Here is a 72,089-nt window from a genome sequence, read left to right as displayed (position 1 = left end):
AATCATTAAGAATCACCAGAACTGAGTATTGTCAAGATACTTTGCCTAAGTCCAAGAAGAGATGCCATTTATTTATGTCCAACAGAGGACTGAAAATTAAACTTAGTGTTCCGTTTAGGGGTAGGTTGGAGGGAATTCAGCCATTTGAAAAATGACCATCTTAAGAAAAATGACCACCAAAAATAGTTTCAGTAAATTTATTTTAAAAATCATAAAATGTTTCTTACAAAAGAGCATTACATTCTGCACACTGCTCTGAATAGATGCCAGGGACATATGGACTACTGTTACTTTTCCTCACTGTCCTACCACCCCAAATGTCACAGTGACCACAAAGCAAAGTGTTCACAATAATTACATGGGGGGACTTCTTTAAACCACCTACAATGAACAAAAATTAAAATTCACTCACTCTGCTGCTGTTTCAAAATTTCAATGTTAGTTTTTGCACACCCTCCCCCACCCCCCACCCTGTTTGTAAGGAACTAAAACATTACATCTGGTGAACAGCGAAGATTTCACTACACCTCAAATGCAGAACACCTATGAAGCAGAGGAATGTTGGCGTTTTAAACAGAAGCAGATTAAAAAAAAAAAAAAAAGATGCAGGACTCCTTCAGTTCTTCACTAGTCCTAGAAAAACTTTCCAGAATACTGCTTCACACTATAAAAAAGAAAAACTATCTTGCATTAGAATCCTTCAACACCTGCATACTGCTTCACACTATTCTGCAGCAAATACTGTGCATTCTGTATCTGGTCCTGTGTTCCTGTAATGGTAATGATCCGATCTTCGGATCCTTCTAAAGGCTCATCAATTGTGATTGAAGCTCCTGACTCATGACGGATTTGTTTAATCCGCTGACCACCTTTGCCAATAATAGATCCAGCCCAATCTTTGAGAATAGTTACTTGTGTAGTAATCGTAAGTCCACTAAGATCACCATATGAGCCACGACCCCCTACATAGGAATAATCATACCCAGAGCCACCCTGTGGTTCGTAAGCCATCTGCCACTCTGATGGGCTCCATGTATCTATTGCAGGGTCCCAAGTTTCATCAGCACTGAAACCAACCTTGCCGTCATAACGGTCTCCAGGTCTTCCTCTTCTGTCGTAGGCCATTAGATCTCCTCCTCTAGGCGGTGGGGGTGCTGGAAGCGGAAGATTCCGAGCTCTACTACCGCCCCGGCCACGTCGTCCAGGAGCGGGTGGAGGAGGTCCTCGACGAGGGCTCATATCATCATAATCTCTTCTGGAGGGAGGCATGGGACGCCCACCCCAGCCAGGTGGCATTCTGTCAAAACCACCTCTTCCCCACATGGGAAACCCCACGGGACGTCCACGGCGGTCATCAAACATCATTGTAAAATCACCATAATCATAGGTTTCATCATAAGAATTGGGATTGTAAGGCTGAGCGCGTCCTTTGATGGGAGACTCTGATATAAGATCAAGGATGATCTTTATGCACTCTGCAACCCTATCAGGTTTTCCTCCTATAAGAACGACTCTGTCAGTAGATTGAGGACAACATTCCTGGAAAAGCTTGATTGTTGTCTGAGTGTTCTCTCGAAGTTCTTTGATTTTAGCACCTTTGACTCCAATAATTCCTCCTGCCAGACTCTGATGAAGCAACAATCTCAACTCGCAGTCAAAGTCACTTCCTTTATAGTGTTGGTAATGTAAGCATTCCACAGCATCAGATTTGAGAGGGAGCTGGCTGGTTGCAGTGGGATATGGCAACTGCAGGCCCTCTTCCAAGGTAGGGATATTTTCTTCAGAATTTCTCCAATCGTTTCAATATCAGCACTGATACTCAATATGTGCTCGGGGCCACTGCTGTCTGGGACTGAAACACTGGCATCGTAGTCTGTACAGAGAGCCTTAATATTCTTGCCTCCTTTTCCAATCACTGCCCCAGCATTCTTGCTCTGAAGCAGAATGCATAATTCAACCATCTCAGCAGTGTTTCTAGATCTTTTAAAAGCTTGTTCCTCTTCCGCATCTTCAGCAGGGTGTTTACCAAACTCGCCATTGGTTTCAGTGTTGGGAAAGGTTTCCTCTGGCTGTTCAGTTTCCATTTTCTTGTATTCAAGGGACACACCAATCCGGCAAGGGTACCGTCCCTATGCCACCATGCCTCCTCAGCTGGTCACAGCTAGACAGAGAACCCATTCTTATCTTTAATCTTGGCTTAAAAGTTGGCTTAAAACTCAATATGCAAAAAACTAAGATCATGGCATCTGGTTCCATCACTTCATGGCAAATAGATGGGGAAACAGTGGAAACAGTGTCAGACTTTATTTTTCTGGGCTCCAAAATCACTGCAGATGGTAACTGCAGCCATGAAATTAAAAGACACTGGCTCCTTGGAAGAAAAGCTATGACCAACCTAGACAGCATATTAAAAAGCAGAGACATTACTTTGCCAACAAAGGTCTGTCTAGTCAAAGCTATGGTTTTTCCAATAGTCATGTATGGAGGTGAGAGTTGGACTATAAAGAAAACTGAGCACCGAAGAATTGATGCTTTTGAACTGTGGTGTTGGAGAAGACTCTTGAGAGTCCCTTGGACTGCAAGGAGATCCAACCAGTCCATCCTAAAGGAAATCAGTCCTGAATATTCATTGGAAGAACTGATGCTGAAGCTGAAACTCCAATACTTTGGCTACCTCATGCAAAGAACTGACTCATTGGAAAAGACCCTGATGCTGGGAAAGATTGAGGGCAGGAGGAGAAGGGGACGACAGAGGATGGGATGGTTGGATGGTATCACCAACTCAATGGGCATGGGTTTGAGCAAGCTCCGGGAGTTGGTGATGGACAGGGAAGCCTGGCATACTGCAATCCATGAGGTCACAAAGAGTCAGGACACGAATGAGCAACTGAACTGAACTGATCTTTAATCTTAATGGTAAAATATTTAAAATTTCATTATGAGGAAGGTGTTTGCTAAGGTTTTTGAGCAGTATCATCAATCAACCTGAGGAAATTTTCTAACTAGCTATTTTGCCATTTTTAAGTAAAATTTGAAATTTATTGCTTTTGTTTTCTTCTAACTCTTGGGAAAATATGGGGCAGTAGTTACAGTGCCATTTCCAACCATTTCAGAATGTCTCCATCTCTGTAACATGTAGGATTATATTTTTTTGTCCTCTGGAAGTCAGGTTGGCATTGTGACTTTCTTTGCCTTTATGCAGTATGAGCAGAAGAGATGTGTCACTTTTGGACAGAAGTTTTCAAAGTTGGCATGATATAGTACACCTTGCTCTCTTTTCCTGACTCAGCAATCATGTAAACATGTGTAGAGAAGAAGCACCCATCCACCTGGATCCCTCAATTTTGATTATAAAGCAGAAGACACTTACAATTGATCATAATATATTACTTATTAATATCTTTTATCCCATAGCTTCTTTTTGTTGGTATTATCATATGTTTGGTATACATAATAGGAAGAGCCAGGTAAGCAATGTAGCTTAGAGAATATTTTCTTTAAAAAACATTTCTTTCCAAGTGTGAAGTGGGTGGAAGAAAATAATTGGGTATATAGTCCCTGTACTTGGCAATAATACACAATTTGTTAGAAGAAATTAATTAAATTCCTAAAGACAATTCTAGATATGTCCCATGAGCTTAAGAAAAAAAGAAAGTAAATAAATAATTTTCTAGGAGGAGTATACTTCCTGTAACTATACTATGAGGAAAGTATAAAGATACAACAAGGAAGAGCAAGCTATACAACATGGCTTACTTATAATAGCAAGTAAATTTTAGGAGTGTAAATTTGATTCATTCATAGGCATTGAAGACTTTTTAACAGGGAAGAAACTTTGTCTTTAGTTTAGGAAAGTGACTAAAAATATTGCCACCATATTTAGGATGAACTGCAGATATAGATTTGCATTCTAGAGATCTTGAAAGGTTGGGAGGGGCAAGGATTTTTATTTTTATTTTTTTATTTATTTTTGGTCATGTTACTGCACTGCTTGTGGGATCTTAGTTCCCAGACCAAGGATCAAACTCAGGTCCTCAGCAGTGAGAGCTTGAAGTCCTAACCACTGGACTGCCAGGGAATTTCTGGGGCAAAGATTTTTTATTGTTGCGGTGAGATATCGAGAAGAAGGGATGGAAAAGAAGGAACAGCTTTGAGTTTTATTCAGCTGTCTGCATATCCATCTATGACTACACCTTTAAAAACCTAACATTCTTCACTTTTGTATATTGCAAGTCATATAAATAGAGTCTGTAACTGGATACACCTTATTGGATATCCACCTCATATTTTATGTTACTGAGTTTATGTTAGTATTTTATGTTACTGAGTCAGGACACTGACTCAGTGTACTAATATTTAACACAAAACCTGAAACTGAAAACAGATATCTAGAAGAAGGCTGGTAACACCAACTTCTGAGAATTAAGTAGGGTATTTGGGGGGATTTTGTTTGTTTGTTTTTGCCTTTTGTGCACAATAGGCAATTGTGATTCGGGTGCATTTGCTTATTCTGGGAGGAAAAAACCCTCCCCCTAAAACAAAGGACCATTATAAAGAGCTAGATGTAATCAACAACACCGGACCATGCCATATTTTCTATGCCTGTAACAGGGTCACTTTCAGGGACTGTGGACCAGACTTTGTTTCTTTCTTTTTAAGGGCATTTTGGGAATTGTAATACTTCTCCATGCTCTAAAGTATCATTTGTCCAGGGGAGAGGGTTTGGGTGTCAAGCATAAGAGGGATCTAGGGGTTTCTAAAGTGATCACTTTGAGAGTCACTTCATAATATATTTGTCGGCAAATCTTTCTTCCAATTCTGGTTTTGTTACCTTCTCTCTGTTTTCATTATAAACAGTGTACAAAGGGAGCTATCTTCCTGCTCCTCAAAATAACTACTTAGTTGGGTAAAATTTATAATGTTAGATTCTACTTTTAGCCAGGAAATGCAAACAAAGCCTGGAGACTGCTTGTTCCCTGACCCCAAATTCATTTCATGTTGCTATAGTATCACCCCTGAGAAAATGGGCCTGTCTGTTTTCCTCCCCATAGATGCACTCAATGGGCCTTTGTCAGCTCTTGAATTATAGCATTAAAATTTAAACACTAGGGATTTAATGGAGGATTATTATGACACTCCAGTGCATTCTTTCTGTTGCCACTAGCAACAACCGAAGGATGAAACAAATTCGTTGTTTTAGAGGTACTATTTTCTTCAAAGACGAAGGATCTACCTCACATTCTTGGAGTTTTATAAACTGGTCTATGCAGGTTATTGTTAACATGAGAAGAAGACTGGTGGTATATAATACCAATCCAATAACTGAAGGACTTTTTTGTATTAGTTCACCAATCTACAAAGAAACGGTATTTTCACAGGCCCCCAGAAGATGAACTTCAATCTGCTGTTCCCAAACACATTTTCCACTGTCTGGAAAATGTGCAAAGGGAATGGTACAGTGTTCTCCATCCCAAACCCTTCAAAGTGCTGGGGGGAAGAAAAGAATTCCTGCCAAAAGGCCCAGAGAGATCTGTCTGTCTGTATAGTATGGTAATGACTGAGGCTAGTCCAGAGAGGTTTCTGGGAGAAACCAGCCATTGAAATCTAATGAATGGAACTGAGAATTTCTTGTTACAATACTATTTGTTTATTTGCTTGGTCATATCCTTGTATCTAAGAGGACATCAAAATAAACAATAAAAGCAAGATATTGTTGTATTATCTTTGAATTTCCATTTGAGTATATATTCTGAGAAATTTTCTTATAGGTAAATTTGTAACTAGATTTATTTTCTCTGCCAGTCATTTATTTGCCTTTCTAGGTGTGTGTCATTTTTACCTCTTCCCTGTTCCATTGTCAGCATCCAGATTTATAGTCAGGATTGTACTATAATTCTGATATAATTATTTTGAAGGCATTTTCTAGCAAGAATACAAAGAAAAGCAAGGATGTACCCATATTTTTGTTGCTCTCTCAGTTACCAAAATATGGATATATCCTTGCTTTTCTTTGTACTCTTGCTAGAAAATACTTTGAAAATATTTCACAAATTTTGTCTTTGGAATAAATTCAAGTTCATGGTAGAAATAATAAAAGATGAGTAATGGGCTGTAAGTAAATAGCCATTTGGATTTCTTTACTACCCAGAGATAATACCTCTTAACCTAAGTGGGATTCTCTGCTTATGGCAATGAAAGTAAATCTTATTTTCACCGAGTACTAGCAGAGCTCTCTGTCTCTTTCTCAAAGGCAATTCTATTACCAATGTCTTTTATTTCCATTCAGGGGTAGTCCATGCAGATTTGTTTATATAGGAGACTTTTACATGAAAATGATACATTTTAAAGTTTTTATCTCCTAGCTTTCCACATATAGCTTTTCCACATAATAGTAAATCTTGAAACCAGAATTTGTATGTGAGAACACAAGGGTGATATTCTTGTGGGACCAGAAGGTTGGGGGTTTGAAGGAGAAAACTAAGAACATGATTTTAAAGTTGGCTTTGCTAAGCAAGCCCTTTGCTCTATTTTTTAAGTTGTATGGACCTGGTCAATAAATTAAAAGGGTAATGAAACATGCTTTTAATTTTGCTTTACATAACACTGAGAAAATACTGTCCATAAAAACAACCAAAAAAGTTAGCATTATTTTTATTTGTCATGTTTTGTGTTACTTTGATATGGTTTGTCTGGAGCAACTCATCTCTCTAACATCTAGTCCCTAAATGAGAGATTTTTGTAGTTCTGTGTAATTTGCTAGCAAAAACGGTGTTGCAATAAATATCCTTGCAAACAGGATTGTAGACCCATGTATTAATCTGCTCATACTCTAAATTGCTAGAATATGAATGACTTAGATCAAAGCATAATATACAGAGACTTTAACCACAGTGAACCAGACCAGGTATTTAAAAGCACCTCTATAAATTAAGGACCAATAGCACTTCAGGAACCACACTGAGAGCCCCAGATGGGCAACTTCCAATTTTCATGTCAAGCCGAGGTGTTTCTGGGAACAGGCTGACTCTGCTCTTAAATATATCATTTTCCACCTGACAAGTCAGGTTCCTTAGACCTTCCCCACCATGTAGGTCATTGAGTCCCTGGAGACCCGCCTTGACAAATGGGAATATCAGGCCACAGAGTCACAAGGTTTCTATGGATCAGGTGTTTGGCTTTGCCCATAGCCTGGGCTATGCTATGCTAAGTCGCTTCAGTCGTGTCTGACTGTGTGACCATATATATGGACTGTAGCTGGCCAGGCTTCTCTGTCCATGGAATTCTTCAGGCAAGAATACTGGAGAGGGCTGCTGTGCCCTCCTCCAGGATATCTTCCGACTCGGGGATCAAACCTGCACATCTCCCATCTCCCATCCTGCATTGACAAGTAGGTTCTTTACCACTAGCACCACCCTTGCCAAGAGCCTGAAAGTGAAAAGTAAAAGTGAAAGTTGCTCATTCATGTCCGAGTCTTTGTGACCCCATGGACCGTATAGCCTGCCAGGCTCCTCTGTTCACGGAATTCTCCAGGCCAGAATCCTGGAATGGGTAGCCATTCCTTTCTCCAGGGGATCTTCCCAACCCAGGGACAGAATCCAGGTCTCCCACATTGCAGGTGGATTCTTCAGTGTCTGGGCCACCAGGGGAGCCCCAAGATCCAAGAGCCTAGTAGCAAGCTATTACCTGGTTTCAGAAAACCTTACCCATACAGGCCGTTACAGAGCATTGGGCAGAACTCTGTGCTACATAGCAGGTCCCTGTGAGTTATCTACTTTATGTGTGTGTGTGTTAGTCACAGTCATGTCTGACTTTTCAACCCCACGGGCTGTGGCCCGCCAGGCTCCTCTGTCCATGGGGATTCTCCAGCAAGTATACTGGAGTGGATTGCCGTGCCCTCCTCCAGGGGGATCTTCCCAACCCAGGAAATCGAACCTAGGTCTCCCGCATTGCAGTCAGATTCTTTACCATCTGAGCCACCAGGGAAGCCCCATTTTATATGTAGTAGAGTGTATATATGTCAATCCCAATTTCCCAATTTATCCCTCCCCCTCCCCCCGCCATGCAACCGAAAGTTTATTTTCTACTTCTGTAATTCTGTTTCTGTCTTGTAGATAAGTTCATTTGTAGCCTTTTTAAAAAAATTCCACATATAAGCAATATCATGTGATATTCGTCTTACTCTGTCTGATTTACTTCACTCAGTATGACAATCTCCATCTCTACACATGTTGCTGCAAATGGCATTACATTGTTCTTTTTCATGGCTGAGTTTAATAGATTAACTTTGCTGTACACCCGAAACGAGCACAGCATTATGAATCAACTACTCCCCAATAATTTATTTTAAAAAGCCTAGCCTGGTAGCAATACCACAGAGGCAATGAGGCTGCCTCCCTCTGCCAAGGACCCCAACTGACTGAAGGTTGTTAGCGACACTTGAGCTCAAAGGCATCATTAGTGTTGTGAGTTCTATTAGCACTTCTCTACCTACAGCTCTTCTAGAACTGGGAGAGTATCCTTGGCACTCCTGGGATGAAGAAGTACATGCAAATGTAGAAATAACAGTAGTACATTAAATTGGCCCAAATCCCTCAGGCTCCAAGGCCACATTAGCTTCCTTTTCCCACTGTAAGCCTTGCCCCAAATCTGGATGCCTAGTCCCCAGACAGGAGTAGGTAAGATGACACCTTGGGCAGTTGTATCCAAAAGAGTTCTCCAGGATAATAACACCGGTGGGAATGATCTTTGGTCTCTTTTGGGGACAGAGAGATCTCTGAAAAGCAGCTGAGATCAGGGTAGAGTGGAAGAGAATAAGTAGAGGGCATTAGTGGAGAGAGAAGCTTCTTGACAATAAACAAGATATTGTATTCAGTTTGAGCAGGTTTTGAATAGAGTCTAGCTCAAGACTCACAAAAAGAACTTCTAACTATTTTGGTCTGCCCAAAGTTCTGTGTTGAATAGCAAGGTCCTCATTGTTGACAGCAGTTTTTTTGGCTTTGAGGACTCTTTGGTTCATCAGTTGCAGCCTCATTACTTTTTGGCTAAAGCTGTAGAGCTCAGTGCCCTGTTGTCATGGTAACATTTGCTCATCCACTCTCCCGGAGGAGAGTGAGCAATAACCAGGGCACCATTTGAGCAGTTTGGTTCAATCCTAGCTCTCATTGCTCCAAACATTTATTAACAGGTGGGACTGCAGAGAATCATTATGTAATACCCAGCCCCCTTGCCTAAGATTGTCTGTCAGATCTCAGAGTCTTGTCATATTCCCAGACCTGGCCTGCAGGACTCTTGTTCATTTTCCTTCAGAAAGGCACATTTCGATTAGCATCCCATCCTTGTCACCAAAGCTGCTGAGAATTGTGATGGGTCTGATCTGTCTTGTGTGTGTGTACTTAGTCAATTAGTTGTGTCCGACTCTTTGCGTCCCTTTGGACTGTAGCCTGCCAGGCTCTTCTGTCCATCAGATTTTTCAAGTACGAATACTGGAGTGGGTTGCCATTTCTTTGTCCAGGGAATCTTCCTGACCCAGGGATCAAACCCTCATCTCCTGTGTCTCCTACACTGCAGGTGGATTCTTTACCTAGTGAGCCATCGGAGAAGCCCGATATGTCATCCTACTTGCAAGCTAACTAGTTAATCAGCCACAGTCTTATGGATGCTAAAAAATGACACAGGACTCCTAAGTCAGAGACAAAATAATTTATTACAGAGCATGGTAAACAGCATGAACATCAGCTTACTTTTGAGAGTTCCTTCTGCTAAAAAATCTTACAAAGACACCTAGATATAGTCTATACATGCAGTGGTTGGCATTTCAAGAGAGGAACTATTAGCATACAGAAGGTCAATCTCTTACAATGAGTAATAAGCATGTCTGCCTTTTGATCAAGAGAGATAATATTTTTATTATAGCAGACAGTAAGCATGCAGATTCTTTGTCCCTGGGGAAGATCCTATCTCTATCAAGGTTTTTCACTATGCAAAACATCCTTAAAAATGGTTCAGAAGGAAAAACTGTCAGTTCCTCTGTTCCCAAGATATGCCAAACTGTGAAAGACTTATTAGAATTCTTTCCCAACACATTCAGTGGCTTGAATGTACTTAGATGTATTCAACTACCCCCTCTCTATTCCTCCATTGGTGGCAATACTTTTATTAAAAACCAGTACCAGCTGCTGTAATAACCCTTATGCATTGCTTATTTATTCCTTTTGGATAATTTCCCAGGTAGAGTGATTAGGTATAAATGGATAGATTTAATTTTAATATATTTTGCAGATTTTCTCTACCAAAGGGCAGTTAAAATTAACATTTCAAATAGGTGTGTCCAAGAATAACTTACTCCTTAATGTGGAAAAAATAAATGATAAGCTTCATATTCTTAAATTTAATCTTTCATAGAACAGCAACTTAATGCAGAGACCATAGAATTTAATTAGAACTTCTTATTCCTAATAAAATGGGCTGCTATACAAAAATAGACTGGGTGGCTTATAAGTGTTGGAAATCTAGTTCTTACAGTTCTGGAGGCTGGATAATTTATTCCTCACAGTTGTGGAGGCTGGGGTGTCCAAGATCAAGGCACTGACAGATTCAGTGTCTAGTGAGAACCCACTTCCTGGTTCATAGACACTTCCTGGTTCATAGCCGTCTTTTCACTATGCCCACATAGGACAGGAAAGACGAGGGAGCTCTCCTACTACTGTCTGTATTATAAGGGCACTAATCCCATTCATGAGCATTCCACCCTCATGACCTAAGCACGTCCCAAAGTCCTTACTTTTAAATACCATCACACTGGGGATTAGATTTCAACATGTAAATTTGGAGGGATACAACCAAAGTTTAATAAGAAACCTTAAACATAATGGTTAGACAATTGATACAGCTGCTTTGAAAGGACAAAGCTCTCATATAGACATTATATTTAATCAGAAGGATAAGAAAAAGCTAGGAAATATTTACATGCTAGTTTTCATAAAATGTAATATAAATCTACATTTAGCCTATATCTTGTCATCATGAAAAGTGAGTTTTTGTCTAAATTTATTTTAAAAGAAAAACAAAAGATTTTTCTATTGCTAAAAGATTCTAAGAACTTTTCACTTATAATTCCAAATGTATGGTTTTTTAAAATAAAAAGTACATTTGTTAATGTGCTGTTTCTTATAAAACACTATATTCAGTTGTTTTTAATTATGAGATTGCAGTCATCCACTTGTCTTATAATAATTAACTTATTCTGAGATATCACTGATTTATTCTGTTACTGCTTTGGCTGTGATTTAAACTTACTTGGTAGCATTAAAAACATAGTGAGAACATTTGTTAAGCTTTCTATTGCTATATAACCTTGTTTATAACAAACCTTGTGATTTAACCTATTCAACTCTGACAGGCAATAACAAGTCAAGTTTTCTTTTTAGAAAAATCTATGTTGACAATGGATATTATCACTTGCAATTTCTATTCAATCCATAGAGTAAAAACAAGATCTCACTGTTGGATTAACCCACTCCAGGTGAAATTCAGGTCCTCAGGATTTTTACTTATTTTTGTCAGTGAAATATTATCTCTGATCAAAGATCACAGCAAAAGTGAACCACTGTCTGTTAAGAGTCAACAGCATCAACAAATAATAGATACAGATCTCACAAACTGCAGGTATGGGCATCATTAGATCTAAGACAGGTATACAATACTTTAAAAATCAAGAGTAGAACTTTCCTGGTGGCTCAGTGGTAAAGAATCTGCCTGCCAGTGCAGGAGACACGGGTTCAGTCCCTGATCCAGGAAGATCCCACATGCCTCCAGGTAACTAAGCCGGTGGGTCACAACTACTAGATGTGCTCGAGAGCCCAAGAGCCTAAACTGCTTAACCCACATGCCACAACTAGTGAAGCGCAAATTCTCCAGCACCTGTGCTCCACTAAAGGCGAAGCCACCACAAGGAGAACCCACATATCGCAACTAGAGCATAGCCCCTGCTCACCGAAACTAGAGGAAAACCCGAGCAGCAACGAAGAGGCAGCACAACCAAATATAGAAATAATTACCTTTTAAGAATGCAAGATAATATGTTTCTTGAGCAAGCAGGTGGCTTTTTAGCAAAATACAACTGTTAAGGATGAAAATATAACCTTTAAATTAAAATTTTATGAGATGATTAGAGTTATCTCAGATGAAAAGTCATTAGGAAGGTTTCATTATAAAAAAAGTAATTAAAAATGCAGCACAAAGACAAAAGAAAATGAAAATTACTAAATAGTGTTCGGAGATAGGAAAGATAGACTAAGAGAATTAAACCTTGTCTTATCAGAGTGAGACGAGAATAGAGATTATGGAGCAGAGTCAACTTTTGAAAAGGTCATGATAAAGAATTTTCCAGAAATGATGAAAGACAAGAATTTACAAAGGAAGCACAATGTATACCAAATGGGATAGATTAAAAAAAAAAAAAAGAATCTATAATTATGCACCTTCCACTAAAATTTTAGAACTTCAGAGATGAACAGAAACTCATAAAAGCAGCAACTTGAGCAAATAAATCTCCTCCAAAACAACAACAAAAAAATTGAAGAAACAGTAAATGTCCCAACAGCAATGACAGAAGCCAGGTCACAGTGAAATGATAAAATTCCCAGTTGTGCAACCAGCCAAATTCTCAGTAACAAGGGCAAAATAAGACATATTTCCATAAATAAGAACTGAAAGTTTTCACCATCAGCAGAATTTCAGTAAACTAATTTCCAAATTATATCCTTCAGCATAAAAGGAAATTATTCCAAAAGGAAGACCAAAGATGCATAAGAGAAAAGAAAGTTTTAAGAAATTATGTATGAAATACACAAAACAATGGTGAATTATTTAAGAAAAATAAAAAGGAATTAGAGGCAAAGAAATAGTTGTAATAATGGAAAATAGAATACAACCAAAGATAGAGCGGAGATTAAAAATATTAGAATACTATGAACCTTTAAATTGAGGTACTGGAAAAATTTTCAATTCCTGGAAAAAAATTAATTCCTAGAAAAAATAAAACAATAAAAGAATAACCTTATGATAATATTAGTTTTACAATAAGATTAAAAATAATATGATGGAGTTCAGGAAGGCTACCTGAAATGTGGCACCTTGGCATATTGACTATTTTAAGTTGAGGGATTTTTTTTTTTTTTTGTAATGAACATTCCTTTATTATCGACTGTGTTAATTTGAACAGGACTGGGGCCGGCAGGCTGCTGGCAGCACTGTGCTGCAGGTGCGTTTCACTAGACGGAGAGATCTCATCATAAGCCAAGAAGACAGAGGGTAATGTTTTATGTATATATTTATGTTACATATGTCCCACATCATCATCTGTATAGAGTGAAAAGAACGGGCCACTGCATTGTTAACCGCTGTCCTAAATAATGACCATAGCAACAGACATGGAAATTTGGTCCTAATCAAGGCCTTTACTTTGTCAACCAAGTGTTGGATGCATCAAAAGGAAAAGAAGAGAAAGAGAGAAACAGAGAGACTGAGATCCAGCCACCCCAGTGGCCTTGTTCCCAGCACATCTTACACCGAGTGTAAAGTGTCCCCTGTGTGTGTGGAGGTAAACACACATACAGAAACACTCACACACATACAGAAAAATGCAGGCCGGAGCTCCTCCTCTGACCACACTTGGGCCCAGCCCTCAGACTGGGGGAGGGGGGAGCTGGGTACCTTGTGCTATAAGACTGAGAGGGTCAAGTGAGCAGACAACGCAGAGTCGATGTATTTAAGTGATGAATGAGAGTAACACGTGAGGCTCCATCCACAAACAAGAAAGAGGTCGGTGGGAGAGGCTGCTCAACACAGGCCTGGAGGTCCCTCTGTGCCCAGGCCTCCTGGGAAATTTCTACACAACGCTCCTGTCCTAGCCACAGCCGAATCTCTGATCTGAATCCCGAGTCTCAAACCATCTTCTGGGCTCTGATGAAAAATGTTGTTTCCCTGAAGGACAGGAGCCAGTGGCAAGTGAATGGCCCAACCACGTGGCGTCATAGTTACAGCAGCAACGACAGCATCACTGAAGTAAACCAAACCACAGCTTGGTCCTCAGAGCAGAAACTGAGCTGTGTGCAAGACGGGTTCATTTCTTGATGGAAAGAGAGTAACCAGGTAGTCACCCCAACGCCACCGCCCACACACCAAATTTCAAGCAGCCCTGTCCGTATCATGCCTTTCCCCAGTGACTAAGCTCCTCATGTTCTAGTAACTGGAGACTCCACATTAGGTCCTTTTGCAATCCCAAACTATGTGTTTTCATTCATGACTACTTCTTCACCCTTCCAAAATATACACTTAAAAGGTAAGTCAATGAAAATGAATCTCTCTTTCTGGTAGAAATTTACTGGAGATACCTGGAGACATCTTGGGGTGTCACAAAGGGGAGTGAGAGGATTTCCCTGGGGACCAATTTACACAGTGCTGATGGGTCAGTCTTGTCAATAAAACAGGGCCCAACAAATGTGCTTCAGAGACGGGGGACTGGGCAGAGTGGGCAGATTGTGCCTGGCTCTCCATCTCCTGGCTCCAGGACGGGGAGAAGCAACAGATTCCGATACCTTTGTTTAGCCGGGGTGAGAAGAACACTGATCCTCCCACTAGTAGCCGGGGGTCCAGGCAGCTGCAAGGAATGATGAAAGCAGGAAGGAGCGGCATCTCAAAGATGGAGAGTTGGCCTGATTGCTTATCGGCCAAGGTGACTTCTCAGAGGCGACAGAACCGAATGGACGTCCCCTGATGACTGTCCACGCTGTCTCCATTACTATCCCATGTCCTGTAGGTCCCCAGGAGGCAGCAACTGGTCGCTTCACAGTTCCCTTCCACGAGTTGGGAGGGTGGGCAGGAAGCAGTTTGGGAAGCCATCAGTTCTTGCCAAAGCTGAAGAGCATGGGCTGTGCGGATGAGGTCACTGGAGTCCCTGATAAGGGACCCGAGCAGTGGAAAGAGGCTGTTTGAGGCCCGGAAAGCAGAGAGCCAGGCTCCCTCCGCCGGGAGCACAGGCTCACCATCATTAGGATGGGTGTCTCCTGTCCTCAGCGCACACCTTGTATTTCTCTAGGTCCCAGAAAGTGCTCAGGAGCTGCTCATCGGCAGCATAGGAGGAGATGGAGATTCTGGGGCAAGCCAGATAGAAAAAATAGCCATAGGTACCTGCGTCTTCCCTTCTGCGGGCAACTGATCGGAAGGAGAGTGAGGTCTGATTGGGGCAGGGGGGTCTAAAGTCAGAAGAGGAGGAGGCTGGGCAATGCGCATGGCAGGCTCAGGCGAGGGCCCCTTTCCCAGAGGAACTGAGCTCCACGAATAAATAACGTTAATTAAATAAAGGAGGCTAAGAGCCAGCAGAGGCATGCCTGCCGGGGTCCCCCCCTCCCCCCCCCACATACGCACACGCATGCAAGCACCCCGAGCTGCAGCGAGATGAGCCAGGGTTGGCTGCCCTCTCCCTGGGGTCTGGGGGCACAGGCAGCCCGACACACTCATGGTCGAACACTGTCGTGGGGAGCAAAGCGGTGGAGGTGGCCAGCGAGGCGTGTGCAGTGAGAGGTGGAGGCCGCTGAGGACTCTGGCACCAGGATCTGGACTTCCGGACTTTAGGTGTGGAAGGTCTTTCCAGAAAGCTGTCCAACCGCACGAGCCTCTCCATGTGTAGTGCACGGGAGTCTTGTTCTTGGTCATGAGAGAATTCTACCTCAAAGACCACTGGCGGGGACACATCCAAAGCCAGAAACAAGATGTTCTCAGCCCTGTACCTGGGGCGGGACCCCCATTGCATGGCGACCTGAGCATACTGGCTAATAGGCCTCTTGTAGGCCACCGCAGACGTTGGACGTTTCATTGGCTCCACTAGAAAGGAGGGGCTGGAACTTCCACTGCTCCTCTTGGCAGTCTAGGAAAAGCCGGTTCATAATCTTGGTCTTCTCAGGGGAGATGAAGTTCTCCATGATCAGGTACCTCTGGGCAGTCCCCAGCATGCACTTTACAAGATTCATCTAATGCAGGCAGAGGGCAGGAAGGAAAAGGAAGGAAAGTTACATGGCTCAAGATAGCCTGGAATTAAAACTCCCCACCATCCTATACAAAACAAAGAACTCTCTCACCCGAAGAAAAGAATGGACGTTAAGGTTGATTAGACGAGCTCCCAGCCAGTCCCAGCCTCTGGCCGATTTCCAGAATTCCTTGCCCCAGATGTTTAAAAGATAACTAATCCGAACAACATTGGAGAAGAACAGGCCCCCTTAAGACAGTAGCTTTCCACACACATGCCTGCATATACTTACTCTTCTTGGGGTAGTGCAGCCGCTCACTAATCTGACTGCGCCCCTTCTTGCCTCATTAAAGGTGATCTGTTCTTATAAAGTGCCAGTCTGGTTCTTTCTCCAAACCTCGCTTTCCCTAATTCTCTTACCCTACAGAGAAGATACTCCACTGGGCCCCTCCACCATCCCTCGAAGCTGAGGGATCTTGAGAAATACTTTGGCCATCTGTTGCAAACAGCTGACTCATGGGAAAAGACCCTGATGCTGGGAAAGTGAGTGAGAGTTGCTCAGTCTTGTCCGACTCTTTGTGATCCCGTGGACTATACAGTCCATAGAATTCTCCAGGCCAGAATACTGGAGTGAGTAGCCTTTCCCTTCTCCAGGGGATCTTCCCAACCCAGGGAGCAAACCCCAGTCTCCCATATTGCAGGCAGATTCTTTACCAGCTGAGCCCCAAGGGAAGCCCAACAATACTGGAGCGGGTAGCCTATCCCTTCTCCAGCGGATCTTCCCTACCCAGGAATTGAACCAGGGTCTCCTGCATTGCAGGTGGATTCTTTACCAACTGAGCTGTCTGCTGGGAAGATTGAGGCAAACAGAGAAGAAGGTGACAGAGGATGAGACGGTTAGATAGTATCATGATTCAATGGACATGAACTTGGGCAAACTTTGGGAGATAGTGAGGGGAGGGGAGGTCTGGTGTGCTGCAGTCCATGGGGTCACAGAGAGTCAGACCCGACTTAGCAACTGAACAAAACAACACCTTGAGAAAATGCCCAAAGCTGCAAGGTCCCTCTGACTTTTTCTTTGCTTTTCCCTCCTGTGAGGTCATAAAACCCTCATGTGGGAAGTGCTCTCCCTACCCAGAGGAAATAAACATCCTTATCTCCAAAGACAAAGAGACACCAAGAATTTGAACCAGCTGCACTATTTTCCTAGTTTACTACACTTATCTCATACTCCTTGACATCTCATATTTCTACACAAGTGTGACATGGGAGCCATCAAAGACTTCCCATCATAAAATGCCAATATCCCCAGCTATTCTACAAGTTATCATTTAAAGAAATCTTTTCATAAATGTCCTGATCTTGAGACAGTCACAGTAGTCTTCTAACATACTCATTTAACAAATACCTGAATCTTAAGTGAAAATGAGCAGAGGATATTATAAATAAATAGGAATATATAGTGACACAGTGGACTAGGATATAGGAATGGAAACAATGAAGCTTTGAAACATATATAGAAGAAAAGTGATAAAAATGCACTTGGGGTTTCATGATATGAATTGAGTCATATAATATTCAATTTTGTAAGATTCAAAAGCAAGAAAAATTAAACCATACACCTGTTAACAGATATTTTGGGAATTGTAAGAAGTTAATAATAAACTCAAAATTCAGGAGAATGGTTACCTTTAGGGATAGAAAGATGAAATTTGGAGAAATACACAAGTATACCTAGGCAGTTCCAAAGCTATTGATAATACTCTAGTTCATATATCTGAATATGAATTTACTGCTTTTATTTTATTATTATGTTTCAGAACTTACATATATTACATACACTTTATACAGATTAAATATAAAAATTTTATACACTGTGTATTACAACTAAAAGCAACAAAATTATTACAATAAAACACAAAAACAACTACAATGTTCTCACCATCAGTGATAAGATTGGTTAATATTTTCCTGTATTTTCTTCAAGTACACATGTGCTCACACACACATTTCTCATTTTATTTTGTAACTGGGATTATATTGTTTAAACAATTAGATATTTTCTCTTTTTATTAATACTATTGTGAGAATTTTCTTTTTTCCTTAGATAGTGCTTTAAGACATAATCTAAGGGCTACATTATTTCCCATTATCTGAATCCTCATAGCTTATATATCCAGCACATCAACTTTGACATTGAACTATTTTCTTTTATTTTTGTGTTGTTGTGACTGGGATGCACATTCTTGTATTAGCCCTTTGTATGTACAACTTTGATTATTCCTTACTGTAAATTTCTAGATGTAGAATTGCTGAATCAAAGTATACAGATTTAGGAGGTCAAAGTGACCTTTATTTTATACTGTACCCTTAAGTATGAGTCAAACTTTTCCCTCTCCCACATACTGTGGTATTAAATACCACAATGTAGATTCTGGGATGAATAATAAACCTAGTCAATGGAGAAATCAACATACCATTTTCTCATCTTTCTCTCTTCTTCCTTTCTGTGTTACATTCGTATATATAAACAAACCACTACAGGTCATCAAGTACTGGGAAAAAACCAACAAGAATAAAAAAATAAACCAATACCCTAGGAAAAAGAAAGAAGCCTTCTAAAAGGGAAATTTAAAATAATCATCCTCAACAGATTCCGGGGACCATCATATCAATAAAACCAAAATATACTGCTATGAAAAAAGACAATCCAGATCACCAGAAGTTTTCTTCAAATTCAAATTTCTGCTTCTAGAAGTGAAAACTTGATTGTGGAAATTAAGTCATTCATAAAGAGACTAAATGAAAGAACAGTCCTGGTAGAAGATCTAGTCACATCAAGGAAAATTTCTCAGAATGAAAAGCAAAATGAGAGAAATAAAGATTGGATGATGGATGTGTTAAACTATTTAATATATGTATATAAAATAGCGTTAGTAATGGATAGTGGAATGCAGTATACAATGGAAGAATTTTAAGCATGTGGACAGAAAATAGGGACAAATATATTCACTACATATAAATATATTCACTATATTTCATTTCATTCATTTCATAAATATATTCACTATATTCACAAGTATATTCACTATATATATATACGTATATATATATATATATATATATATATATATATATATATAGGGGTATCCATGTGTGTATCTAGTTAAACAGTTAAGTTGTGCAATATGGCTAGATCACTTTTACTTTCAGAAAACAGTTTATTATAGAATTATTTCTCATTATGGGTGTCATAGGTTCCTAGAAATCACAAGATGCAGTTTTATACAGGCTGAAAATGTGGGTAGCATGGAGCTTCAGGCATAGTCTGATATCACTGTGATTACAGAAAGGCAGTGCTTAAGTCATTGGGAAGATGGTCAATTTTTCAACTTCTTCAAGGGTTCAGATTTACAAAGATTCTGCATAGTTTTAATTTCATTCCAAACCAAGTCTCCTTTTTAGTGACTTGGAAACCAAAGAGCACAGAGAATTTCATTTGCATGTCAAGCCCCCTGTAATCCACTTTGTTTTTTATTATTATGCAATCTGAGAGTCTGCACAAGGATTTTTCATAAAGACTTGTGCTTCCTCCTATATATAAATGGTCAACTTGATGGCCCCAATCTTCCAAAATAAGACCCCAAACACCACTGAAACCTAACAGGAATGCCAAGAAGTCCACTAATACTCATGCTTTTCAACCTCAGAGACATGCTGTTCAGTAAAAAAGAACCTTTAGCCTACTCTCACTCTTAGCAACAAGAACTTAGGTTGATGGCACACACCATTTCCGACAAAATGAGAATACCTAAAACCACCAACTAAAGTTGTCAGCTCCAGAAATGAGGATTAGGTTATGGAGAAAATAAAAATATTAAATAAAGTGACTCTGATAAATATTGACTTTCTGGCAAGTTTGGGTCTCTTCATGCTAAATAAAAATATGAGGTTTCTTAGTGACACTGACCTATGAAGTCATCTCCAATAATGTTATAATACATTGGACGAGAAACACAAAACAAATGAATCTTCTAACTGTGCCAGAGTATTACAACAGCCTTCAACTAATTCTCTCCATATTATGCTTTCCTTTTGCCAATTACCACCCCTTCCTCAGCATGGTTTCTTAGTTTATAGGAACTCCAGGCTGTTGATGTCGTAAACTTAAACAGTAATGACCACCAACAGAAAGTATAAGCAAAATATATTCATAATGTGACATCCTGTTTGGGGAAATTAAAGTGAAAATGAGCCCAAAATTACTGAAAAATGTTGAGACAAATTTTATTGGTTAGGTTAAGTTTATCAAATTCCACTCTGGAAATTCTAATTCCTATCTTCCCACTCATTTCTGACTTCTTATAAAAAAGGTCTGGGGTTCCTCAGCATTTTTCTCTTTCTCTTCTTTAAGTTTCATTCAATTTAACATCATATTCTTCTACAGGAAATGACAATTGTTAATGCAATATTCCTATACTCTGCCCATGTATATCTCCAGGTAAATAACACCATAAGTAATAGAAATTTTGACTATGTATATGCCCAGTGAAAAACACAATGGCTGAAGGCAGGTTATGGTATATGGATGAAGGAATAGAAATAGGAAAAGTGGGCCTTCCCTGGCTATCCACAATGCAGGGGACATGGGTTCAATCTCTGGTGGGGGAACTAAGATTCCACATGATGCAAGGCACTACCAAAAAAGAAAAAAAGTAGAAAAAGCAAGGTATGACCCCTGTTCTTAAAGAACTGTTTACTAGAGGAAAAGGACACATTCAAAAAAAACTTCCAGAAGTCTTAGGTGTAAAAATAGGTGAAGGGAGAGAGAGAGAGAGTACTAAGCCATGCTGGGTATAGAACTAGGTTTTGACATTTGAATGCTGATTTTATGGCATGAACTTTTAAAAAGTCCCACTCCATTGCCAAGGCTCAGATGGGAAAGAAGCTGCCTGCAATGCAGAGTCCTGGTTTCAATCCCTGGTTCAGGAAGATTCCCTGGAGAAGGGAATGGCAACCCACTCCAGTATTCTTGCCTAGAGGATTCCATAGACAGAGAAGCCTGGCAGGCTATCGTCCATGGGTTCACAAAGAGTTGGACATGACTGAGTGACTAACACTTTCACTTTCACTTTTTCCACTGCCATAATAGACTGATATTCTGTATCTGACAGAGCAGGTCACTTTTAATTTCTGAGCCATGGTATAATGGATGATATAGGATGCTCTCTTGGGTAGGATTTCAGGAAAGTCAACACTACATGAAGTCAAGACATATGTATAATTTCTAGCTCCAGCCAACTGGATGTAATACGTAATTCCAAAAAATGTCATTTATTCCATTTCCATCAAAAATTCTGACTTTAATATTGACAAAATAATTGTTGAAATTTGTCAAAGAAAAACAGTCTATCACAGCCATTTTCTTAATATCATGGAGATAAAATGTTGGATCGATTGAACTCAGCCATTTGTGGTTTTATAGGAACATGATCCTGGCTTCATAGTTTTCTTCTTTTCCAATTCAATTTATGATTCATTTCATAACCATGAGAATGTAGTAAACCAGTGCCCCATTTATCAGTGGTTTAGCAGTCATTTCTTTCTGGATATTGAATAAATCTGTTGAATTGGTAAGACTGGAGTAAAAAGTGATACCAAAATGCAAAATAGTCACAAAACAGATCTGCTGTCTGTCCTGTTCTACCAAGTAACAATCTGTATTTCCCTGAGCAAGTCACTTCAGCAAGTCCAAGGGGATCCCTGGTGAATGAAAGAGAGTCAACGTCTGTTGCCTCTGACTTCTCTACAGCAAAAAGAAATTAAATGAATATAGCTTAGTAGAGGTTTATTTTGTTTGGGTTTGGCTTTGGCTTTGGTTTGGTTTGTTTTAATCGAAAAGACAGAAAAACCTGTGTCCTGGGTCTAGTCTGGGTATACGTCGTGGTCACCTTGAATGACATCGTGTACATCTTACTTTCTATGTGCCTCCACCTTCTAATCTGTGAAACAGAAGTTGGACTAGATCTCTCTAGTCCTTTGCAGCTCAAAATACTCTTTTTGGGAAAAAAGGAAAAAGAAGTGCCTCTAGGCTTCTAATTTAAATGCCAGGCTTTAGCCTGATGTGAATTAAACTGTCTGGGTTATAAACCAACTACAAAACAAAGTTTGTAATGGAAACAGCAAGTGACCCTTGGCTGCAGTCAAGCTAGCAGTTCCCGCTATAATATTCAGTTACCGCTCATATCCCTGGCAGCAACTGGCATGTTATGTAATAGTGACTATTGCAAGATTACCCAATCCTTTCACCTAACCCTAATTGTACAGTCTGCTTGTGGCTCCTATAATACCTGGTTCTCTTCAATGACACACTCCAGGGTATATGCGGCTGACACCACCAAACCCAGCTCTTACTGGCTTAAAATAACAGTTATGTGCAACTTTGCAAGCAACATCCTTTTTAGAGTACATTATTTTTGCTTTTTTTCCTGCCTCTTTCTAACTGGCAGTAACTTCCTGCCCCAAATTACCTAGCACTAGGAAAAATTCTAACAAATAATAAAATGCCCCCAGTGCAGGTACAGGACATACCATCTTCTAAGGCACAGACCAAGTAAGGAGCTCCAGATGAAAAGATCTAGAGAAAAGGCAGAGAAAGATGATTTAAATTAACTACAACAATCTTCAATCGAATGGAACTGGTACTTTTTTTGTCTTTGAATTTAGCATGTACTGCCTTTATTACACATAAATCTTTTAACTCTCTGGAAAAGAAAAATTAGTGGAAAATTTAGAAGAAAAGTAACATCACAAAACAGAACTGGATCACTAGGTAAATATCAGTCTGACACTTAAGATGAAATATTTATTTCAAGGTGTGAATATCATATAAAAGTTTACTTATTACAAACAATCTAAATACATGTCCCTTAAAATAGAACAATCCAAGAATATATTTCTCAAAACAGCTAATTTTTCTGCTTATAAAATTTTACATTTCTATTTTAGAAAACAAAATATCAAAACAAATAACAACTTACCAATTAATCTTGTGTGCTTTATCAATCCACATTATAGTAACATAAAAATATTACATGTGCGATTTTGTATACTGGTTTTGTTAACGGTCGCTGTCATATAAGCAGTTATCTATATTATTTTAGATCTTTGTGAATAATATTGTAAATGGATATGCATTTTGTTACTCATGCACATTCACTTTAACTGCTTAAATTTCATATTGTAAACAATTTTTTATTATGTATTATTTTATGAAGTATTTTATTATGTATTATGTATTATTTAATTTATTATTTTATTTCATGGAACAGACTGGTTCCAAATAGGAAAAGGAGTACATCAAGGCTGTATATTGCCACCCTGCTTATTTAACTTATATGCAGAGTACATCATGAGAAACGCTGGGCTGGATGAAGCACAAGCTGGAATCAAGATTGCTGGGAGAAATATCAATAACCTCAGATACGCAGATGACACAACCCTTATGGCAGAAAGTGAAGAAGAACTAAAGAGCCTCTTGATGAAAGCAAAAGAGGAGAGTGAAAAAGTTGGCTTAAAGCTCAACATTCAGAAAACTAAGATCATGGCATCGGTCCCATCACTTCATGGCAAATAGATGGGGAAACAGTGGAAACAGTGGCTGACTTTATTTTTCTGGGTTCCAAAATCACTGTAGATGGTGATTGCAGCAGTGAAATTAAAAGATTCTTACTCTTTGGAAGGAAAGTTATGACCAACCTAGACAGCATATTAAAAAGCAGAGACATTACTTTGCCAACAAAGGTCCATCTAGTCAAGGCTATGGTTTTTCCAGTGGTCATGTATGGATGTGAGAGTTGGACTATAAAGAAAGCTGAGCGCAGAAGAATTGATGCTTTTGAACTGTGGCGTTGGAGAAGACTCTTGAGAGTCCCTTGGACTGCAAGGAGATCCAACCAGTCCATCCTAAAGGAGATCAGTTCTGGGTGTTCATTGGAAGGACTAATGCAGAAGCTGAAACTCCAGTACTTTGGCCACCTGATGTGAAGAGCTGACTCATTAGAAAAGACCCTGATGCTGGGAAAGATTGAAGGGTGGAGGAGAAGGGGACGACAGAGGATGAGATGGTTGGATGGCATCATTGACTGGATGGACATGGGTTTGGGTGAACTATGGGAGTTGGTGATGGACAGGGAGGCCTGGTGTGCTGTGGTTCAAGGGGTCGCAAAGAGTCAGACATGACTGAGCAACTGAACTGAACTGATTTTATGAAGATTGATGCAATAAACATCTTTTTGCAAACATTTCTCCTTGAATTTCTTATTGTTTATTTTTTAAGTTTTAATACAGCTTAAGCCACATTTCTTAAACTATTTATATATACTGCCAACTAAATATAACATCTGGAGCTAAAATGTTAAATTTAAGATTATTTACCACCCACTAGAGGAAAACCCTTATAGTCAAAGTTATGGTTTTTCCAGTTGTCATGTACAGATGTGAGAGTTGGACCATAAAGAAGACTGCGTGCCAAAGAACTGATGCTTTCGAATTGTGGTGCTAGAGAAGACTCTTGAAAGTCCCTTAGACTGCAAGGAGATCCAACAAGCTAATCCTAATGGAAATCAACCCTGAATTTTCATTGGAAGGACTGATGCTGAAGCTGAAGTTCCAATACTTTGGCCACCTGATGCAAAGAGCGGGCTCATTGGAAAAGACCCTGATGCTGGGAAGGATGTGAAGGCAAAAGGAGAAGACAGCAGGAGAGGATGAGATTGCTAGATAGCATCACTGACTCAATAGGCATGAATCTGAGCAAACTCCAAGAAATAGTGAAGGACAGAGAAGACAGGCATGCTGCAGTTCACGGGGTCACAAAGAGTCAGACATGACTGAGCAACTGAGCAAGAACAACAGTGTGATACAAAGTGTTCGTATACTTGTGTACTTCATATTTCAAGTCAATATTTTGAATATGCTAAATTTTAAAAATTATCCAAAAAAAGAAGTCATTTATCCACGTGAATTACTTTAGGTAAAAATAATGTAAAGCAAGGTTTAATGACAACCATATAATGACTTGGCTGTGGACACATTTTTAAACATACTAAAAAAAACTGTCAACATCATTTGGAAAAAGCAAGAGAATTCCAGAAAAACATCTACTTCTGCTTCATTGACTATGCTAAAGCCTTTGATTGTGTGGATAACAAAAAACTGTGGGAAATTCTACAAGAAATGGGTATAACAGACCACCTTACCTGCCTCCTGTGAGACCTGTATGCAGGTCAAGAAGCAAGAGTTAGAATCAGACATGGAACAGTGGACTAGTTCAAAATTTGGAAAGGATTATACCAAGGCTGTATATTGTCATGCTGCTTACTTAACTTCTATACAGAGTACATCATGCAAAATACTGGACTGGATGAAGCACAAGCTGGAATCAAGATTGCCAGGAAAAATATCAATAACCTCAGATATACTGATTGCACCACTTTTATGACAGAAAATGAAGAGCCTCTTGATGAAAGTGGAAGGGGAGAGTGAAAAAGCTGGCTTTCAATATTCAAAAAACTAAGATCATGGCATCTGGTTCCATCACTTCATGGAATAGATGGGGATACAATGGAAACAGTGAAACACTCTTTTCTGGGCTCAAAAATCACTGCAGATGGTGACTGCAGCCATGAAATTTAAAGACATTTGCTCCTTGGAAGAAAAGCTATGACCATCCTAGGCAGCATGTTAAAAAGCAGAGATATTACTTTGCCAACAAAGGTCTGTCTAGTCAAGGCTGTGGTTTTTCCAGTGGTCATGCATGGATGTGATAGTTGGACTATAAAGAAAGCTGAGCGCAGAAGAATTGATGCTTTTGAACTGTGGCATTGGAAAAGACTCTTGAGAGTCCCTTGGACTGCAAGAAGATCAAACCAGTCCATCCTAAAGGAAATCAGTCCTGAATATTCATTGGAAGAACTGATGTTGAAGCTGAAGCTCCAATATTTTGGCCAGCTGATGCAGAGGGCCAACTCACTGGAAAAGACCCTGATGCTGGGAAAGATTGAGGGCAGGAGGAAAAGGGGGTGACAGAGAATGAGATGATTGGATGTCATCATCGATTCAATGGACATGCATTTGAGCAAGCTCCAAGAGATGGAGAAGGACAAGGAAGACTGGTGTGCTGCAGTTTATGGGGTTGCAAGGAATGACTGAACAACAACAACAAAATAAAAATTGCCAGTATGATGAGAACTTCCCAGTATCAAAACTATGTATGTATCTGCACTTACAAACCAAAAATATGTGTTCATTTTTTCTTTTCTTTACAATGAAAGTTTTACTTTTCCTTCTTTCTGAAATGAATTCCTTGTTTCTTGTCTTGCTCCCAACTCTTCCCTGCTTTCAGGGATTTTGCTCCACTGTTTACTGCCTCTCTGTATCTAAAGTTCTTCTCTCCTCCTGGAATTTCTCATCATTATTTTAAAGGTGTACGAGCCTCTACTATTTTTTAAGATTTTTCTCAGTCTATATCTTTCCTCTAGTTATTAACTTGTTTTCCCTCCCTTTGACAGGCAAATATTTTTTTAAATGTCTGCATGGTTTCCCAGCTGGCGCTAGTGTTAAAGAATCCTCCTGACAATGCCGGTGAAGCAAGAGAGGTGAGTTCAATCCCTGTGTTGGGAAGATCCCCTGGACTAGGAAATGGCAACCCCCTCCAGTATTCTTGCCTGGAAAATACCAAGGGCAGAGGAGTCTGGTGGACTACAGTCCATAGGGTCACAAAGAATCAAACATGACTGAATGACCAAACACGTTTTCATACTGACCTTCCTTGTCTAATCACACCACAAGTCACTTTTGTATGGCTTCTACTTCTATCATACTTGGAGAAGGAAATGGCAACCCAATATTCTTGCCTGGAAAATCCCATGGTCTGAGGACCCTGGTAGGCTAGAGTCCATGGGGTCGCAAAGAGTCGGACATGACCGAGCAACTTCACTTCACTTCTATCATTCCATAGCTCTTTTCAAAACTTAATTTTCCTTTTACATCTCATCTCTGGCCAGTCTTTTTCTATCTCTTTGTGTTTTCATTCTTTTATCCTTTGCATAATGATGTTCCTTGGGATTTTGCCTTTTGTGTTATATCTTCTCATTCTACCCACTCTTCCTGAGCGATCTCACTTACTCCCATGATTTTAAGTATCTTTTATAAGGTGATGAATCCCAGAGCTTTATTTCTGGCATAGATCTCTTTAGATTCAGAAATGTATATCCATCTACCTAATACTCCTCTCCATTTAGAGATTTCTGAAGCACTTGAAACTCAACATGTACAGAGTTAAATGCATGTTCTTCATCCCAGTCTTGCTTTTTCCCTTCTTCTTGTGTTTCTTTCCAGTGAATGGTACCATCAATCATCTAGGCCCTCAAGGCAGGAACTTTGACACTATTATGCATTATTTTCCTCCCCATAATCTAATCTTTGGTGTTTTGGTCCTTGTGTAATTATTCATAGGTAGCCCTCTCAGATTGCACAGGTTGCAATTAAATGCCTGTCCTATGTGACCCAAGAGTATTCCTGTTTCCTCTATCATAGCCTCACTATCACAACTAAATTTGTCAATTTGCACATCTATATCCATGAGACCCATAAGCTTTATGCCTATGTTTTCTCTCTTGTATTCTGCATACATAGCCATGTCTGCCCTGTAGTGTGTACTCAAGAAATATCTGTTCAATAAATAAATAATCATCTATTATGCTCTAGTTGCTGAAAGGGGAAGTAGTAGTAATTTTTATATTTAATAGCAAATGCTTATTATACAATCTTTAAATATATCAAAATATAATAGATTTTATCAGCAAATATATGATGATGGCATTTATGGATATCTTTATAATAAAATATTTTTATTATACCAAACAGTCCTCCATACCCCTACAGAGTCTTTTAGACTACATTTATTTTCCCAAAAAGTTCTAGAAGTTCAGTTGTGCCTGTTTACCCGCCAGTGGTAGACCTACTCTTGGTCTCTCAGATTTCACCCATGTAACTCTATCTTCCTGAGATGGTTGAGTCAACTCAGGATTTATATCTGACCTGAAAGCAAATCTCTGTAAGCTTTCCAGAGGTCCAAGAGATTGCCTGATACTGAAGTTCTGCTTATTAAAAATTCCCTGCCATGGGTAGTCTTTCTTGACCATTCAGAGTCTCTCTCATGGAAAGAGACATACAGAGTCAGTCAGTTTTGGTCGAAGGATTAGCAGAGCCAAGATTATCTGCATTAATGGCCCCAAGGGGCTGTTGGATTTTCAATGGCCGTAGATTGTTAGAACGTTCATGGTGTTCTTAATGGCAGAGAATTGAGTCCAGGTTTTGCGGCTGCCAACGCAGAGATCTGATGCCTTTTTTTCCCTGAAGTATCAGCATAATTGCTCAAAGACTGTCTACCTCTAGTTAAGCTAAAACATGAGTCTAAAACCTGCCAGTTACTCTAATGTTTTGTTTATGTCACAGCTTGCTAACCTCCATCTTTAAATTTTGAACACTATATTGTTAAGTAAACAGTCAACTTTATACATTTATGTTAGTAAACTTTGTCATCAACATTAAGCATTCATTCAGCTTTTGTCCACAATTATACATTCCCTTATGACATAGTTTTTACTTTTTTCTTAAGCCTGCCACTGAAACTAGAAGATCCCCATTTAAATCTTTTCCCCAAATCCTATAATTTTATAAATAGAAAAGCAAGTTGAAAAAGTGAAATATAATGTTATTTTTAAAGAGCACACTTATCTATTTGCTAAAAAAAAAAAAAAAAAAGGTCCTTAAAAGTATCAACTGATCCAAAATAGGGATCAAAATTTATTTCCAACATAAGTAGAAATGGAGATTTGGATGCTCAGCAGACTGCTCTTTTCTTGTCAGAGGTGCCTAGTACTGGCTCTGGAGAAGATGTTCTTATTTGTATGCTTCAGATTTGACTCCTCAGTTGGCAATATGCAGGCCACGCACTTGCATGATATAGTGTTCATGGAGGAGATTTCAGGCTGACAATCTGGAGCTAGGATTCCCTCTCTCACAGCAGCTCCTGAGAAGATTGGTGTTAACTTGCCTGCCAATGCAGGAGATGTAAGAGTTGAACATTTGATCCCTGGGAAGGGAAGATCCCCTAGAGAAGGGAATGGCAACCCACTCCAGTGTTCTTGCCTGGAGAATCCCATGGACAAAGGACCCTGGCGGGGTATAGTCCAGAGGGTTGCAAAAAATCAGACATGACTGAAGCGACTTAGCACACACACACAGTCAGATGCATGTACGGACTGTATCTTGCCTAATCTTTACATAACCTTAGATATTATACTTTAGTACTTTCAAAGGAATTCATATTTCTAAGAAGTTGGAAATAGACATGGAAAGATAGCGCGTATTTTCTAGTAATGAACTTCATCAATGCAATTGTCTATGTGATGACATATTTAGGCTTTCTAATTGAATTTTTGTCCTGATGTGGTTTTAAAAGGGAGTTTATTTTGTGTGTATATGTTTAGGACTCTCTAATTTTGGCAAGTTGTTAATTCAGGGGAATTCAGAGCAGAACTAGCCTTGGCTAGTGAATTCTTAAGTAGGTGAGCTACTCATTGATAGAACCAATCAGACTACTTCCACTTATAATCAGACTACCTCCACTTAGCTCTGAACATCTGGACGCTTATTGTTTTATTGTGTATATTTTATTTTTAATATAACTTCTTGTGGGTTTATTAGAAGTCTGTTCAAAAGGAGCACTCTTAAAAGCACCAAATGTAAGTGAAACAAAACTGTGCTGTAGACTAGAATAAAATTGTTACTTGGACTTGTAAAATAAAAAATAAAAAAATAGATATACCACATGTAAGGATAAAATTCTCAGTGGGAGACAGAACCCAAACACCAAACACCCTGCTAAAGGACACACAGGTGGTGAATTTCTGCCCTTGTTTGGCACCGGTCAAATACTCTCCAAAGTTGTACAGCCACACAGTGGAAGTTGTACATAAAATAGCTTAGCCATTGGGTGACTTTTATTACCTATCCAAGTAAAAATGCACATTTTTAGGGCAAGACAGGCTGACATGTAAGAGCATACAGTACAAACTGTACACTAATAAAATTTTGTCTCGTGTGTGGGTTGGAAGTATGAACTCTCATGGCTAGACCAAGTTATAATCAAATTCCTGGCTTTGGGATCTTTTTTTCCCTTTTTAATAGCTCAAGGATAACCTATGATACTGTAAATATAGTCTTAAAATCTGGATTATAGAGTAAAAAGTGGAAATGATAATATTGTAATAAAAACTCTGAATTAACCTTTGGAAAGCTGAAGACTGTTTTCCAAATCGTTAGTCAGGAGTCTATTTTAATTTGGAATAGATTTCTATCTAAGACAATGGCAAAACAAAACAGAAAAACCTCAGAACAACCACAGATACCAAAAAAAAACCAACCCCCCCCAAAAAAAAGTCCAATGATAATGTATATCTAGCACTATTTATGTCTGTTTTTGAGTAGGATAAGCCGTTTAAGATAGGAACTAACTATGCCTATCAAGCGAGGCTGCTGCTGCTGCTGCTGCGAGGCTAGATAGTAAGAAAATCGACACAGCCAAAGTCAGGGTGTCATCGATAATAAAACCCTCTCTTCAGGGTTCCCTGAAGGCTCAGTAGTAAAGAATTCACCTGCAGTGCAGGCCAATCCCTAGATCAGGAGGATCCCCTGGAGGAGGAACTGGCAACCCACTCCAGTATTCTTGCCTGAAAAAAATCCCATGGACAGAGGCCTGGTACAGTCCAAAGGGTTTCGAAGAGATGGATGTGACTGAGCACCACTGCACCTCATATATATCAGGTAATATGGCTTGGGATAATGTGATCTGAACACAGTAGCTGCTTCAAATAACCAATAATTCCACTATAGATCAGCTTCAATAATTGTTTTAAGGCTGTAAAATGAGAGGGAAAAAACCCCCAGTATCTTATGAGCTCAATGACCCCTAAAATGTTTGGATAGATTTCTGTACAGAGAGTAAAGTTCTCATCAATACCGCTGAGCTTAGCTTCTTGAAGAGCAAAGATGTATTTGTTTTATCACCAGCACCTAGCAGATTGCCTTTCATTTTGAGTTTCTAAACAAAAGTTTATTCAATTAACATACTAAGAATTTTGGAAGTTTAGATAGAGTAGCTTTCTGGATAACTATAAGAGGTTTTAGGAGACCTCTTTAAGTCAGTACATTATTCATAGCCTCAATTGAAAAGATCATTTAAATCAAGGCATGACTGAGACATGAAAGAAATCAACACATTAAGTAGACTGAGTTTATTTTAGAGTCCTTTTCTGCCATACTTTCTTAAGATGTAGTAAACTTCACTTTTCAGAGACCACATGAAGACATTTTCCTGTATAAAAGTTCATATTCAAGCATAAATTATCAAGTATTATTACTTAATGATTATGCAAATACTTATTGAGACACATTCTAGGGATTCGAGGGTAAAGGAGGCTCAAACACATCTTTATTAATCAAAATAGGAACCCTTATAATCAACACATTTTTACCAATGAGAAATAAGTTTATTTATTCTTGTAACATAAAAATCTGCACTTTGATATTTGATGAACACTTGGAAAGCATTTTCAGCCTCCAGTCAATCCTAAAGGAAATCAGCTCTGAATACTCATTGGAAGGACTGGTACTGAAGCTGATGCAAAGAATTGACTCATTGTAAAGATGCTGATGCTGGGAAAGATTGAGGCCAAGGAGTAGGGGGCAACAGAGAGGATGAGATGATTGGATGGCATCACTGACTCAATGGACATGAGTTTGACCAAACTCCAGGAGATGGTGAAGGACAGGGAAGACTGGCAAGCTGTAGACTATGGGGTTGCAAATAGCTGGACACAACTTAGAGACTGAACAACAACAACAACATACCAGTTAAGAACTAGTGGAATTTGAAATGAAAAACACGATAACATTTACATTAGTATCTCCCACAATTAAATACCTAGGTATAAATATAATAAAATATGAGCAAGATCTATATGAGAAAAGCTACAAATCTCTGATGAACAAAATCAAAGAAGAACTAAATGAAAGGACAGGGAATCCAGGGTCACATAAGAAGACTAAATATTGTCAAATTGTCAGTTCCTCCCAACTTGATCAATAGACTCAATGTAACCCCAATCAAAACCCTAACAAGTTATTCTGTGTATATAAACATACTGAATCTATAGTTTATATGGAAAGGCAGAAGACTCAAAATATTCAATACAAATTTGCAGTAGAACATCTGTAGAGAATTGACACTACTTGATTTTGAGACTTATTGTAATCAAGACACTGTGGTTTGGAGAAATAATAGGCACATAAAAAAAAAGATAGGCACAGTCAATGTAATAGAATGGAAAACTCAGAAATAGACCCATATGAATATAGTTAACTGATCTTTGACAAAGGAACAAAGACAATACAATGAAGCAAAGATAGTCTTTTCAACAAATGGTACTGGGACAATTGGACATCACGTGCAAAGAAAAAAATCTACAAACAAACCTCACACCTTTCACAAAAATTAACTTGAAATGGATCATGCAAGTGTAAAATGCAAAACTAAACCCCTAGAAAATAACATAGCAGAAAACCTAGATGACCTTGGGCATGGTGAGGACATTTTAGATTTAACACCAAAGGCATGATCCATGCAAGACATTATAGATAAACTGAACATCATTTAAATTAAATTTTTCTTCTCTGTACGGGACAATGTCAAGAGAATGAAAAAGACAAATCACATACTGGGAGAAAATATTTGCAAAAGACACATCTGATAAAGAACTGGTATCCTAAAGGTATAAAGAACTCTTAAAACTCAACAATAAGAAAACAAACAACCTAATTCTAAAATGGACCTAAAACCTTAACAGGCACTTCACCAAGGGAAATATACAGATGGCAAATAAGCATAGGAAAAGATGTTCCACATCCTATGTCATCGGGGAAATGCAAAATAAATCTACAGAGAGATCACTACACATCCAATAACCAAAATCCAGAACACTAATACCACTTACTGGAGAGGATGGAGGGTAACAAAAACTTTCATGCATTGCTGGTAGGACTGCAAAATGTACAGAAGTCAGCTTAACAGGTTTTACAAAGCTTCCTCTTACTATATGACCCAGCAGTTGCACTCCTTGACATTTACCCATAGTTGAAAACTTGCATTCACACTAAAACCTACACGTGGTTTTCATAGCAATTTTATTCTTAATTTTCAAACCTTGAAAGCAACCAAGACATCCTTCAGTAAGTGAATGTGTCAATAAGCTGCAGCAGTCCAGGCAATGGAGTGCTATTTAACTCTTTATGCTATCAAGCCATGAAAAGACTAAGTGAGAGGAGCCAATCAGGAAATAATATATAATTCCAACTGTATGACTTTCCGGAAATGGCAAAACTGTAAACACAAGAGAGAGATCAGTAGTTGCCTGGGGTTGGGGGAAGGGAAGGATGAACAGGCAGAACACAGAGCATTTAAGGGTCACTAAAAACTCATGGTTAGTCTAAACCGAGGATGAACCCTAAAGTAAACTGTGCTCTTTGGATGATTATGAAGTGTCAATGTAGGTTGATCAACTGTAATGAATGGAGATGAAGGGAGATGTTGACAGTGAGGGAGACTATGCACATGTCAGGGCAGGGAGCAGAAAAGATATTCAGTTTTTCTGTGACTCTAACACTGCTCTAAAGAGAAATAAAGTCTTTTTTTTAAAAAAAGATGTCTAGACCCTCGTGATGTGTGGCCTCATCCAAGTCCATTAACCTGCCTGAACCACAGTTTCATATTGATATTAAAAACTCTTCCAACTGAAAGTCCAAGACTCTGAGATCACTGATCGCAGTTTGAGATCACCATATTCCAAAGCCATTTACCAACATCCTTTTATTGTTCTAAGACAGAAGGAGTCTATGATTTATTATTTTTATACACAATCAAGTTCATTCTCAGCAAGCTGGAATCACCTCAGATACAATGAAGTGCCCACATCATTTCCTTTGTTTTGAAGAAGATAAATAGTTAACATTCTAGAAAATTATATTGCCCCTACCCTCATTCCATTTTCCAAAATCTCACTTGCTCAATTCTCAAAAAAAGTCTTGTTAAGTAAATTCTTTTCTGATAAGGTGAGGTTGTCTAGCAAACTAAATGATTTAAATATTTGAAGTCAAACTTGTTACTTTAGTACATTACAAGAAAGCAGCAACAGGTTTATCATCATATTGTTAATTTTGAAAAATCTTTATAAAATTCTCATTTCATGGATGAATTTTCAGTAGAAGCATGCCCATTTTAGCCATTTAAGAGTTCATAACTTTAAAGCATGCATTTTTCCCTATAGGAAAATACTTGCTTGCCAAAGGGCCTTAGAGTTTCCCATTTTCATGAAAATGATAAGTGATAAAAGCTTGTAGAATAACAAATATCTATAGGCTTAAATGCAGTCTATTTGAACAATCATTGGTTACTTCTGTTGTAGCAATGACCTCTATGGATCATATAAAGAAGCAAATTCACTGAATTTACTTCAGACCTGTCTTTTGCATCCAGTATCTTCAGGGCAACATGACTTCATAGGTCAGGGATCTGCTATCAGGGAATCACACTGGTCAGCCGGCAGGACAGTTAGAGTAGCCAGCAGGAATGATCACAGACATCTGCTCAGTCCTCAGGGAGGTTGCAAGCTTGTTTATGTTAAGAAGTCTTGCTGTTAGACAGCAGAACAAACTTCTTTAGAATGTGCTCCCATAATACTCCCTAAGGCAATGACGCACAGCTGTAGAGAGGAAATAGGCTCTTTAATTTGTTAACCATGCCCAGAAAAGAAGAAAACAAAATGCTCAAAAGAGACTATAAAGAGGTCTTTTAAAAAGTCTTCTCTAGAAACAACTGAAAAAAGGAAGCGCTAAAAACTCCCCCATCACATAGAATGTATACAGATGGTTTGTTTGTTCCTTAGTATGTGTCCAAACTTCAATTTGAATCCCACGAAATCTTTTTCTTCTGACTTTTTGGTTTTACCTCTTTGTGATCACATTGTCTAAAGACTGTGCTACCATAAGACCTCTAAATCACTACTGTTGAAAGATCCCATTTGGAAAAATTCAGAAAGTCGGGAAAACAGGCCTAAACTTCTGGCCAGAAGATTGAGGTTAAGATAAGGACATGCTTTCCTTCAAATGAGGGACCCAGACTTTAGAGTAGGAAGTTGAATATTTTAATCCAACTCCAATTTACAGCCCTTATCAAAGCTTTTTCTTTTTTAAATATTTTCCAGCTTCTCTATTTTAAATGCATTTACCTTGGATATCATGAAATATTTCAAATACAATGAAGTAAAACTTCACTGTAACAAGTGTCTTGAGCCAAGATCCACCTACCAAGCTCCTTCAAGTTCTAAAAGTTGGCTATATCTGCTTCAACTTTTAATTTTTTTTAAGAAATAGTTCATTACAAATATAATTGATATTTTTGACTGCCTCTCTTATATTTGATGTCAGTTTCTTCCTCTTTCTTAGCCTTTGCAGAGAAAATCATTAAAATTGGCTGTCATTCTCATGCATTTTTACACTATTATAACACAGTATCTGGAGTTGCTGGGGGCATATCTTTAGATTTTACATAATGGGTCTCATACTGTATGCCTTCTTCAGTAAAGTCCTTTCTTAATACTGTATTCAAGATTTAATCAAGTTGATATGTGCAGCTGTAGTTCATTCATTTTCCCTGGTGTACCATATCTATTGCAAGACACCTTACAATTTATCCATCCAAAGTTTTAATTTTTTTACTGTTATTCATGATGCTATGAACATTTTTGTATGTGGTTTTTTGAGTACATGTACAACATAGTCTCTAGATTTTCAATTTTAGTATTATCAAAATACTCTTCAGATTGATACAGCAATCACACTTTCACTAGACTCCAAATCCTAACCACACTAGATACTGCCAACAATGTAAATTTTGTTAATCTGAAGTGTATGTTTCAAATTTCAACTTGCCTTTTACTAGCAATCTTTCCATAATGTTTATTAGATTTTAGTGTCTATTCTAATACATTGCGTGGGTTTACTGTATTTATAGGAGTTATTATTTCTGCATAATTATCTTTTGTAAGATATAGCAGTTATAAATACCTATTCCAAATTGTAGATATTTTAAAACATCTGTTCATAGGTGTTCTTCTTTCTGGATGAACAGAAATTTAAAAATTCATATATCTCAATTTATTCATAGTGAAATTCTTCCCTGTTCTCTTAATTTTCTTAAATTTTCTTTTAACAGTATTAAGTTGATTATATAACATCATTCTTTCAACCTAGTAGGATATAGCCTTAATAAATGTTATATTAATTTCTTTGTACCTCATTTAAATTTTCACGTTTAAATTCACAACAAAATTTGTTTATATAACTGACCTTACTTTTACTGTATTTGTTTGGCTTTTGTATCAATATATATTAATCTAACAGAATTAGTTGACAAGTTTCATTCCTTTTACTATTGACGCATAGCATAGATTACTTGTTCCCTGAAAGTTTTATAAAAAGTTTTACAAAAAATTTCCCAGCCTGTGTTTGGAGAGAGAGGTTGGGAACACCTTGAATACTAAAATAGTTGCTTTGATTGTGTCAAGGTTTAATAGTTATTGTCTTTGCTATTTTCTATTCCAACACAATTATTGGAAATTCTTCTATAAAAACTATGGTTTTTATCTAAATATTTAAATTTAGATAAAATTTAGGACTAAAACTGTTAAAAATCATGAATTATTTTTAAAGTTGCATTCAGTTCAGTTCAGTGGCTCACTTGTGTCCAACTCTTTGTGACCCCATGGACCGCAGCATGCCAAGCTTCCCTGTCCTTCACCAATTCCCGGAGCTTGCTAAAACTCATGTCCATCGAGTCCGTGATGCCATCCAACCATCTCATCCTCAGTCATCCCCTTCTTCTCCTGCCTTCAATCTTACCCAGCATCAAGGTCTTTTCCAGTGAGTTAGTTCTTTGCATCAGGTTGCCAAAGTATTGGAGTTTCAGCTTCAGCATAAGTCCTTACAATAAATATTCAGGGCTGATATCCTTTAGTATAACTGGTTGGATCTCCTTGCAGTCCAAGGGGCTCTCAAGGGTCTTCTCCAACACCACAGTTCAAAAGCGTCAATTCTTTGGCATTCAGCTTTCTTTATAGTCCAACTCTCACCACCATACATGACTACTGGAAAAACCATAGCTTTGACTAGACGGACTTTGTCAGCAAAGTAATGTCTCTGCTTTTTAATATGCTGTCTAGGTTGGTCATAGCTTTTCTTCCAAGGAGCAAGAGTCTTTTAATTCCATGGCTGCAGTGATTTTGGAGCCCCCAAAATAAAGTCTCTCACTGTTTCCATTGTTTCACCATCTATTTGCCCTGAAGTGATGGGACCGGATGCCATGATCTTAGTTTTCTGAGTTTTAAGCTAGCTTTTTCACACTCCTCTTTCACTTTCATCAAGAAGCTGTTTAGTTCTTCTTCACTTTCTACCATAAGGGTGGTGTAATCTGCATATCTGAGGTTATTGATATTTCTCCCGGCAATCTTGATTCCAGCTTGGGCTTCATCCAGCCTGGAATTTCACATGATGTACTCTGCATATAAGTTAAATAAGGGTGACAATATACAGCCTTGACATACACCTTTCCCAATTTGGAACCAGTCTGTTGTTCCATGTCTAGTTCTTACTGTTGCTTCTTGACCAGCATACAGATTTCTCAGGAGGCAGGCAAGGTGGTCTGGCATTCCCATCTCTCTCAGAATTTTCAACAGTTTGTTGTGATCCAAACAGTCAAAGGCTTTAGCATAATCAATAAAGCAGAAGTAAATGTTTTTCTGGTATTCTCTTGCTTTTTTGATGATACAGTGGATGTTGGCAATTTGATCTCTGGTTCCTCTGCCTTTTCTAAAGCCAGCTTGGACATCTGGAAGTTCACGGTTCATGTATTACTGAAGCCTGGCTTGGAGAATTTTGAGCATTACTTTGCTAGCATGTGAGATGAGTGCAATTGTGCAGTAGTTTGAGCATTCTTTCGCATTGCCTTTCTTTGGGATTGAAGTGAAAACTAAACTTTTCCAGTCCTGTGGCCACTGCGAAGAAAGTTGCATTGGACTTTAGTAATGTCCTGTGTATGCATGCTCAGTTGTGTTCGACTCTTTGTAACCCTATGAACTTTAGCACACCAGGCTCGTCTGTCCATGGGATTTTCCAGGCAGGAATGTTGGAGTGGGTTGCCATTTCCTCCTCCAATATTAATGTCCTATTAATGTTATTTATGCATGTCTTTTTTCCACTTTATCAGTTATGTAAAATATTCTTCCTATTATTATTCATTTTGGAGAAGGAAATGGCAACCCACTCCAGTATTCTTGCCTGGAGAATTCCGTGGATGGAGAAGCCTGGTGCAGGTTACAGGCCATGGGGTAACAAAGAGTCGGACACAACTGAGTGATTTCACTTCACTTTCATTATCCATTTTAAAAATCATGTTGTTAATCTAAAGGTTTCTTTGTTCTCATTTTGAGTTCCTACTTTTCTACGTAACATCATTTCTTGTTTCTTTAGGGTTTTTCCCACTCTTTTTCTAGGCTTTCGTGTAAAAGCTATGTTTATCTATTTTCTAAGCACTCATTTTCTGATAAATGCATTTGAAAATCTAACTTTCCCTTTAAAGGTCTCTCCTTAACAGTTTTATTCAGATTCATTTTGAGGGGAGGATTTTGATTTTGTTTTCCCTCCTTCTTCCTGTTTTTTCACAGTCTCTTAGTGATAGTTTTGCCTCAACAGGTGACACATTGCGTTTTTTTTTTTTAGATTCTTTTCCCAGGGGTAAGGATAGTCCAATTCTAGGGGTGATCAAGACTAGAGTTAAAATTTTAAATTACATGTATTTATCTTTTTGACAAATCATTAATAATAGTACTCAAAAGGTTAAGAAAATTACTATTTATTTCCTGTCCTATGAAAAAATGATACACAAAAACCTTTACATGTAAGAAAAAGAATTTGAGGGGAAATGACAAAATGACTTAATGATTACTGTTATGCTTTTCCAGTATTTTGTATATATCTGTTGATAATTGACCACTCGGGCTGGGATTGCTGGACATAGAAGAGAAAGCCTAGGGCTAGAACCTATTGCAATAAAAAATAATCAGGCACTATCTCTGGACACTTGCTACTGCAAAATGAAAAAAAAAAAAAAAAAAACTCATGATATTTAACAATGAATGCATTGTCTAGTTAAACTATAGCAATCTTTCAGTCATAATGCATGTGAATGAGGAAATAAAACTTATTTTAGCAAATAATGTTTATATTTGAGCATAATTCTTTGGGTTGTATCTATTTGAAAGAAACCCATAGAAATACAGAAAATAAGAATATGCACAACCAGAAAAACTAGAATGTGAAGATGTTTGTGTTAATAATGTCAGAAATAGCATGTATTTTAATTTTGAAACTCACTTTGAAACATTACAAAAAACATACTATGAAGAATTTAAATTGGGCAATTTTTTGGCTTTTCATAGAAATTATAATGTTTCATATTCTTGAACTTCAAATTACCTTAGCCTCTTTTATTTACAGGTTTTTATGGTACTTTTCCCAAGTTGGGAACCAATGTTTCAGAATAAATTCTTATAATAGCCTTACAAGAAAAAATACAAACCTAGCTTTTTGTGTGATGCAATTTGACCCACTTTTGAATTGTCTCTGTCACTTGACTGAGGTAGTAATAAATTTCACTTTGTGATGTCTACACAAGATATTTTTGGTGTTTCTGGTAGTTTATCTATCTATCCAGATATTTACTACCATCTATCTTGTTATCTCTTTCAACCTACAGTTCATATTTATTACATCTTTGTGTTTGTGACCTTATTACTCTTCTGTAACGTCTATAAGATGATGTCACAAGTTCTAGAGCTACTTTTGTTTAATTTTTCTTTCATATTTTTAATTTCTTTATTTCTTGTGATATGTCCAATAAGAATCCTTTGACTTGATATTTCATCATGTTGATTCTTTTATTTATCTCTTTTAAGATATGATTTTTAGTCTCTTACCATGGGAAATTTCAAGCATATATCAGAGTAGAAAAAAAATACAGCAAAACCCATGTATTGTGGATACAAATTGTAGATGGAAGCCCAATATCTATTATTAAATTATCTTTAACTGTTACTAAACACAACCAGCTTTGTTTCATCTATCAGCTTTCTCTTGAATTTTAATTTCTATGGTGAGATTTTTAATTTCATGATATATTTAATTATTTTTAGTAAGTTAAGTTTTTACTTGTATCATTCTGAGTTTTCAGGTACAGTTTACTTGGTTCCTTAAATCGGTGATCTCCCTTTCATTGTATTCTTAAATTTTTGGTGATTCTGATTGTGTGCTCAATTTTGTGGCTGAAATTTTGATTATATGATCTGTTGTATGTGTTTTGCACGATCCAAAGAGAATTAAGGTTTGTAATGAGATGCTGAAATTTGTGCAGCAGCCTATTTGAAGAGTTGTCCTAGAAGAAGCAGAATGTGTCCAGTGAGTCAGAGTACATCAGTAGCTGGTCTTCTGGGTGTGGGGACACATACTTCAAGGTCTTGCCAACCACCTGGAGTTCTGCCTCTTTTTCTTAAACCCAAGCTCCCACATACTGATGAGTCTAGGATGCAGACATCCTGAATGGTCAAAAAATAAGGAACCAGGAGTTTGACCTCCCAGAACATCTTGCCACTGTACCAAATAATTCCCCCAAGAGTTACCTCTGCCTCTGATTCCTCTCTATTTACACCCTCCAACTCTGCCCACATTATCTGCCTAATGTTTCTCTGCTACAATGTGCCTTTCGTCACTCAATCATTTCCCATGGTTTCCAGTCAATGAAATGTTTCCTTTCTCTTTTTCTAGTATCAGTTCAGTTCAGTTCAGTTCTAGTATAGTTCCGAATTAAATTTTTTTTTGTAGGTACCATAAGACACTGATTAAGAATGTGGACTCCAGGACTTCCCTGATGGTGCAGTGAATAAAATCAACCTGCCCATGCAAGGGACCCTGGTTCGATCCCTGGTCTGGGAAGATTCCACATAGGGCGGAGCACCTAAGCCTGTGTGCCATGTGTACTGAGCCTGTGTGATACGACTACCCACGCGCCCTGCTGCTGACGCCCACACGCCTAGTGCCTGGGCTCCTCAGCAAAGGAAGCCGAAGAATAACCCTGATCTCCAACTAGAGAAAGCCCATTCAAAGCGACGGAGACCCGGCACAGCCAAAAAAAATTCTAAGAGCATGGCCTCTGTATTCAGACTACCTGGGTTGAATTTTGGCTCTACCATTTCCTGTGTGGCCTTCAGTAAGTTTATTAACCTGTCTGTGCTTCAATTGCCTCAAATATAAGATGAAAACAAAATGATCCATGAGGCTGCTATGAGGATTAAATACACTGGCACCTAAAATGCTCATAACAGTATTCGGTTCAGAGTGTAGTATGATTCTAAGATATAATTTTATTGAACTTGCCAAGCAAGGAAGATCCATGTTCAGAAACACAACCTTTCCAAAGAAAACTTGAAAAAATGTTTGATACATTCTAGGCAAGCACATAAGATTTTCAAGAACTCTATCAAAAATAGGAGACAATTCTGAATGGCTTCCAGATTCATGCAAGAGTGCTTTAACTTACCTGGCATTCTGATACATTCCAGGTTAAAGCTGGTTTGTTTTTAATATTGTTGATATGATCTCAAATAGTAAAAGAACAAGGCTTTCTGGTACTGCTTCCTTGATGCTCACCAGCTGGAATGCTGTGGATAGTGCTCAGGAAACTTTACTTGTTATTCCTATTGTTATTGTTGCTATTTAAGTGAGCACTGCTACCTAAGCTCTTTATGTGGCCTCTGTGCCCTGTGACCTTGGGCAAGTTACTCAACAGCTTTCAACCTTTTTTTCTCATTAGCAGATGGAGATAAAACAATACCTATCTCACCAAGTTAGATTGCCATAAAGACTAGTAATAATATACTTAATTGCACTATCGTGAAGGTTTTTATTGAGAATTCACTTTAATTTAAATTTATTCATTGAACAATGGGATACATGTGTATTTTTCAATTTTGGTTTCCTCTGGGTATATGCCTAGGAGTGGGATTGCTGGGTCATATGGTGGTTTTATTTCTAGTCTTTTAAGGCATCTCCATACTGTCTTCTGTAGTGGCTGTATCAATTTTCACTCCCACCAACAGTGCAAGAGCCTTCCCTTTTCTCCACAACCTTTCCAGCATTTATTGTTTGTAGCTTTTTGATGATGGCCGTTCTGACCGGTGTGAGGTGATATCTCACTGTAGTTTTGATTTGCATTTCTCTAATAATGAGCGATGTTGAGCTTCTTCTCATGTGTTTGTTAGCCATCTGTATGTTTTCTTTGGAGAAATGTCTGTTTAGGTCTTTTCCCCACTTTTTGATTGGGTTGTTTGTTTTTCTGGTATTGAGTTGTATGAGCTGCTTGTATATTTTGGAAATTAATCCTTTGTCAGTTGTTTTATTTGCTATTAATTTTCTCCCATTCTGAGGGCTGTCTTTTCACCTTGCTTATAGTTTCCTTTGCTGTCAAAAGTTTTTAGGTTTAATCAGGTCCCACTTGTTTACTTTTGTTTTTATTTCTGTTGCTCTAGGAGTGGGTCATAGAGCTCTTGCTTTGATTTATGTCATTGAGTGTTCTGCTTATGTTTTCCGCTAAGAGTTTTATAGTTTCTGGTCTTAAATTCGGGTCTTTAATCCATTTTGAGTTTATCTTTGCGTATGGTGTTAGGAAGTGTTCTAATGTCATTCTTTTACATGTAGCTGTCCAGTTTTCCCAGACCATTTATTGAGAGGCTGTCTTTGCCCCATTGTATATTCTTACCTCCTTTGTCAAAAATAAGGTACCCATATGTGCATGGGTTTATTTCTGGGCTTTCTATCTTGTTCCATTGGTCTATATTTCTGTTTTTGTGCCAGTACCATACTGTCCTGATGACTGGAGCTGTGCATATAATCTGAGTCAGGAAGGCTGATTCCTCCAACTCCATTCCTCTTGCTCAAGACTGCTTTGGCTGTTTGGGGTCTTTTGTGTGTCCATATGAATTGTGGAATTTTTTGTTCCTGATCTGTGAAAAATGTCATTGGTAATTTGATAGGGATCGCATTGAATCTGTGGATTGCATTTGGTAGTATAGTCATTTTCAGAATGACTCAGGTCACAGGGATTCTGGCAGCACCAGGTACTCAGGGGAGTTGGCAGCTAAGGCAGTAGGAAATATAGTCCTCTAGAAGGGTATGGCAACCAGTATTGGCCAATACACTCCAGTATTCTTGCCTGGAGAACCCTCCTGACAGAGAAGCCTGGCAGGCCACGGTCCACAGAGTTGCAAAGAGTTGGACACGACTGAAGCGACCCTGTGCGCATAGACGCAAGACTGTTTTTGCCCAGGGCAGCTCTGCCCCAGTGAGAGGTGAGCATGAAGGTGGCGCATCAGGGACCCTGGCAGTGCCAAGTGTGCAGGGACACGGACTGCCTCTGCCGCATCAGAGTCTTTTCTCGAGCCTCTTGTAGCTGGTGATCAGAAGGGCTCTTTGGCCAGTCTTTCTCCAAAGCTCTGCCGGTTCAGGCATTTAGAGGGCTCCCTGGCCTGGGGTCCTTCTTGTAGTTCAGAATGTCAGGCACATACAGGGACACCCCCTGGCTGGAGTCCTACCTGTAGTTCAGTGCATCAGGCATTTGATGGGCCAGCCTCTCTATTGTTCAGCTTCCATCTGTTGTGTGGGGTGAAAGAGGCTATGGTGATGGCTTTAGCCCCTATGCATGCATGACTCAGCAGCATTGCCTTGCTTCCATGGCTGCCCAGTTTTCCTCCACAGGCATTTCCCGCCATAGTCTCCTCCCTCACATCCCCTCAATCCAACTCTCCATAGTCAACAGCAGCCCTCACCCTGTGATTGCTCCACAACCCCTAAACTCCAGCTCCCAAGCCACTGTGCCTTCCAGGGGACCTGCAACCCTGCCCAGGGCATGTATGGCTGCAGCAAGGACTGCCTGATTCTCATCCCGTTTAGGCTGCCACAGATCAGCTGTTTCACTCTCAGCCTTAAATGTTTCTCCTCTGACTCAGACAATTGCCCTGATGTGGGAATCGGACCCCGGCTTCAGTTCCCCCATCTGCCGAGGGCAGGTCCAGTTCTACTAACCCTCCTGTTTTTCCCCATAGTTCCTTTGTCCTACTGAGTTTTGTGTGGTCCTATATTTTCTTTTCCTCTGGTCAGGTACTCCTGTCTGCTCCCAGCTGGTGTTCTGCATGCACTTCTGTGTCCGAAGGTGTATTCCTGATGTATCCGTGGAGAGAGATATATTCCACATCCACCTACTCCTCCTCCATCTTGTTCTCTCCATGAGAAATTCTTTCTAGTTTGACACTCACACCTTAAACTGCAGAAGTTACTCCCACTGGGCATGATACGAGCTTCATTAAGACAGAGAAGGCATTAAGTTAATACAATAAGATATTTTGAGACAGAGAGAGACCACATTCACATACTTTTTTTTCCAGTTATTTTTATTAGTTGGAGGCTAATTACTTTACAATATTGTAGTGGTTTTTGTCATACATGTACATGAATCAGCCATGGATTTACATGTATTCCCCATCCCGATCACCCCTCCCACCTCCCTCTCCACCCGATTCCTCTGGGTCTTCCCAGTGCACCAGGCCCGAGCACTTGTCTCATGCATCCAGCCTGGGCTGGTGATCTGTTTCACCCTAGAAAATATACATGTTTTGATGCTGTTCTCTCGAAACATCCCACCCTTGCCTTCTCCCACAGAGTCCACAAGTCTGTTCTGTACATCTGTGTCTCTTTTTCTGTTTTGCATATAGGGTTATCATTACCATCTTTCTAAATTCCACATATATGCGTTAGTATACTGTATTGGTGTTTATCTTTCTGGCTTACTTCACTCTGTATAATGGGCTCCAGTTTCATCCATCTCATTAGAACTGATTCAAATGAATTCTTTTTAATGGCTGAGTAATATTCCAAGGTGTACATGTACCACAGTTTCCTTATCCATTTGTCTGCTGATGGGCATCTAGGTTGCTTCCGTGTCCTGGCTATTATAAACAGTGCTGTGATGAACATTGGGGTGCACGTGTCTCTTTCAGATCTGGTTTCCTCAGTGTGTATGCCCAGAAGTGGGATTGCAGGGTCATATGGCAGTTCTATTTCCAGTTTTTTAAGAAATCTCCACACTGTTCTCCATAGCGGCTGTACTAGTTTGCATTCCCACCAACAGTGTAAGAGGATTCCCTTTTCTCCACACCCTCTCCAGCATTTATTGCTTGTAGACTTTTGGATAGCAGCCATCCTGACTGGTGTGTAATGGTACCTCATTGTGGTTTTGATTTGCATTTCTCTGATAATGAGTGATGTTGAGCATCTTTTCATGTGTTTGTTAGCCATCTATATGTCTTCTTTGGAGAAATGTCTGTTTAGTTCTTTGGCCCATTTTTTGATTCAGTCATTTATTTTTCTGGAATTGAGCTGCAGGAGTTGCTTGTATATTTTTGAGATTAATGCTTTGTCTGTTGCTTCATTTGCTATTATTTCTCCCAATCTGAGGGCTGTCTTTTCACCTTGCTTATAGTTTCCTTTGTTGTGCAAAAGCTTTTAAGTTTCATTAGGTCCCATTTGTTTATTTTTGCTTTTATTTCCAATATTCTGGGAGGTAGGTCATAGAGGATCCTGCTGTGATTTATGTTGGAGAGTGTTTTGCCTATGTTCTCCTCTAGGAGTTTTTTTTTTTTTTTTTTTTAGAATTTGAGAGATTTATATTTATTTATTAAGCAAATATTTAATTTAATAAACAAATTCATTTATATCAAACAAAAACAAATTCATACAATATCATGAGACAAATATTTATGGCAATTATAGGTCTGAAACAAGTCTCTCATTCAAAGATCAGTGCATCTAAACTATTTAACTCACTAAATTATTATCTTTGAACATCAAGAAACTAAACACAAGATATTTTAAAAAGGAAAATGATAAAGTAACTTTCCTCTCATTTAAAAAACCAGAGTTTTTCTAAAATGTCAAGTAGAAAGGTTAAATACAAATAAAACACACTGCACATCTTAAACAAAGCTGAAAAATAATCTATACATACAGATCTAAACCTATACATATAGACCTAAAATAAATTCATGCAGATTTTTAAAAATTACAACTATTCTGTACCTTGCCCTCTCTATTAATGTGTAATTTCTAATCAACAAAACATGATAATGCTTTCAAGATATATAAAATAAAGCAAGATCATTTTTATCAGTAATTTCTCTAAAAGGAGAGGAAAAAAACAATTAAGATATAATTCAAGAGAGCAGCAAAACTATGAAGTGAAGAGTAATGATGCTCTCAAAGTAGAAATGTGTGACTTTTATTTACTTTTAAATAAAACTTTAAAATAGCAGGTTGCCTATTAATCCAGACATTGGGGAAAGCAGAACAGTGGCAGGAAATAAGAGCTGGGGCCAACTAAGCAGTCTTAGCTGCTAAGAAGATCATCCACCTTGTTTTCAGTTCCCTTTTATGCTTCTCACCAAGTACAAAGGTACAGAAAAACTACTCAATTCTAGTACAGCATCAGTAAAAACTATAATAATGTATCCCTCACTGTGTCCCACTAAAGTTTTACCTATAAAAATGGTAAGAAATTTAAGAGAAACTGTAATTCCACCTCAAATGATTTAAAGACAATCAGAATTTAAGCCAACTCTTTAACTGGAATAGTAATACTCCATTCTAAAAGAATGGTCTGTGACGGGAAAAAGCAGGCAGTTATTTGAAGTTACAAATAAATTCAATCTTTATACTCATGTAATCATCTTCAGTTATCTTTTTAAGTGTAGCAACATTTCCTCTTTAATCTTCTAAAATTCCATGCAAAAGATAAAGCCTCACTCATACCACACATGTAGAAACAAAGGCAGGGGAAAGACTAAATGACTTGTAAGTTATGTCATTACAAACTGGGAACAAAGTCTAACCTGCTACTCTACAAATGTGTTATAGACACCTTAATAAATATCAGTGAAGTGATTAAATATTAAACCTGACCTTAACTTCCACATCAATTAAGGTGGAAGGGCAAGCACCTGATCAAAAGTATTTGCAATGAAACCTCATAATCCTTTTTTGACAGATATCTTAAATTCCACTTTTCAATTTTTAATAGATAGACTAATTTACTTACACAGGACACATTACCATTTACTATGTAACATTAAAGTTTGCAGCTAAGAAACTGGTCATTGAGATGAGAAGCACCAGGAAAAAAAAAAAAATTCAAGCAGCTGAGGATAAGAGAGGAAAGACAAAAGGAGGCTGGATCCTTTATGATGTAGCTTAACTACTGTAATGATTCTGGAACCACCTAAAGCAAAACTCCTTCTTGTGAGGGATACTTAAATGTCCTTGTTTCTTTAAACCCCCAAAAGAGGGGGGGGAAGCTAGTTATAAACTTTCATATAGGATTCATTAAAAAAAAATGTTGGGGGGGGGAATAAAAGTAGTTAAAAACTTGGGTTTAGAAGAGAGACATATGAAAATGGACCCATGCAAATACACAAAGCTGAAGAAGGTGGAATCATTTGGCTGCATGTAGTCTTCAGCAAGATCACAAAGTGCTCAAAAAGACTTTTACCTTTTCAATTAGACTGTCATGTTTGTCTTTAAAGTCTTCGTTAACATCGAGTGTTAAGATAGGCACTTCTTGTCCAGATAATCAAAGTTGGTTTTTAGTGTTCTATGCAGGAGCCAGCTTTCATGCTTATAGTGAAGTTTCTCCAAGTATTCAAGAGGAATGCCTTGTTCTTCATTTCTTCCCCGTAAATATATTCTATTCAAGCATTTCTCTGGAGTGGCTCAAAGATAAATGATCCCATCCAGTTCAAGGCTTTGGCCAAACTGGTTATTCATCCAGTCGTGCCAGTCTTGATAAATGGTCCACTCTGTTTCATTCATGCAGTCAGATTCATACAAATTAGATGCAAAAATATACCTGTCACTATACACAGATCGTTCAAAAAATAATACTGGTTTCTCTGCATCTTTGAGTTTTCCATTGAGAGCGGCAAGCTGAGCTCGTATTCGACTGAGGCAGGCATATGACTGGAAGGTAAAAGACCATCGTTCAGGTTTCTTGTACATCATCTGAAGAACATTTCCGCCACTTTTCTGAGATGTTGTCAGTTCCTCAAATTCATTCTGAGTACTCTGAACATTGCATCACCTGGCAACAGGTTCAGGAACCACCTCCCAGTCCTCGCAGACTTGTTTAAGGATATTCACAAATGTTGACTTCCCAGCAGCAATGTTCCCTTCGATGGAGATTTTCTTACTGCGGGTCCCCTCAGAGCTGGCTGAGGGAGACGGGCAGCTCCTCTTGGGTGGGGTGGCCATGCCTTCTCCTGTTGGCAGCCCCGAGCCCTTCAGGCAGGGAGGGCTTGGAGGTGGCCGCAGGTGCGCTTGCCAGGGTTCACGCCGCGGCAGAACTTGCCTTGACCTGCAGGCTGAACTCTCTCCCGTCCCAGACTCTCCGGCCGGCGGATCGGTGGGTTTGATTTTGGCGCGGAGGCAGCAGCCGATGAGGGAGGGACCGCGGCAGGGCCGCCCGCCCAGTGGGGAAGCCATGCCCCGTGATTCCATCTGGAGCCCCTCGGCCAGCACCCACATAGGAGGGACCTCCTCTAGGAGTTTTATAGTCTCTGGTCTTAAATTTAGATCTTTAATCCATTTTGAGTTTATTTTTGTGTATGGTGTTAGAAAGTGTTCTAGTTTCATTCTTTTACAAGTGGTTGACCAGTTTTCCCAGCACCACTTGTTAAAGAGGTTGTCTTTTTCCCATTGTATATTCTTGCCTCCTTTGTTGAAGATAAGGTTTCCATAGGTTCGTGGATTTATCTCTGGGCTTTCTATTCTGTTCCATTGATCTATATTTCTGTCTTTGTGCCAGTACCATACTGTCTTGATGACTGTGGCTTTGTAGTAGAGTCTGAAGTCAGGCAGGTTGATTCCTCCAGTTCCATTCTTCTTTCTCAAGATTACTTTGGCTATTCGAGGTTTTTTGTATTTCCATACAAATTGTGAAATTATTTGTTCTAGTTCTGTGAAGAATACCGTTGGTAGTTTGATAGGGATTGCATTGAATCTATAGATTGCTTTGGGTAGTATACTCATTTTCACAATATTGATTCTTCCAATCCATGAACACGGTATATTTCTCCATCTGTTGGTGTCCTCTTTGATTTCTTTCATCAGTGTTTTATAGTCTTCTATGTATAGGTCTTTTGTTTCTTTAGGTAGATATACTCCTAAGTATTTTATTCTTTTTGTTGCAATGGTGAATGGTATTGTTTCCTTAATTTCTCTGTTTTCTCATTGTTAGTGTATAGGAATGCAAGGGATTTCTGACATTCACATAATTTTTAATATAGTATATTGCTATAATTATTCTAATTTATTGTCAGTTATTGTTGTTAGTCCCTCATTGTGCCTGATCTACAAATTTATAATTTAAACTGTATCGTAGGTATAGAAAAAAAACAAAGTGTATATAAGGTCAGTACTGTTCATGGTTTCAGTCATCCACTGGGGGTCTTGGAACGTATCCTCCAAGGATAAGGGGGACTACTATATTGTCTTCCCTTGTGGCTCAGGTGGTTAAGTGGCTGCCTACTATGCAGGAGACCTGGGTTCAAACCCTGCATCAGGAAGATCTCCTGGAGAAGGAAATGGCAACCCACTCCAGTATTCTTGCCTGGAAAATCCCATTGAGGGAGGAGCCTGGTAGGCTGCAGTCCATGGGTTCGCAAAGAGTCAGACACGACTGAGTGACTTCATTTTCACTTTCACTATACTGTTTGAAGAAGGAAATGGCAACCCTCTCTGGTAATCTTGCCTGGAAAATTCCATGGACAGAGGAGCCTGGTGGAATACAGTCCACGGTGTCACAAAGAGTTTAACACAACTGAGTGACCAAACAACTATATTGTCAGATGGGGCGTTATCCGGCTTGAGCTGTATCAGCTCAGAGTAGTGGCAATCAGGCTGTCACAGCAGAATTAATGGTTGCCTAGGACAGTGACCCTAAAATTAGGATAACCTATGTATATGCAAATAACTTTGTAGGAGATACTGTTTATTTATTAAAACACTGTTTTAAGACAATGAATTTCCAGGTCTTTATTTCCAATTATATTCTTTCCTCAAAATGATCTGGCTAAGGACCCATGAAAGGGGCATTATGGAAGCAAGCCCCCCATCTCCCTCTTGTTCTCCCCCTACTGTCCTTTCTCTGTGATTGCACACTTTCCCCTTATAAAAGAAAAACACATCCAGAGGGGTACATACTTCAACAATATCAAACTAAAGAACATTTTGAAACAATGGTGTTTTGGGGGTAATGTCATATTCCACTCAGATAGTTTTAGTATTCAACTTTCAACAAAATTGCAGACAATCTAATCAATATATTAGCTGATGAATTATTAAAATTCCTTCACTGATGGACAACTCTATGATATTTGGCACTAAGTCAAGAGTAAGTCAAAGAACTGTGTTAGTGCTGTAAAATCACCTTCACGTTTTTATCTACATGATTAAGTTTTTTTTAGTGTTTGCATCTATGTATATTTAAAAATGAAACAGAATTGATACTAAGCTCTATCTCATTTAGCACTAAGTAATATTCCCACAGGGATATGTGACAACGAAAATAAGGAAAGCCCATCCCTCTCACTGAGAACTACATTCCTAATATTTTACTTTTTGTCTTAATAATTCAGTTCAGTTCAGTCTCTCAGTTGTGTCCGACTCTTTGCAACTCCATGAATCGCTGCACACCAGGCCTCCCTGTCCATCACCAACTCCTGGAGTTTACTCAAACTCATGCCCATCGAGTCAGTGATGCCATCCAGCCATCTCATCCTCTGTTGTCCCCTTTCTCCTCCTGCCCCCAATCCCTCCCAGCATCAGGTCTTTTCCAACGAGACAACTCTTCGCATGAGGTGGCCAAAGTATCGGAGTTTCAGCTTCAACATCAGTCCTTCCAATGAACACCCAGGACTTAGCTCCTTCAGGATGGACTGGTTGGATCTCCTTGCAGTCCAAGCGACTCTCAAGAGTCTTCTCCAACACCACAGTTCAAAAGCATCAATTTTTCGGTGCTCAGCTTTCTTCACAGTACAACTCTCGCATCCATACATGACCACTGGAAAAACCATAGCCTTGACTAGATGGACCTTTGTTGGCAAAGTAATGTCTCTTCTTTTTAATATGCTGTCTAGGTTGGTCATAACTTTCCTTCCAAGGAGTAAGTGTCTTTTAATTTCCAACATCTTAATATACTCTATATATTTTTTAAAAATTATGTGTTAATAATAATTGTCATAACAACTCAATCTAAAGCCAAACATTTAAGACATAAAGCTTTGTGGGCATAGAAAAGTTGAAAACTTTTGTTTCACTTTTATTCGTTCCAAAAATGTTTAGCCAGTGTCTACTTTGTGTCAGGCCCTATCTTAAGTGCTAGGAATTCAGAAGTGACCAAACTGAAAAGAAATGTCTATTCATATGGAACTTTATATTTTAGTAGGTAGAGTTTGAAGGAAAACCAACAACAAGTGCATGTAAAATATAATGGCAGAGGTACATATTTTTGTGCCAGAAGACTATGATAGGGTGTTTTAAGCATAAATATATTAGAGCAATATTCTGTAGGGAAAAACCAGGTTTAAGGAAAAAAAGGAATATTAAAGCGCTTGATTAAGCATTTTTTAAATAGATGATGGTAAGGATTCTATAGCTACAACCTTATATTCCACTGGAATATTAAAAAGTTATATGATAGAATTCTAAAATCTTATTTTATGACTTTTTTTACAATACACTAGAAATCTCACTCTTCAGAAAGAATTTAAAATGTAGATGTCTTTAAAATCTATGAGAGAGTACATAGTTTTACAAAACCATGTGAGCAAATTTGAGGACACTGGATAGAACACACAAATTCTGAATCTTAGTGCCTAGAATCTGAATGGTATTAAATCTGATTAAGTTATATGATGAAATATCACTTAAGGACCTGAGTAGGAATTAAAGTTCAGTTCACTTCAGTCACTAAGTCATGTGCGACTCTTTGTGACCCCATGGACTGCAACACACCAGGCTTCCCCGTCCATCGCTAACTCCAGGAGTTTACTCAAGCTCATGTTCATCGAGTCAGTGATGCTATCCAACCATCGTGTCCTCTGTCGTCCCCTTCTCCTCCTGCCTTCAATATTTCCCAGCATTGGGGTCTTGTCAAATAAGTCAGCTCTTCGCATCAGGATGCAATCACCAAGACTGATCTCCTTTTGGATGGACTGGTTGGATCTCCTCACAGTCCAAGGGACTCTCAAGAGTCTTCTCCAACACCACAGTTCAGAAGCATCAATTCTTCAGTGCTCAGCCTTCTTTATAGTCCAACTCTCACATCCATACATGACTACTGGAGAAACCATAGCCTTGACTAGATGGACCTTTGTTGGCAAAGTAATGTCTCAGCTTTTTAACATGCTTTCTAGGTTGATCATAGCTTTTCTTCCAAGGAGCAAGCATCTTTTAATTCCATGGCTGCAGCCACCATCTGCAGTGATTTTGGAGCCCAAAAAATTAAAGTCTGTCATGGCTTCCATTGATTCCCCATCTATTTGCCATGAAGTGATAGGACCGGAAGCCACAATCTTAGTTTCTGAATGTTGAGATTTAAGCCAACTTTTTCACTCTCCTCTTTCACTCTCATCAAGAGGCTCTTTAGTTCTTCTTTGCTTTCTTCCATAAGAGTGGTATCATCTGCACATCTGAAGTTGTTGATATTTCTCCCGGCAATCTTGATTCCAGCTTGGGCTTCATCTAGCCCGGCATTTCTCATGATGTACTCTGCATATAAGTTAAATAAGCAGGGTGACAATATACAGCCTTGATGTACTCCTTCCCAATTTGGAACCAGTCTGTTGTTCCATGTCCAGCTCTAACTGTTGCTTCTTGACCTGCATACAGATTTCTCATGAGGCAGGTCAGGTGGTCTGGTATTCCCATCTCTTTAAGAATTTTCCATTTTTTTGTGATCCAAATAGTCAAAGGCTTTGGCATAGTCAATAAAGTAGAAGTAGATTTTTTTCTGGCACTCTCTTGCTTTTTCGATGATCCAAGGATATTTGCAATTTAATCTCTGATTCCTCTTCCTTTTCTAAATTCAGCTTGAACATCTGGAAGTTCACAGTCCACGTACTGTTGAAGCCTGACTTGGAGAATTTTGAGCATTACTTTGCTAGCGTATGACATGAGTGCAATTGTGTGGTAGTTAGAGCATTCTTTGGCTTGCCTTCCTTTGGGATTGGAATGAAAACTGACCTTTTCCAGTCCTGTGACCACTGCTGAGTTTTCCAAATTTGCTGACATATTGAGTGCAGCACTTTCAACAGCATCATCTATTAGGATTTGAAATAGCTCAACTGGAATTCCATCATCTCCGCTAGCTTTGTTCGTAGCAATGTTTCCTAAGGCCCACTTGACTTCGCAATTCCAGGATGTCTGGCTCTAGGTGAGTGATCAAACCATCGTGGTTATCTGGGTCCTTAAGATCTTTTTTGTACAGTTCTTCTGTGTATTCTTGCCACCTCTTCTTAAATCCAGACTGAGATGGCAGAGTATAAGGATGTGCTCTCATCTTCTCCTGCAAGAACTACAAAATCACATCTTGCTGATGAATTCAAGTCAGTTTTTCCTAAATATTTGTTTTATGCTTATGTCAAAGCAAATGGTTTGCTTGACATTTGAACAATAAATATCCTCTTAATAATATAGTGATAGAGCAACTCTTTCTGAAGTTTCATTCAAAACTGTTTAACAAAACCTGAAAAAAACAAACAAAACTTAGGTATTCTGAAGATATTGCTAAATTACTTAGGGGAAAAAAAGAAGAACTTCCTTTATAACATCTTCATTATTTAGTTTGGAAATTACCCTCAATGATAACGGAAAATTTTTTGTCTAAACAATTGCTACATTCCTGAGATTAAACAGATCCTAATAACTGAGATGCTGAGGATAAATGAAACCTTACACACATATTTGTTATGGTTCCGAACATCCAGTACTGTATTAACCTAACTCTTTTGTTGTGGGTTTCTACTCACAGTAAAAAAAAAAAAAACAACTATCATGGGTGAAGCTAGGAGGGCTTGTCTCCATCTAGTGGTCAGTATGTTGTACTAATACGATGATTCCAAAATCAAAACATTACAAGCATTTTGTTTTCTTAATTTGGGAAAAATGACTCTAACCAAGATACTACTGTTATTTTCTAATCATATTTATCAAACTTGACAAGTAAATAATCAGATAGAAAATACATAATCTTAAAATAGATATATTGAAATACATGGCTTGACTATATTGTCCAAAATTCCATGAAGCTATTTCTCTGCTATCCCCCCAAAAAGAATTTTTTCTTATAAAATATAACTTCATAATTCAGTAAGGTACCTTGCTCGCATTCATACAGAGAGATAAATTAAAAGTTTTTATTTCATTATCATATCAGGCATTTAATTTTGATAACTACATGTAAAGTAATACTCATCAATATATACTAAAGGGAGATGACAGTGTTTAGGGCTACTCTTAACTAGCAGAAAGAAAATTGTATCTATTTAATTTTAAAATATTACTTACCAAAGAAAGAGACTAATTCCTAATGGGTCTCTTTATCATACCTAGTATTTTCTTTGTAAAAATGTGCGATTCTTTATAATGACTTAATTTTTTTTCTTTTTCCTTTCTTTCTGTAAGCTCACTAGAGATAAAAGATTAGGTATAAGAATAAAAATAACATATTTATTAAAATTGTATTATAAAAGTAACACCACTTTTTTTTTGAGGATGTCACGATTTACAAAAGGTCTCATATAGTTTGTATTATTATCCACATTTTTATTTAACAAACGTATTAGGTGAATCTCCTGCCTCATTAAGACCATAGTAAGACTGATTTTTGTGTTAGGTTGGTGTAAAATTAATTGTGGCTTTCAATAGTTGAATGTTGCTCTTTGATATTAGAATACATTCTTAAATGTGGCTATGTTAAACATCATTTTAACGCACATTTCACACTTTATGGGGTTTTTTTGCTAATGACTTACTACTTGCTGTTTATTTTATATGTATTTTATTTTATTTAATTTATGTTTTTTGGGGGGCAGAATATTTTATTTTTTTTTCCATTTATTTTTATTAGTTGGAGGCTAATTACTTTACATCATTGCAGTAGTTTTTGTCATACATTGAAATGAATTAGCCATGGATTTACATGTATTCCCCATCCCAGTCCCCCCGTCCCACCTCCCTCTCCACCCGATCCCTCTGGGTCTTCCCAGTGCACCAGGCCCGGGCACTTGTCTCATGCACCCAGCCTGGGCTGGTGATCTGTTTCACCCTAGATAATATACATGTTTCGATGCTGTATTTTAGACTAGGGAAATGATGCTAGACAAAAAGCAAATTTGAGTGATTTTCTTACTCAAGTTCAAAGTGGGTGGTAAAGCAGCAGAGACAGCTAGCAGCATCAGCAACACATTTGGCCCAGGAACTGCTAATGAACATACAGCACAGTGGTGGTTCAAGAAGTTTTGTAAAGGAGACAAGAGCCTTCAAGATGAGGAGCACAACGGCAGGCCATCAGAAATTGACAGCAACCAACTGAGAGGGTCATCAAAGCTGAGCCTTGTACAACTGCACGCGAAGTTGCCGCAGAACTCAGCGTCAACCAAAAATCAAAATATCACTGTTTTGAAGTGTCATCTTCTCTTATTCTATGCAACAAAAACGAACCATTTCTGGCTTGGATTTTTTTTTTTTTAATTTTTTTTCCATTTATTTTTATTAGTTGGAGGCTAATTACTTTACACTGGCTTGGATTTTGACATGCTACAAAATGTGGATTTTATATGACAACCAGCGATGACCAGCTCAGTGGTTGGATCAAGGAAAAGCTCCAAAGCACTTCCCAAAGCCAAACTTGCACCAAAAACAGGTCATAGTCACTGTTGGCCTGATCCACTACAGCTTTCTGAATCCCAACAAAGCCATTACATCTGAGACGTATGCTCAGCAAATTGAAGAGATGCCCTGAAAACTGCAAAGCCTGCAGTTGGTGTTGGCCAACAGAAAGGGTCCAACCCTACTCCATGATAGTGCCCAACCACACGTTGCACAACCATGCTTCAACAGTTGAACAAATTGGGCCACAAAGTTTTGCTTCATCTATCATATTCACCTGACCTCTTGCCAATGATTTACCACTTCTTCAAGCATCTCAACAACTTTTTGCGGGGAAAATGCTTCCACAACCAAAAGGAGGAGGAAAATGCTTTCCAAAAATTCATCAAATCCTGAAGCATGGATCTTTATGCTATAGGAATAAACAAATTTATTTCTTGTTGGCAAAAGTGTGTTGATTGTAATGATTCCTATTTTGATTAATAGTGAAGGACAGGGAAGCCTGGTGTGCTGCAGTTCATGGGATGCAAAGAGGTGGACAGGACTTAGTGACTGAGCAATAACATAATGATTTAAAATTCACAGTTTGAAACCGCAATTACTTTTTCACCAAACTAATACATCAAATCATGTCTTTAGAGGCTCAAAGTCCTTCCCCAGGATTTCTGCAAATGTCCAAAGGGCCCACACTCTGAAAACAATCTCCATCTTTGAGCTCTTGCATTCATGAAATGCATCTCTGATCTGTAATGTTGCTAACCAAACACGAAACCCAGATCCATTCTCAATTCCAAAACATTACCCATTCAACCCCAGCTTGTGTTAATGTAGTAAATGTTGTTTAAGAAAAGGAAAAATAAAAGAAGGAGAAATTTAGATATATTTATTCAAACTTCCTGGAGAAGGAAATGGCAAACCACTCCAGTATTGCTGTCTGGAAAACCCCATGGACAGAGGAGCCTCGCAGGCTACAGGCCATGGAATCACAAGTGTTGGACATGACCTGGAGACTAAACCTCACCACATTCAAATTTCAACTCAAACATTAGGTGACTGAGTTCCAAAGGCGTTCTTCTGTCTCTCCTCCACTGGGAAATGTACAATGGCCCCGCTCTCTACCTGCTCCTTAGACTCACACCAGGTCTTATGGTAATTAATAGGTTGCCCTCCTTAGGAAAGAAATGCAAGCAATATTTTTTTACATAGATAAAAAGAAATTTATGTTCAGATACACAGTTTCACAAGAATAGTGTATTATTGACACACAGGAGAATAAGGATGGCCTCTAGAGAGCAAAACCATATATTTATACTTTACACTTTCAAAGAATCCCCAATATAAAAATGCTTAGCTCTTCAGGTGAGAAGTTATGTCTTGTATAAACTATAGATTTAATGTACAAACAGCTCAGGAGAGAGGTCTATCCAGAACAGGAAGAGAAAAAAAATTGTCTTTGTTTTTGATTAAGCCATTTATAGCACCAAAAAAAAATTGGATATAGTCTTATTTTGTAACTTAGAAATTGCTTGCCAAAAGCCATAAAATCTGTGGCATAGGAGATTTTTATAGCTAAATTTAAAATTCAGTATATTAGAAATGAAGGCAACATCCTGCCTTCACTTTCTTTAGCAGTAAAAATAGGTGATCTCAGATGAATTATTCCAGGTTAGGTTTGACTTATTTCTAAAAAATTGTGGTGTTTGGAATATATCCCCCTCAGCCTCCTCCGATCTCTGGCCAGTTTTTCCTGGCTCTGATTACCAGGAGGAGTAGACAGGAGATTAATCAGGAGAATAAAGGGATAAGATGAGAGGCTTTCCGCTAATAAAGAAAGGACTTCACAGGCTACAATGAAATAATATAGTACGGAATGACAACAGAGACCAGGTCATATTAGCTCATTATCTTGGGAAGGGTGTCATGTACAGACAGTACAGCCCTCTCATGTCATAAGAGAAAGTGTTTGTTCTATAGGCTAAATTTGACTTGACATACTGGATTTAAATAAAGATTTCTGAGCCACTAGGACAAGAGTCAAATGGCAACAGATTATGGCTTAAAACTTCTGTGATTTCTTCCTCACTCTGGGAAAGCTGTGAAGGATTCTTAGGAGGAAAATGGCTAGGTGTATTGAGAAAAGTGTTACAAACAGTAACTCCAAAGGACAAGTATAATTCATATGTTCATATGAAAAGAGAGAGAGAAAAGGAACCAGATGAAATGTGTTTTATGCCACAGAATGTCTATCAGCTAAGCTTTCTAACTCCTGGAAAAAGTCATGTTCTCCTTGCTGGAGAGTCTGTTTCCTCCTTCTTTCCATCGCTTGCTGAAAGAGCTAGTCTCCACAATGCCTTTGCCTCCTCTTGTTCACAACCTTGTGTATCTCTTTCCCTTGGATCTAGGTTTTCCCTATGAATCATTTGGAAACAACAGAATGCTGAAAAAAGGATGCTGTATGATATCTGAACTTTGATCAGAGAATGTCCTACTGTTTTTATCTTAGCATTTGGAGCACTTTCTGTGAGCCTTGAGCAACTATGAAAATAATAATGCTCCAGTTGATAGGATTTGAAACATAACACATGGAACACAAGAATCTCCCAGTCAAACCCTTAAAGATATAATATAATATAGTAAGTGATGAAATGGTTGCTTTACACTACTAAGCTTTGGGGCTGATTTCTACATGGCAGTAGACAGCAAGAAAACTTGGTTTCCATCTATTCACTTTCCAGATCTCAATATAGGTTTCATACATTTTGAGAAGCCCCATAATCTGGATTAGGCATCCCCTTCTAGGTGCTGCCCCATAATTCAATTTTCATATGTGTTATAATTATCTGTTTATTCTTGTGTGAGATTAGGGAAAGTAAAAATCATGTCTGAATTAATTATCATACCATCAGAACACTAGCAGTGCCTGATAAATATAGAAGGCAATAAATAAGCATGACCAACTAAATCAATAAATGCATTTATTATGCAGCTAAATACTAACCTCTTGCTCGACTGAGAAGAAGCCCATTGCCTGTTACATTATTTGATAATCAGCTTCCATAAATGTAGTCATGTAAATATATCTCAGCAAAGTTTAAAGACAACATGCATTGCATAAGTCACTTAGCCACCTAAATTATTAAAATACAGGAAAGATTTAGAAATAAATCTGGGCAGTGAGAATTTCTTTTCTAAATATTCACTGATCTCTACTGTTCTGGATTTTAACCAATCCAACTTGATTAATCTTGAATTATGGTAGTCTCATAGTTTTTTATGGATAAGGAGTTAAGACTGTGAAGGTTCATAAATCTATGTATTCTAAATGAAGAAAAATGCCCTCTTGTTTCCAATAAATAAGACATCTGTGAATTGGCAAATGCTAGCACAAACAAGTCCATTTGGTGACAGTAAAACTGTCACGAACATGTTTAAACTGAAAATATACAGCTAGGAAAATTTTACAAGATGCAGATGTCATGTAAGGCAGTGAATTGAGGCCAAATGACCCAAAAGATGTAATGGGAAGGGATTTTTAGGAGATGAGTAAGAAACTGGAGAAGGTGAAACACGCACACACACACAATAGGATGACCCTCCCTATTACCTCACTCGGCAGGTACCTAGAGCCAGCTGAAAAGTGAAACATGTTTCCCCAAGCATCTGACCTTGACTGAAGGATCACTAAGACAAAGGCCAGAGGTAGTCCCAAGTGCTTGACCTTGGCTGTCTCAGACAGGAGCTCTGAAAATTCCTCGCAAGCCTTTGGCGGTGGTTTGTAAGTTCCTGCAAGGTCCTCTAAGACTTCCCTCAGTGCGCTTCTATCATTTTGCGTTTGAGGAGGTTCTCAGGGATGAATGTCACAGCTTCGCCACATGTGGCAGCCCCCCACACTGCTTTCTCTGAGGCATTCTTTAGGAAGTGAAATTCCAGTTCACTGACATCCCACTTACAGCTCAGTTGTTTCTACCACAGATTCCTTACCAAGCATTTCCTATTAAAGAACAGTACAGTGTAAGAACTGGACCGATGTGACAATAGTTTTTTTCTGATACACTGTAAAATGTAATATGTTATTTCTGTATCATAGTTTCCTTTTATATTTGCCATTAAGCTATTGACTGTCGTTTGCACGTTTTATTATTTACACTTTAGAGTACATGCTGGAGGGAAAATCCCTCTGAAGTCAATACTAGTATTCCAGGTTTTCCCAAGATAAAAAACGGAAATACACTTGAGTGGTTACATGTCACAAATTAGAAAAGAATGCATTACAAAGGCATAACATAATAAATCAAAGCCATTTTCTTCCATAATTCTATCTCTCCACATCAGAATTACATACATTAGAACTCAGCATGACTTTACATGTATAATCAAAACTCCTTGTTTTAAAAGCAAGGCCTAGAAAGTTTAACTAAATCGGTTGGATTATAGCAGAGAAGGAATTACCTACTAATTTCTTCCACATTGGCTTGATATTTAACTTCTCACTGAGACCCAGATTCTCAAACTTCTGAACTCATAGAAAGTAAAATTCCCCTGAAGAGCAGGCAGAATGCTTTATAAATTCTGTGTCCCAAATAACTAAGTACAATAAATGGAGATAAACTACTTCCCAAAAGATTTGATTTGTTTTCTAAGTGACGCAGAATTAAATAAGATGTATTTCCAAATAAAAGCAGCCAAGAACAGACAGAATTTTCCCAATTTGTATCTCTCTTGATCAAATACAGTATTCTGACTTCCTATGAGAGAAAAAATTTCAGTTGAGACAAAATGATTCTAGAGAACTGATTTAGGAACGAGTTGTTCATTTTCTTCTTTCAGTGAAAATAAAGTGAGAATGACAAAGCAATCTTTTAGATAGCCAGATAAACATAGAGGAAAAGGCCAAGTGGGAAGAGACAATGAAAAGCAAAGGAAGAGAACTCTTTAAGGGAGTATGATGAACAATTATGTGAGAAAGGTCATACCAAAGAAAAACTGTGGCTCAACTTCACTCAGCATATCTTCCTGCCCTTGCTTTTGCCCTGCTGATCATGCCTCTTCCATTTGGTCAAGTTTTGGCCATTAGGGAGGTTTTTTTTTAATATAGTGCCAACAGATAATTTGCATAAGGCATAATATTGATTTTAAAAATAAAGTTTTAATTGGTTTCTCATGCCAAATATTAACAGCAGTCCATTCCTAAGGTTGTGTTTTTATTATGTTCACTCTATATAACATTTTTAACAGCTCTCTGAACTCAAGTATCAAATAAACAGAATGGAAGCCAGCAGGCCCTACACAAAAAAGTAAGTATGCATCTATGGACAAACCAAATATTCCATGTGCTTGAGAACAACACTGGTTTTCCTCAGCCCCATTGTCAAGCCACTAAAGATATTCTTATTGAGTTCAGAGAAGCTGATCAAAAAACATATCTTCAGTGGAAAAAGAAGATGATGTGCACCAAGAAAAGAGGGAAAGACTCATATGCTTCTGTAATCCTGGTTTAGGGCTTTTAATGGGGCTGAAATGCTAAAATCTGCTTTAAAATTCATGACAGTGAACCTCTGATATTCCATAGAAATGATAACTCTGTTGAAAACTCTTCCCAGGACCGAATCTGAATATGGAACTGAAAATATCAAAGTTCAGAGGGTCCTAAAAGATGAAAAATATCTCCATACATAGAAATAGAGCACAAATCTTACAAATCAAGGATTAATTCATTTAGGTTGACAGTTAAGAATCCAAACCAGTTCACCCTTGCCTTGTTGACATCAGAGTATGACTCTAGGGTCCTATTAGGATAGTTAGCATAATATTTACACTTTCTGCAATTCTTTTCCACTCTCCAAAATAATCAGAAACTTCACAAAATCTTGGGTAACTATGTTACCAATTTGTCCTTCATATTTAAGAAATCCAGCAAATTACTTTTCAGTGAGCATCTCTCATGCATAACTGGAAATAACTACATTGTAGGGATAAGTTTAGAAATGGATTGCAAATATTAACATATAAGTTAAATACATGTAAATAATTTTGTAAATTATCTTTTTAGAATTTGGGCAAAATCAGCTGATTTCTCAAAATTAGGATGAAAATTAGGGACAGTTTTAGAAATGGATTGCAAATATTAACATATAAGTTAAATACATGTAAATAATTTTGTAAATTATCTTTTTAGAAATTGGGTAAAATCAGCTGATTTCTTAAAATTAGGATAAAAAATTAGACAGTTTATAAAAAGCATAAAGAAAACCCCAGATTTTGTCTTATCAATGATTTTTTTGTTTGGTTTGTTGATGTGTGGGTTAAGTGGGCCTTTTTTCCCATTAGTACTGTTCCTGTGTGTTTCTTGATATAATTGGAGGATTTCTTGGATGATGGTAAGTAAAAGTGGAATGGGGAACAAGATGTATTGAAGACAACTTTCTCCATGTGAAGACAAGGCAAGCATTGTATTTGGTGCTTCATGTTCTTTTATCTTATTTGGTCTTCACAACATCCCCATGGCACATGTATTTTAAGACTCTTAATTTATGGATAGAGAACTTGAGACTTATAAAATGTTTTTTTAAAGAATTTTAAGGGAGAAATAGATTTTTTAAAATTTTCCTCCAGCAGAATTTCTACTGAGTCACTCACAAATCTGTTCATAAAATCTCCTCTCTCCACGCAAAAATTATACCATCTCTTATTTCACTGATGTGCTCAACAAATATTTATGGATTACATATTTTATGCCAAGTACTATTCAGAAAATCCCAGAGAATACAGAAGTAAAGTAAGCATAGAGTACAATTCTAATAAAGGAAGACAGACAGTAAAGAAACAATTAAGTGCAATATATGCTGTATCTACAGCACTATTGTAGACAGTGTAAATGCTACGTACTAAAAAAGCAGGAAAGGGGAATATGGAGTGTCAGAGTGCAAGAGCAACACAAAGGATTTGTTAGGGAAGGCCTCACTGAGAAGGCGAATTTCTAAAAAAAGATGACTTCAGAGAAGTCACCAGCATTACTATTATGTGCGGGGAGAAAATTTCAGAGAGAACTGCTAGAATAAATGCTCTAATGCGAGGGAATGCTTGGTTTGTTTGAGGAACAGCCAATAAACCCAGGCATTTGAACTGTGGGAAGGATGGAGAGAGCTTAAGAGAGGTGATGAGGGTCACATGTACAGGACCTTGTATGCTTTGGTAAGGCTTTGGTTTTTAAATAGAATCATCACCATCTAGTTTTCCAAAGCTCTTTCTGGGTGCTAATATATTGAGATTAGTTTATGGAGGAACATAGGTGGAAGTTGATTGAGAGTCAGACTTAAAGATCATTCTGCTTGGAAGCTGAGATTGGTTCGTGGGGGACCAATTTGAAAACAGCCAATATGGCTAGATAAGTGATTTTGCATTCTCAAATGGGATCCATGGAAACTCCTTCTAGTAGTTCATGTAGCCAATTCTCATGGTTGGACGTAGAAGGTTTTTATTTGAAAACTTACTTATGTGCTATTATTCATGGAAAAGCATTCTCCACAAGCTTTGATATTTCCTTGAATGTAATCTGCCAAAATCACTTTACCATTAGCATTCAGCCATTTGACTATGATGTGTTTAGTTTGGTTTCCCATTATATTAATCTTGCTTGGAATTTAATAAACTTGAATCTCTTAAGTACCACAAATCTTCAGACACTGATCAATTCTTGGTTTGCTTTTTATTTCCTTTCCTTTCTTCTTTCTTTTTTCTTTATACTTCTTGTGGATAAATTTCATTGACCAGTCTTTAAGTTCAAGTGACTAATCCTTTTTCAGCAGTGCCCAGTCTACTGTTAAGCCCACAAATAAATGTATTTCTATATACAAATGTAGAAATATTTGTATTTCTGTATTTCTTATATTTTTAGCTCTATAATTCCCATTTATTTCCCTCTTGTCTGATAATTCCAATACCTATGGTAACTGTGAGTCTTCTTTTATTGACTAATTCTTCTTTTGATTTTGTATTACATTACTTCCAGTTCCTTTGCATGTCTCCTAATCTTTTTGTTTGCTGCACATGCTGTGTTTCTGTCTCTTTTATATTTTCACTTGATCTACAGGTTTAATTTCTTTTTTCATTGCCAACATCTTTTTGCTCTTTGTCTTTTCCTTCATTTCATTGTCTTAACTTGCATTTTTATTACATCAATCTTTTTTTTTAATACCTCTTAGAAGTAATGAGTATTGTGAGATTAAAAAAAGCCTGGATCACAAGATACTTGCAATCTGTTCAAGTCTTAAGCAATTACTTTGATTCCTCTATCTGGGAGAATTCTGGCTCATAGCATAAAAGACTGAGGAAAGCTATTATGAATGATGAGGAATTGAAGAGTGAATTGGATATTGACCAATAGAGAGGAAAGAGAGAGAAAAAAAAAAGACAGAGAGAAAAAAAAAAAAAAAACCACAGGGATAAAGAAAGATAAAAAGGACATTTGCAGGTCAGTGAGGAGATGAATATGATGAGAGAGAAGTTATATGAGTTTAATCCTGATAAACTCATATAATTTTAATACTGAAGTTTAGACCTGATAAAAGAAAATTTTTAATTCTCCTTTCCCTCCTTGCCATTTGCCCCTTAGGATTAAATGATATGAGTAATATCCTCTATACTATCTTCTAAACAGAGAGCTGTCAATGATATTTTCTGCCCTAAAGTCTTTATATTTTAGCCTCTATGTTTAATAACCTAATAAAAATGCAACTAAGTTGTTTTCCATTTAGGCTTGACTTTTCCTCACCACTGTAGGTTAATTCTTACCTCTAAATGTCAAGACAAATGATAGAAAAGTGGTAAAAGAATTTCAACCAAATGACTATTTGATTCTGAGGGATTAAACCACCAGTATGAATAATTTTTCACTGAATTGATTCCTTTTTTTTAAACCACATTTGCCAATCTGTAGAGTTGAAATAATCAAAGTATCTGTGTAAATAGCATTGACTCATGAGACCCAAACTCATCATTTTTGTTGTTTCAACTGCCAAACTAGAATTTGTTTTCTCTTCTGTATAAAACTTCACATTCTCTTCTGTGACCTTTACATTCTCAGCTTTGTTGGACTTCACACATCAGTACTTCCATCACTGTTCTACAAAGCACAAAGAGTAATCACACAAAAAAAGTATCTGCTCTGTGGTAAAAGAAATTCCTGACAGGTTCCTCCCTAAATAAAAATAAATGGAATGACTCCCATAAAATTTATGTGGTCCACACAGAAATAGTTGAACTACATCAAGACCTCAAAAATGTCTGGTTAAAAACATCAGAACCACACTGGGATAAACTTCCTATTGATGCAATCTCTCAGATCATGGAATCCCATAAAGAAAAGCTTATCACTGTTACCTTTGAGAAACACACTGGAACAAACACCAAACACTAAAAATAGCAATCATACATTATTACACAGAGGAAGAGCAAACCTCCTTCTTACCTCTAAATGCTAAAATTCTCAGAGATTCATGTAATACTTGCATTTTTGTTGGCTACTTATAGGAGTTTCTTCAATTATAAATTATGTAGGCATACTTTGCCCATGTGTTTTTGGTTCAGTATTTCTGCCTTATTCAATTGTTGATAACGAAATGAAATGGTTTTTATTTGGAGCCCTCTGTCTCCATATCCTAGGATTTCAACAGTGTGCTCTCATTGGTGGTGGAACTATATCTTGACTCTCTATCTAATCTGCAGTGGGGCGAAATGAAAAATGAATTGGTTAGTTGCTCAGTCACATCCAACTCTTTGCAACCCCATGGACTGCAACATCGGGCTCATCTGTCCATGGAATTCTCCAGGCAAGAATACTGGAGTGGATTGCCATTCCTTTCTCCAGGAAATCTCCCCCCCCGGGGATCAAACCCTGGTCTCCCACACTGTGGGTAGATTCTTTACTGTCTGAGCAACCAAGGTGGGTGAAGAACCTACATTTATCAGAGAACTGGCTGGGGTAAGACTGATTTCTGTGGCCTTGGGGAAAAAAATAATTAGGTTACCAAAGATTGAACTCATAAACTCTTCTTCATTCTTTGCATGCTAAGTCGCTTCAGTCTTGTCTGACTCTTTGTGACCCTATGGGTTGTAGCTCATCAAGCTCTTCCATCCATGGCATTCTCCAAGCGAGAATACTGGAGTGGGTTGCCATGCCTTTCTTCAAGGGATCTCCCCAATTCAGGGATCAAATCCACATCTCCTGTGTCTCCTGCATCGGTATGTGTGTTCTTTACCCCTGGTGCCACCGATCTTCATTCTTTGTGGTCTTCTTTATGGTTCATAAAGAATAAAAGCCATGAAGAAGACTGAGCACTGAAGAATTTGTGCTTTCAAACTGTGGTGTTGGAGGAGACTTTTGAGAGTCCACTGGACTACAAGGAAATCAAACCAGGTGATTCTAGAGGAAATCAATCCTGAAAATTCAATGAAAGAACTGATGGTGAGGATGAAGCTCCAATACTTTGGCCACCTGATGTGAAAAACCGACTCATTGGAAAAGACCCTGATCCTGGGAAAGATCGAAGGCAGGAGGAGATGAGGACAACCGAGGATGAGATGGTTGGATGGCATCACCGACTCAATGGACATGAGTTTGAGAAAACTTCAGGAGATGGTGAAGGACAGGGAAACCTGGTGTGTTACAGTCCATGGAGTCACAAAGAGTCAGACAAGATTGAGCGACTGAACAAGTTCTTCAAACTACATTTTATTCCTGCCTTGCAATATGGAATTAATTACCTTTTAAGAAACTAGTGTAAGTATTAATAGTAACATTTAAGACATCTGAGTAGTACTTAAATTTGAATAACTGTTATTGCAAAGTTTAGTCATAAAATGATTAAATCACCATATTTTGTGCAAGTAAAAATATGATGGTAAAGATACAGACATAATGTTCAATAACTATGTTGTATTTCAATAGTGATCCCACACTTCAAAATAGCAGATAATATTTTATACTCTTGGAGTTATTTAACCTGGAAATTTCTACTTTCTTTGTATGCTTCTTTTAACTAGGCTGTGGAGACATCCATAAGAAATATATACGTTAGGCATACCCCTAAATAAGCACCTTAAAATGTTACTTGTGTCATTTCTTAATCTGTCTTTCCCTCTAAATTGTGGAGAAAGGTCATTTCTTTTTATATTTGCATCCCAGATTCTAACTCTGCTCTATTGAATCCTTTAATGAGGATTAATACATGCAATGTCTTAGCAACTGAGATTTCAGTACCTATTTTATTTGCTTCTTTTTGCCATATATGAAAATAATGCATGAAAATGGAGCAGAAGTAAACAGGATGAAAAAAACATATTATTGTACAAATACACTACTAAGTTGGTTATTCCATTTCGAACTGGTTAAGGCTGCTAACTACCTTAACCAAGCCATTGAGAGTTTATAGACCACAGTTCTCATAATCTCTACATATATAAGTCATGTAAATATTTCTGTAAAAGAGTATGATGCATCTAATTTTATTGATCACAGGCTATTATGGCTTCATTCCTACAAATGCAGTGATTGGGAGAATTTTACTTCTTATCAGTTGCCAAATACAGCCTACTTTCTGTAGTTTTGGTGTTTTTATGTTTTTATATTTTAAGTAACTGGTGTGTGAGTCTCTCAACAGCCTGTGATGCCATAGCTATGGGCCATGGATGTGACTCTTGTGTGGTTTACATGATATCTCTGTAACTTGGATGAGATTCATGGTATCACTGATGGGGTCTGCACATGTCTTAAAGAATTTTTGTTTTCATTTGTTGTTGTTATTTTTTCTTTAAGGAGGGACTCATTTGGAATGCCTCACTCTGCAGGGTTTAGGGTTGCCATATGAAAGAGAACAACCTTGTCATATTAGAAGAAGAGGAATTCTTGTCTTTGATGGAAGGTTGACAAAGGTACTTTGTCCCTGGCATCATTTTTATTACATGACTACTGTGTTCTGCCAGGAGGACTGGGACCACCTACCTGCACATTGAAAAACACAGCTGAGATCTGTCTTTGTGACCCAGACACATGCCCTCTCAACTTTTCTCTGTCCTGAAGGAAAACATCACAGCCCAAGCCAGATGAAAACAAGCACATTTTCCCCCGCTTTTTCTGTGGGAAAGATGAGCTGAAACCAAACTTAATATATTTGAAAAATCTGGGAAAAAAACAGAACAGATTTTTAAAAAGTCATTCCTTTAGCCCCATTGGTATGCTACTTGCAGGAGTCTTACAAAGAAAACTTCTGTTGAAGTGAAAAACACTGGAAGAAACCCATGTTATGTGAGACTTTAATTCCCTGGAGCTGGGAAAGGTGAAAGAATCAGGTCCCTATACTCTTGGACTGTTTTCATTCGTTACCAAGAATGTTTATGCAATTGATTTTAACCACTTCATCAGAAATCCCTGCTTGGTATAGTTAACACAAATCAGTTGAAGCTAATTTTAAGAAGCTATACTATTATACTATATAAAATTCATTCATGAGGAAAGATAAAGTTGCAGAAGAGGAAGAAGAATTGACTTCTTTTTTTTAATTCTCTAACTATATATCAGCACCATTATTTCAACAAAACAACTTTGCTACAACTTCACTGAATCTGTGATTTACATCTTAATACTTTTTTCTTGGACAGGATATATTTGGCATAAAATACCCAATTTTGCACAATGAAATCGTAGACCCTGAGCCAATCTTGTGAAACCATTGGCTCATGGAAAGTTAAGTCACAAAATATAATTTCTACACACAACCTCTTACATTTTTTTAATCACTCTATTCCTGGCAAATATAATTCAATAACACCAAAATGAAAATGGCTGGGCTACTTGATATTTTACATGTTGGACTTCCCCTACTTTCCACCAACAACAGAGGTTCATTTTTATCATACAAAGCAAATTAAATTAACAGAATGGTCTTTAGATCAGTGTTTTTCTAACTTTTTGGATTTCAACTCACATTAAGAAGTACATCTCACCCCAGGACCCACATGTAATCTGACCCAAATTTTCATAAAAGAATACTCATTTAAATTTCATTTTTATTTTGTCATATTCACTGTTTCTCTCTTTTTATTGTGATAAGAATATTTAATTTGAGATTTATCCTTTTAACACATTTTTACGGTCCACAATTTGGTATTGTTAAGTATGGCCACCATGTTATATAGTATACTTATGCTTATTTTATATGGTTCTCTTCAATATGATCTGTTTATTCTATTTTATTCATGTGAATTATTTGTTTGTTTTCACTACCCATGTATGTGTCATGAACAATAATCTGTAATACATAGCTTTAAATAAATTATCTAATGAAAGTCTGGTACAGAATAAAATTGCACCTCAAACTATTAGTAACAGCCAACTCTTACTGAGAACTGAACTAAACACTTCTTTCATTTATTCGTTATCCTAAAATATCTCCATCACAGGCATATAGACATTTCATAGATGAAAAGCATAGAGGGGCAACTATCTTGCCAAATTTTACAAAACTAGCTATGACAGAGCTTTGATATGAATCCAGGGCTACCCAGGTTCTTAGCTACTAAATTAACACCTAAACAGAAGGCTGAGTCATAGGTCATGTCCTAGATCTGGAAATATTTGGTTGATCCCAGACTCTTCAAATTAGTGAAGACATTTGAGGGAACTTACATGGTTCTAGGAGGATCTCCATAGCTCTAGAATATTTACAGCCTTTGCAACCAGTCTCCACATTATAAATGTCCTTCAACAGACAGACAAACAACTAGACATTTGTCTACCTGATAGATGCTGCACATCAGGAAAAGGCAGTTTGACTTTTTTTTTTACCTAGATTGGCATTGGCATAAAAGTTAGTTTTTCTAGGGCTTAGGAGAATACATGTCCTGGGTAACTTATTCTAAGAACTAATAAAAAAGGGACCATCAGACTGCAATACAAGACTATGATCAACTCTGGGAATGTGGAGTGGGTGATATCATAGCTTGGAATGTTTTCTTTTTAGCTGCTGGAGTGATCATAGCACCCAACTAACTCCAGATATAAAAGAGAGATCCATAGGCATAGTTCATTTCTATTGAGGGGCTTCATTTTGTGTGAACACTGGCCTCTAACAGGTCTGGGACTGCTAATTGTCAACCGGCTCTGAAACAACAGTCTTTCACTCCTGTTAACCGATGGGACAGCAGTCAGTAACTGAAATCTGGTGAAGACTAACACCACCTTTATGGCAGAAAGTGAAGAGGAACTAAAAAGCCTCTTGATGAAAGTAAAAGAAGAGAGTGAAAAGTTTGGCTTAAAGCTCAACATTCAAAAAACTTAAGATCATGGCATCTGGTCCCATCACTTCATGGGAAATAGATGGGGAGACAGTGGAAACAGTGTCAGACTTTATTTTGGGGGGCTCCAAAATTGCTGCAGATGGTGATTGCAGCCATGAAATTAAAAGACGCTTACTCCTTGGAAGCAAAGTTATGACCAACCTAGACAGCATGTTAAAAAGCAGAGACATTTCTTTGCAAACAAAGGTGCGTCTAGTCATGGCTATGGTTTTTCCAGTGGTCAGGTATGGATGTGAGAGATGGACTATAAAGAAAGCTGAGCGCCGAAGAACTAATGCTTTTGAACTGTGGTGTTGATGAAGACTCTTGAGAGTCCCTTGGACTGCAAGGAGATCCAACCAGTCCATCCTAAAGGAGATCAGTCCTGGGTGTTCATTGGAAGGACTGATGTTGAAGCTGAAGCTCCAATACTTGGGCCACCTCATGCGAAGAGTTGACTCATTGGAAAGGACCCTGATGCTGGGAGGGGTTGGGGGCAGGAGGAGAAGGGGACAACAGAGGATGAGATGGTTGGATGGCATCACTGACTCGATGGGCATGGGTTTGAGTAAACTCCGGGAATTGGTGATGGACAGGGAGGCCTGGCATGCTGCAATTCATGGGGTCGCAAAGAGTCAGATATGACTAAGCGACTGAACTGAACTAAACTGAACTGAACCTTATCATGACGCCTCACAGTTCAGTTACATAAGTTACTCATAGACTACCAGATTGATGAGTTCTGATCAAGGCCAACTAATTGATGAGCAAGAGATTAATTGGTTCACAGAGTAGTAAAAGTAATTGGATAATTTCAGAAATCACCAACAAATTGTTTGAAAATTTAACATAATTCTGGGTTAAGTCAATCAAAACAGTTAATCTCAATGAAGACTATAGATAATGATAACAGGGCTAATAAGAGCAAAGGCAGACCCCACTATGGGGCCAAAGGAGAAGAGATGGATCTCTTCTAGGCAGGAAGTTACTATAATTTCTTTTATTAACTTCTTGTTTTTAATGGGAAAAAAAACTTTGACCTTAACTTTCCTTGACTAGGTTCTCTGGAATGGCTGGATATTTTCTAAACAATTTAAAATCATGTCTATTCTATGTTTCTTTATGTTTGGGGGAAATTAAGAAGTATAGGACCTCATTACAGGACCATGGTTTCTGTGATATAAATATGCATACATAATAAATGCTCTTGCTTTTCCCTCTTAGAATGGCAATGCCACAAATGGGAGATTTTTGTCTGTCTTTTCTCATTGCTGCATCCCCAGCACTAAGTTTCCCAGGAGTATTCTTCAGCTACATATATTGTACATAGCTAATATTTTTAAATAAAATATTTTAAATTAGTGTAAATTTTTCACAAATCATTTAAGTATTACTTTAAAATATGCATTAAAAATCACAATTCTCAAATCTTAGCTGAAAAAAACTGAGTTAATAT

General features: G+C 38.1%; 2 pseudogenes; both read right to left on the bottom strand.

The window, feature by feature from the left end:
- Positions 1-420: 420 nt before the first annotated feature.
- LOC139033009 (heterogeneous nuclear ribonucleoprotein K pseudogene) lies at positions 421-2,188 on the bottom strand (annotated as a pseudogene).
- Positions 2,189-47,765: 45,577 nt separating this feature from the next.
- On the bottom strand, positions 47,766-48,747 carry LOC110131265 (deoxycytidine kinase pseudogene; annotated as a pseudogene).
- Between the last annotated feature and the right edge of the window lie 23,342 nt (positions 48,748-72,089).

This window comes from Odocoileus virginianus, chromosome 34 (genome assembly GCF_023699985.2).
Source record: "Odocoileus virginianus isolate 20LAN1187 ecotype Illinois chromosome 34, Ovbor_1.2, whole genome shotgun sequence".
Classification (NCBI taxonomy): Eukaryota; Metazoa; Chordata; class Mammalia; order Artiodactyla; family Cervidae; genus Odocoileus; species Odocoileus virginianus.
The sequence above is the reverse complement of the archived record's forward strand: the minus strand, read 5'-3'. Positions and strand labels throughout refer to the sequence as shown.